This window comes from Sebastes umbrosus, chromosome 1 (genome assembly GCF_015220745.1).
Source record: "Sebastes umbrosus isolate fSebUmb1 chromosome 1, fSebUmb1.pri, whole genome shotgun sequence".
Lineage (NCBI taxonomy): Eukaryota > Metazoa > Chordata > Actinopteri > Perciformes > Sebastidae > Sebastes > Sebastes umbrosus.
Window position 1 is genome coordinate 10,573,951 of NC_051269.1, and position 70,933 is coordinate 10,644,883.

The 70,933-nt window shown below is 38.9% G+C and overlaps 5 protein-coding genes across 11 annotated transcripts in view; 2 read left to right on the forward strand and 3 right to left on the reverse strand.

The window, feature by feature from the left end:
• Nucleotides 1-3,652: 3,652 nt before the first annotated feature.
• gnb1b (guanine nucleotide binding protein (G protein), beta polypeptide 1b) lies at nt 3,653-17,076 on the reverse strand. Of its 3 annotated transcripts, none has more exons than XM_037768033.1 (11): nt 16,820-17,076; nt 11,247-11,355; nt 11,051-11,089; nt 10,863-10,969; nt 10,491-10,554; nt 8,980-9,142; nt 8,814-8,880; nt 8,490-8,691; nt 8,143-8,359; nt 7,891-8,006; nt 3,653-5,402 (listed from the first exon to the last, which is right to left on the reverse strand). In XM_037768033.1, exons 2-10 carry the CDS (start codon nt 11,301-11,303, stop codon nt 7,900-7,902), a joined length of 1,023 nt encoding a protein of 340 aa, XP_037623961.1. In that variant the 5' UTR covers nt 11,304-11,355; nt 16,820-17,076; the 3' UTR covers nt 3,653-5,402; nt 7,891-7,899. The 3 variants fall into 3 exon arrangements, with proteins under 3 accessions (XP_037623961.1, XP_037623953.1, XP_037623971.1); XM_037768025.1 differs by lacking the exon at nt 16,820-17,076 and adding an exon at nt 16,510-16,813; XM_037768043.1 differs by lacking the exons at nt 3,653-5,402; nt 16,820-17,076 and adding exons at nt 6,687-7,386; nt 16,510-16,813.
• Nucleotides 17,077-18,247: 1,171 nt separating this feature from the next.
• On the forward strand, nt 18,248-31,649 carry LOC119487339 (calglandulin-like). The gene is made up of 5 exons (XM_037768141.1): nt 18,248-20,690; nt 20,863-21,037; nt 29,811-29,955; nt 30,227-30,327; nt 31,424-31,649. Exons 1-5 carry the CDS (start codon nt 20,688-20,690, stop codon nt 31,465-31,467), a joined length of 468 nt encoding a protein of 155 aa, XP_037624069.1. The 5' UTR covers nt 18,248-20,687; the 3' UTR covers nt 31,468-31,649.
• A 173-nt stretch (nt 31,650-31,822) lies between these two features.
• Nucleotides 31,823-39,038, forward strand: si:ch211-161c3.5 (uncharacterized protein C3orf18). 4 transcript variants are annotated; one of them, XM_037768121.1, is made up of 6 exons: nt 31,835-32,267; nt 33,717-33,744; nt 33,915-34,354; nt 34,572-34,597; nt 35,821-35,950; nt 38,429-39,038. In XM_037768121.1, exons 3-6 carry the CDS (start codon nt 34,091-34,093, stop codon nt 38,507-38,509), a joined length of 501 nt encoding a protein of 166 aa, XP_037624049.1. In that variant the 5' UTR covers nt 31,835-32,267; nt 33,717-33,744; nt 33,915-34,090; the 3' UTR covers nt 38,510-39,038. The 4 variants fall into 4 exon arrangements, with proteins under 4 accessions (XP_037624056.1, XP_037624049.1, XP_037624040.1 ...); XM_037768112.1 differs by having other exon boundaries at nt 33,717-33,739; XM_037768128.1 differs by lacking the exons at nt 33,717-33,744; nt 38,429-39,038 and adding an exon at nt 36,331-37,488 and having other exon boundaries at nt 31,823-32,267.
• Nucleotides 39,039-42,260: 3,222 nt separating this feature from the next.
• Nucleotides 42,261-52,492, reverse strand: si:ch211-161c3.6 (high mobility group AT-hook 2b). 2 transcript variants are annotated; one of them, XM_037768179.1, is made up of 6 exons: nt 52,058-52,492; nt 47,933-48,102; nt 47,378-47,461; nt 46,201-46,251; nt 46,028-46,063; nt 42,261-44,501 (listed from the first exon to the last, which is right to left on the reverse strand). In XM_037768179.1, exons 2-6 carry the CDS (start codon nt 48,035-48,037, stop codon nt 44,418-44,420), a joined length of 360 nt encoding a protein of 119 aa, XP_037624107.1. In that variant the 5' UTR covers nt 48,038-48,102; nt 52,058-52,492; the 3' UTR covers nt 42,261-44,417. The 2 variants fall into 2 exon arrangements, with proteins under 2 accessions (XP_037624107.1, XP_037624097.1); XM_037768169.1 differs by having other exon boundaries at nt 47,933-48,133; nt 52,058-52,486.
• Nucleotides 52,493-56,080: 3,588 nt separating this feature from the next.
• Nucleotides 56,081-70,933, reverse strand: part of mst1 (macrophage stimulating 1) — a 17,687-nt gene continuing 2,834 nt past the window's right edge. Inside the window, exons 3-18 of the mRNA XM_037767989.1 lie at nt 68,485-68,600; nt 68,282-68,396; nt 67,276-67,412; nt 66,691-66,811; nt 66,449-66,567; nt 63,479-63,653; nt 62,326-62,456; nt 61,612-61,714; nt 60,569-60,705; nt 60,403-60,435; nt 60,177-60,291; nt 60,018-60,095; nt 58,913-59,059; nt 58,630-58,736; nt 58,189-58,328; nt 56,081-56,944 (exon numbers count right to left, since the gene is read on the reverse strand). Of these exons, the coding sequence (XP_037623917.1) occupies nt 56,783-56,944; nt 58,189-58,328; nt 58,630-58,736; nt 58,913-59,059; nt 60,018-60,095; nt 60,177-60,291; nt 60,403-60,435; nt 60,569-60,705; nt 61,612-61,714; nt 62,326-62,456; nt 63,479-63,653; nt 66,449-66,567; nt 66,691-66,811; nt 67,276-67,412; nt 68,282-68,396; nt 68,485-68,600 (1,936 nt within the window). The 3' untranslated portion in view covers nt 56,081-56,782. The remainder of the gene's footprint in view (nt 56,945-58,188; nt 58,329-58,629; nt 58,737-58,912; nt 59,060-60,017; nt 60,096-60,176; nt 60,292-60,402; nt 60,436-60,568; nt 60,706-61,611; nt 61,715-62,325; nt 62,457-63,478; nt 63,654-66,448; nt 66,568-66,690; nt 66,812-67,275; nt 67,413-68,281; nt 68,397-68,484; nt 68,601-70,933) is intronic.

Sequence of the window (70,933 nt, forward strand, 5' to 3'; positions counted from 1 at the left end):
GCTCGCTCTACATAGACATGAACGAGCATCGCTCAAAACAGTGAGGCGACACACGTCAGCTAAAACCACAATATCACTCTATATTTCAGCTGCTTGGCAGTAATGTTAGCTGACCAGACGAAGGTCTCTCCATGAATCAATGCTGATCCTAGTGTTGGCTTTTCCTGTGGCGGAGTCCCGTCACTTCACAAGACACGGAAAACCTCTGTTGGTCTGGAGGAGCTGCAGCAGTTATTTCTGCACAAACGTCCCCTGTACATTCACAAGATATTCTCAGAGCTAAACTAACTCTTCTGCAGTGTGGAGTGAGCGCGCGTTCACGTCTAGAGGTGGAGCAAGACAGAGAGAACGCGCGCGGTGTGTTAGTGAAGGCAGGCAGGCAGAGGAGCAGAGACTCCGGCCACACGTGAGCGCGCATGTGTCCTGACCCGGTACATTTATATGCTTAAAAAGTTACAAACAGTCCCTTTAAACATGCACTATCTGCAACCATCTTGGACTCTAACCACTGGCGCACTTTACACTTACTTTACACTATACATCCTATATACCACTTTATAGACTGCACATATGTACATATTACATTTATTTATTGTACATACTACATTTATTTATTGACGGACTGTACACACTATGTTCACCCATTCACTCTGTATCTCTTATATCTCTATTATTGTTTTTATAATTTTTGTACACCTTTACCTCTCCTGTGTTTCACTCTGTTTGCTGATGTTGCTGCTTTGACACCTGAATTTCCCTCTGGGGAATAATAAAGGTTCATCTTATCTTATCTTACAGACAAACCCATCAAGTACACTAGAGAAAAACAACCTCAACATTCAAAACCTGAAACAAAACCAAGAAAAGAAATAACAATAATAATAATAATAATGACAAAAAGAAAGAATAGAGTTAAAAAAAAAAAAGACACACATAACAAACCAAACAAACAATAATAATACAAAAATACGAGTAATAATAAATCAAATCAAAGAATAAGTTAATAGAAAATAAAAGGGGGGGGGGGTGTGCAAATATATTGTAATAATATTACTACACTAATAAACTACACTAATACTAACACTAATTAATACACTAATACTACTAACTACAACAAATTAAATTGTCACACTGCTGCTTTTAGTTTATGCTTGTTATTTTGTATGAAATGTAATACAACTTCAATTAATTGTTATTGATAATCAATTGAATTTGGCTCCCCTCCTGTAAGGAGTATGATAGGCCAGGTTTAGTACATCCCAAGGCCTATGGAAGGAGGATGGGACACAGGTCGCGTTGTATGGTGTATTACGCATGCGCAGTGTAACTCAAGCTGCGTTACAATTGGCTCAACTTCGACGAGTGCAGGCCAGATCTTACTGCGCATGTGCGATACCCCCGGAGATATGACGCCGTGACGTAGCCTCCTTTCCATAGGCCTTGGTTCGTCCACTACAGCAGCGTCCGTTAGAGGGTTGTTGTTGTGATAGAGACGGCAAGATGGCGGTCGACTTCAGCCCGTACACACTATAGAATAAAAGCTCTTCAAAGAGCCTTTACACTCCTCACAGACGCTGTCTAAAGAGCCTTTACACTCCTCACAGACGCTGTCTAAAGAGCCTTTACACTCCTCACAGACGCTGTCTAAAGAGCCTTTACACTGTCTAAATTACTGTGTTTGATATGATATAATTTACCTTACATTTAAAACGTTCTCATCTATGTTACATCATCTTTATTTTCCACAATGATAACCTCTGCATCACAGTGTGTGGGTTTACAGGTGTGTGTGTAAATGTAAACTATTATTATTATTTTTTTTTATTGAACAAATTCAAATTTACAAACACCATGGCTCCTAGATCATTGCATTAGAGTAAAAGGAAAAGGTGCATACAGAACAAGAACAGATAAAATATGTAAAATTATACAGGGAAATAATAATAAATTAAATTAAGGGCTATAAGTACCTGTAATTCATATTCTTGTTATTCACCAGAAAGTCATCTTTGTTGTTGTCCATGACAAGACCATAAACAATGTCCTTTTGAGAGAAGATTCCCAGATGAGAAACTTTTGGGAAAAGTCATGTATATCAGAAGCCATAAAGCTCCAGAATACATACAATGAAAAAATAAATGATCAGTAGTTTCAGTATCATCGCAAAATACACAGCTATTAGTTTCAATTCCAAAACGTTGTCGCAACAAATCACTGGATTGATATACTCCGTTTTAAATGTAAATGTAAACATTGATTGCACCGTGGCTTAGTGTGATCTAAAACCAGATGTGCATGTGTAGCAGTAACTGACCGGTACATCTTCAAACATTAACATTCAGTGTCCAAGTTGTGTTGTTTCCACGGGATCTCTGTATGTAGAGGACACACTGGTATATATCTAAGATTATAAAATGCAATGCAAGTCTGTTTTAAGTCTTAAAACGTTAATAAACAAGTTTATAAAGAGGATGGTATCAATTCATTTCGCAGTGTAGAAATCTGTAAATTTATTCAAGTGCCAGCCAACATTAGTTTATCTACCTTTTTCTTTTCTTTTTTTTTTTACATCAAAATATGCCAAATCCTGTTAAATGTATAAAAAATAAAAGATAGTATAATACAGTTAAGATGAAATAGTCAACCCACAACAATGGGTTTTTATTAAGACTCAGATTAATGTAATCGAAAACTACAGTATTTTATAGTGCTGGTTTGTCTGACAGTGAAACCTTGTGGTAAAAAGATGCTGCCCTTAACCAAGAATAAGTTTATTCAAGTGTGCTATTAGTATATTTCTTTTAAACTTAAAATAAGAGAGTATGCTTTCAGCTTACTTTTGATATACTTAACAAAAGTATACATAAAAATACTTGGCTCATACTGACAAGTATACAGAAATGTTTAAGTATACTTGGTTTATACTGACAAGTATTCTTGATTTATACTGACAAGTATACAGAAAAGTCTAAGTATACTTGGTTTATACTGACAAGTATACAGAAATGTCTAAGTATACTTGTTTATACTGACAAGTATACAGAAATGTCTAAGTATACTTGTTTATACTGACAAGTATACAGAAATGTCTAAGTATACTTGGTTTATACTGACAAGTATACAGAAATGTCTAAGTATACTTGGCTTATAGGCCTACCTGTACTTAATCTTTTGATCGAGATATACTTAAGAAAAGTATAATTAAGTATTCTTGCTTTATAGGCCTACAGAAAGGTATACTTTGCTTGTAATTGTGCTTACTTTTTGATAAAGTTGCCAATTAAAGTGTGCAAGGCAAATGTAGAGCGCAACTGTAGCACTAGTCCAGTGTTATGTTTGTTAGCTTTAGATCAGGGCAAAATCTAGTAAGCTGAGCTAAAGTATTTTATGGTCTTAAAAACGAACACAGGTCTCAGAATCTAAAACAAGTAAAGCGCTACCAACAATCAACTGGTCGTTTTTTTTTTAACCTTTAAATTTGGTCTTGAGTTGCTTGCCCTCCCTGAACAATAGTGGAAAAGCTATCGCTGTTTAACTACTACTAGTTACTGGCCAGAAAGCAGAGAAATGTTAGATCTGGATGACACATCAATGTACTTCTATGTATAGAATAAACATCCAATGCAGCTTTTAAATTCCACTCAACAAAAAGAGATCTCAAACAGCTTTTTATTACATTTTTCAATCAATAACAGTACAATTTAGTACAGTATCTATCTTGCATCCAGCTCACCGTGTAACACCAACAGACTGAAATGAAATACAAAAAGTGAAAAGGTACATAAGGGGTGCAGAGCTCTATAATATTAATGGAAAGAGAAAAGGGAATCCATCTCTGTTGAATTGCATTTTCACTTGTGGCCACACACGAATACATCACATTTATTGTACATCATCGCAGAAAAAAGAAAAGTGAAAATATGTCACAACTTTAACAAAAGTGCTTCTGTATACAGTGAAATGTTGTCATTCAGATGCTCTGATTTTCAATTTAAGACCAAGAAAAAAAAAAAAAAAAAAATGTACAAAAGTTTTTAGTATGGACAGTATGTGAGGACGTTTTTGTTCCATTGAGTGTGAAGATTTGAAGGAGAGAAAAAAAGGACTCGTCAAGGATAGAATTCTCACAATGATTGTTATAATTATTACAAAAAATTGGCATCAATAGAACTGGTAAGCATAAATTTACACTAGGTATGCAGTCAATATTAAGTCTTTCTCCATTCTTGCTCAACTCTGGTGCATAGCGTTACCAGTATTAGTACGTGATGTATGCAGAATTTGAGCCAAAAAGAAATTGGCTTTTATTAAAGTTCAATCAATAGGTTACTCTCCTTTTTCAGAAAAAAAAAAAAAAATCTAGGTTTTTTTTTGCACCATTGAAAGCAAGTCTACAGCATGCACATCTAAATTAACTCATGGCAGACAAAATTAAATGTCTTAACTTAAAACATCAGACCATTATTTTCAGACATTGATTTGTACATTTCATTCACAGAGTTGCAACTGCAGTCCCAAGCAAAGGAAGTGTCTATTTAGTCAGGTGAGGTGTTTCACTCAAAGTGGATACTAAACATAATCCCCCATCCATATAATAAAATCCAGCCATGCCCCAAATTATCTCAGCACCTACCTTGCTACCCCCACCCCTTCCCACCCAAAGTCAAAAAGGCATGTACAAGAATTAAGGGGGTTAACTGGATAAGTTACTCGTAATAACTCCTTTTGTACTGGAATGAGCATTCATAACTTATAGCATGTGCTTGGTTAGTTAACATAGTATTAGTTGAGAGGCGAAGCTTCTTCATGTGCAAAAGGCTGTGATGAAACAAAAACAGCTAGTATATAAATACATCATGGACATTTTGAAAGCTGCTCGTGTAATATGATCCAAGCTTTTACTTGCATTACTTGCTGCGTGTTTTCTCTCATCTGTTTTTATATGATTTAACTGGATTAGAAAGACAAGCTGTAATTCAAACATATCTAAAACCACTAAAAGAAATATGACAAAAAAAAGAAAGCCATCAAGAATAACAAACCATCAGAATAGAATTCTTTAAAAAAAAAAAAAAGAAAAAAAAAGTTAAATAATTTGTACAATTACACTCCAACATTTGCTTTCAAGACGCACACATTTGCATGGGATGATAGTGTTGTTTTTCTCTTTCAAGGTAACATAAAATGGTCCAAGAAGGAATGCACAAGTTTCTGATTTGATACCACAGGAGATCCTTTCTTAACTAGGTGATAAACAATTGTGCTCTTCTTTGTGTAGGAAAGGCATTGGTTTCCCTTCGTTTTTGTGGTGTCCAAGTCAGTTTAAACAGTGTTGAAGAAGATGCTGTGAACATTCTGAAGTTGTAATGGTCTTCCAGTCAACTTTGGAGTTAAAAGAACATCTGGGAAACAAAGACAAATGAAATTTAGAGTTTAACTTATCTAATTTGATCAACAGTTTAGCCAATTTAACCTTCTGTAATTGTAAGACCAAATGGGCAAAGATCTAACAAAAACCTATTTAATAACACGGACTGACATGAGAATGTAAGAGGCTGCTTGTGTTCATTATAGGTACATCGGATACCAGCTGTAGAGCGAGCTTACGGTTTTATTGCCTGTTGGGGAGCCTGCCAAATCTAAGACATAATCTTTTCCAAGAATTTGGTGTAATGAAAATGTGCGATAACGCAAAATCGTTTTAATGCCACTTATTTCTTTAACACAGCCGATCATCATCCAGAGGTTGTAGCGGAATCAGTTTTAACGCTAGACTGAAGATACATGGCATCATATGAAACTAAAAAACCTAAGGAATACATTGGTACCAATTGTGTCACTCTAGCTTGTCGCTAAGGAGGTTAAATAACGCCCCAAATGTGTGCTAAATTTTGGCAAGGAAAAACTGGCATGTCCATTTTCAAAGGGGTCCCTTGACCTCTGACCTCAAGATATGTGGATGAAAATGGGTTCTATGGGTACCCACGAGTCTCCCCTTTACAGACATGCCCACTTTATGATAATCACATGCAGTTTTGGGGCAAGTCATAGTCAAGTCAGCACACTGACACACTGACAGCTGTTGTTGCCTGTTGGGCTGCAGTTTGCCATGTTATGATTGGAGCATATTTTGTATGCTAAATGCAGAACCTGTGAGGGTTTCTGGATCAATATTTTTCATTGTTTTGTGTTTTAACTGATTTCCAATAATAAATATAAACATACATTTGCGTAAAGCAAGCATATTTGTCCACTCCCATGTTGATAAGAGTATTAAATATGAAATACTTGACAAATCTCCCTTTAAGGTACATTTTGAACAGGTCAAAAATGTGCGATTAGTTTGCGATTAATTGCAATTAACTATGGACCATCATGCGATTAAATATTTTAATTGATTGACAGCCCTAGTAAATATATTAAAATCTTAAGTCATTGTTAAAACCATAACCATACACTTTTTATAGTGAAATATTTCTTTCTGCATTTCTAAGGGCAGAAACGTCTCAACAGCAATGAAACTTCACTTTTAAAAAAAGTTCTGTTATCTTAGTTAAGTTTGATATAATATCTATAAACAGATATCTGCATATGGATGCAGAATATGTAGGTAACGGGACAAGATTTTGGTATTGGAAGGGTTATAGATATACTTTTAAAAATGTGCATTCTTTGCTTGTTGTCTCTGCATGTGCATAATGGACCCTGTCTGTTATGTCAAAAAGTAAATATAAAGAGTGTCAACATGTTACGGCGTCATTAAACTTTTGATCATTCCAGTATAGATGTCCCATATAGTTCCAGTTCCCATGACAGACGGCAAACGATCCCATCTAGGTCTTTCCAATCACATGAAGATAATACGATGAGAGAAGTGGCCAAATCAGTCTCTTGTCTTTATGAAAAGGTTTCATATCATTAAGGCTAATTAGGAGATGATGCTGTGATGTTTCACCATTAATTGCCTCTTAAATCCAGGAGTGTCAGGCTACACCAATGAGCATGACTAGTTAAATGCACACCACGGGCATACCGTTAGCTTGAATATTTACATTACGGCAGAAAGCAGGAGTAGTAGTCGTTTTGAAGGATGACATACTGTGTTTATATGTTATTAGCATCAACACAACAGATGCACACTCTGTCAGCTCAGTGTCAGCACGGTTCTGTGACATACTGACTTCAGACCAGCGTTCACAACCGGAGCCCTTCTGCACGGCATGCTGTTAGCTCGTCTGTGAATATTAGCTGCTAGCGCTATTTGATGTTAATGTTACTCCAGCTGTAGCTTCAGCCGTGCTGCTTTGCTCTCCGGGTCATGTGTCAGCGTGGCTGCAGTAGGACAACAGAACGCCAGCAGATCTGGGACCAGCTGACCACCTGCCTCTTAACGGATCATGTTGGAATAAAATAATAAATTTAAGTAGCGCGATGAATGTATCCAAATGTAATGGAGTAAAAGTAATCATTTTTCTCTAAAAATTTACTCAAGTAAAAGTAAAAATGATGCTGCATTAAAACTACTCTGAGGAGTACAACATACTCAAAAAAATATATGTTTGCTTGAGTAAACTCGTAACTCGTTACTACTACCTAGATGTAGTCAAGTCAAAAGAGAATGCCAAGATCCATTCAAGGTAATGTGTTTCAAATATGAAGCCCAGCAGAAGATTAAGAAACAAAGATATTTCATTGAACCCACAACGCTCTTAAACCTGTAAGGGGACAAAAGTAGGACAAGAGCACATCAGCTTCCACTACAGCCAAGGAAAGGATGAGGCTTCAACAAACAAATACAGGTTTAGGACTAGTACTTTACTAGGAGTAGAATAGACTTAGGTACAAATGTAAGAAAATGTGAAACAATAGTAACAACAATAATAAAAGAACCTTCAGGCTTCAATTCCAGATCTTCAGAAAACTGTCCCAGGATCCCGTTGCAACTGCCATGCCATCATCAGTAACTCCCAGGCAGCTAACGCGGTTGTCATGTCCAGCCAACACACCTAGACAAATACAACAATTGTAATTTAGTCTACAAGACAGCAAGCAAGTATGTTTTATTATTGACCCAAGAGCATTTTTGTAACATGTTCCCTCGTGTTACAAAACTAGGGGCTGCTATTTGCTTCAGCTACTTACCAGCACGGTCAGCTTTTAGTGTGTCCCACACGTTACAGTTGAAGTCATCATATCCGGCCAGAAGAAGACGGCCACTCTTTGAGAATGCAACGGAGGTGATGCCACATATGATATTGTCGTGAGAGTAGATCATTAATTCCTGATCAGCACGCAGATCAAACAGCCTGCAGGTGGCATCATCGGAGCCCGTGGCAAAGGCATTGCCATTAGGAAAGAACTGATAATTACAAAAGAGAAAATCATTAATGCACAATAGAGGAATACACAAAAACAAAAAGTAAACCTATATAAATGATTGTTTTTCAAAAATAATCCCATGCAGTACAGATGGTTTTTTAATAACTTACACAGATGGCATTGATGTCAGACTCATGGCCGGTGAATGTCTGTCTGCACATGCCCTCTCGAACATCCCAGAGTTTAGCAGAGGCATCACAAGCACCAGAGACGAATAACCGGGAGTCAGGGGCCAATGACAGGCTCATGACATCACCTGTGTGTCCAGCAAATGTGGTTGTCTGCTGGCCAGTCTCGATGTCCCAAAGTGCACTATGGAATAAAATGAAATACACGATTAAGATACAGGTTTGCTATTTTTCCCAACGTCCTAGCTTTTACACAAAAATGTTGACTTGATAACAACAACGCCGTAAAGCAATCCTTTTACTTACCAAGTGGTATCCCCAGAGCTTGTAACAATCTGGTTGTCATCAAGGAAGCGACAACAGGACAGGTATCCTGATATGCAAAGAATCAACAGAGGAGTTATTCATATGGAATTTCATGTCAGCTATATAACTAACAGTAGAAAAATAACCAGCAGAGTAGATGACATACCTGTATGTCCAGCGAGCTCACGGCTCACACGTACATTTCCCTCGCGTGTTTTCAGGTTGTAAATGGAGCAGATGTTGTCTAAGCCACCACAGGCCACATAATTTCCTGAAGGTGCATATGCGCAAGTCATGACCCAGGAAGATCGAAGTGGGATGGCATGAACCTACAACAAATGTGACACACACAAATACATTAATTTACATAAAAGTCCATTTTATAGTCCGTAAGTTTACAGTGGCTGGTTTTACTACTCTGCTAACTAAAAAAAGTCATTTTTTGGAGAGCAACATTTTCTGAAAAGTTTTCATCAGTAAATATTAGGGCTGTCAAACCTAACGCAATAATTGTTTTAACGCCACTAATTCTTTTAGCGCAATACATTTTTCGGAGGTTGTAGCGGGCTCAGTTTTAAAGCTAGAGAGAAGATACATGGCATCATATTAAACTAGAAAACACAATGAATCCATTGGTAACAACCATATCATACTAGTTTATTGCAAAGGAGGCTAAATAACGCTCCAAATTTGCGCTACAGTTTGGCGAGGAAAATCGGTCATTGCCATTTTCAAAGGGATCCCTTTGACCTCAATACATACATTTGCATAAAGGAGCAAAATCAGAGTAACATCCAGGCCGGGTCACCAGGTGAAGCTCCCACGTAACAAGAGCGTGTGGAATGAGCACAGAATGTACCTTTTTAGACATTAGACAGCATCCTGTATAATCACGCCCGTATTATTTCCATTTTTGATGGAAACATGATAGCATATATCAATCAATAAACTGCTACTTAGTGCCATGCAGAGGCAGCAGCTTAATTTGACAAAGGCCGAAACAAGCAGTGTTTCTATTTGTGAGCCCCTATACGCATTAAGGTATCCCATATACAATTCTGACCTCAATCTGGTCTGCAATCTTCTCAGTGGGTTTATAGATACATTGGAAGAATGACCCTTTAATCTTTTAATGCCCAGTTGGATTTATTGCTCGCTGCATCAAACTCAGTGTTGTTTCAGTGTCACCACAAAAGCTTCTTCAATATACTAGAACTCCACATAGCATACTTGTCTATTTTAAATTTTCTCTCTGTGGTGGGGAGGGCCAAATTCCCTATTAGGTACACAAACTGCACACCACTTACACCCATCCAAATTACTGCACACCAGTCCCAATTTATTCCAAATGAATGCAGCCGAGATAGTTTCCCTCCCTCTACTTCTAGTATAACCTTATGAGTTAAGCTCAACAAAGACACAGTCATTGATGTGAAGCACTAGAAACCAGGCCCATAATCATTCATCTGTATCTGCTTTTCCTGCAAATGCCTCAAGTTTGAAAAATGCAGCAGCTATTACTTTATTTGCATGTAGATGGCAGCACTGACACGCCTACATCTGCAAGTCTAAACTGCTGCCATTATTACTTTGCTGTCCAGTTACTGTAGATGACACAGATTGCCGTGTGCAGATTCAACCGTTACTTTATTAATCCCTTCCAAACACATGACTTACCTTATTTGTGGTATAGCTGTCCCAAATAATGAGTTTGCCATCTTGAGAGGCACTGACCAGGAGCCTTCAAAAAATTAGAACAGCGATGTTAACACCACCGCAACAACAATTGGAGTCGTCGCACAAAATCTATTTTTAATCTAGAATCACAAGCCAAACACTGAGGAAAAGGGACTGCACGAAAAAAGATGCCTGCCACACTGCTGAAAAAACATAATGAAATAATACGATATTAACTGCATCAGTGTAACAACACTTACATTCGTCTAACTTTTGCACTCTGCTCAACATTTGACAATGCATGAACCGATCGCAACCACAAACAAAATCTCCATTTACACCATTAGTCATAAACTCTGGTAGTTACTCTACCTGGAATCTGTTCCCCAATGCATGGCATAGATTTTAGCCAAATGACCCCGCAGCGTTCGTCTTGTACGCATCTGGATTCGGCCAACGGGGTCAATATTAGCTGTGATCTGCAAAACATTAAGTACTCCGGTTAATTTCAGACTAAATTCTTTTCAACCTAAGACAAAGATCATGGTTTTAAACGTTACCTGTGATAGTGTGGCATCTGCACATGCTTTCCTGGCATCCTGAATAGAAGAAAAACGCAAATATTTAGATGCAGGATTTCTCACATCCAACTTTGTTGTATACGCTTAACTCTGACTTAACTTGTAAATGGCATGTTTAATAATAATTGATGGTATGGCATATAAAAAAGTGTTTAAAAAAGAACCTGTTACTTACTCTGATCTGATTTTTGAGCTGCTCTGCCTCTTGGCGTAACTGGTCCAGTTCACTCATTTTATCCTGCTTTTTTAATTACCTTTCTCCAGCTACCGGGGCACTTGTTGATCTAAAAAAGAGGAAGAGAAAAGAGAGAAGGACTTTAATCATTTGCTTAAATCTTCATCATATTTATTTTGAAGATCATTTTTGGGGCTTTTTTTATTAGATGGTACAGCCGAAGATAGACAGGAAAGGGGGAAGGAGGGGGGACGACATGCAGCGAAGGGCCGCGGGTCAGATTTGAACCCAGGCCGCTGCTAAGGACTCAGCCTTAGTGCACAGGGCGTCCGCTCTACCAGGTGAGCACCCAGGGCACCCCAAATCTTCCACATTTTAGATTCAAGGTCATATTTTCAACTGTGAGAAAGTGGGTCTAACAAAACCAAATCTCTTAACAGTAGAGGAGGATTTTCAGCCAGCTCACTGTCACTTTAACTGACTTTTCAATCGACTAAATGGTTTACCTGCTAGTACCTAACCTTTGTAACGTACAGGTAACGGTTCAACCTTACTTTCCCACCTCAATGTCGCCAACATAATCCTGATAAACAATTTAGATTGCCAGACAAATCCTGTTAAGGCATGACTTTCCAATGATCCGAAAAGCAGTCGTTATCCTGTTGACCTCAATCCTTGGGATATAATTTTAACTAAGTGATCAATAAGCCACTTATATTAATACAGACAGGGCCTCAAGGCCGTCTCAAAGTTCATCTAACACAATAAATTATGAAGATTAACGGCATGTTCCAAATATAGTGACGATATCTTGAACTACATCAAGTCTCACTTATCAAAGTAATACATTATTTCAAGTCCATTCATTGACCGTTAAGGAAGCCAGAACAATGACAGCAAATCCTCCAGCTGTAATGACCTGTCCTGTACAAGACACTGACTACATTTACAAGGACTGTGATATCACAATAGAAACGTACTAAGACCATTACTGGATGAAACAATGCTCCATGGAAACCGTGTTTTCAGATAACCTTAACCACAATAAAAAACTAAATTTTGAGTAAGAATAAGAAATGTATCCAGTATTCTTGTTTTAGTTGCATTACTGATGAGAATTTTACGTCTGTCAATTTCTGCAGCATACTTTGACACATATGAAAATCCATCTGTTTGATGACACATGCAGGTTTTTGTAAATGAAGCACAATGCAACAACATGACCGCAAACAGTTGTTAACAGATTACTGAACATACTGTCTTATTTTGAATAAGGTCAGTAATTTGGAATATTAATTTGTGAAATAGTCACCGATTGCCTATCAACTCCAGTTTTCTTGGAAAATGCATAACCTTTAGCTCAGATCCATCAATTATTCAAATGTGTCAAACATAAGTACATTAGGAAAACAAATGTAACTATACTCTGCATGTGAGTGAGTTTGTGTATGTTTAAAATGGTCAGACTCGTCATTTCTGACTACACCCAGAAAACTGGTTAAAAGAAATTGAGTATGCATATACAATTTTGACCAAATGCAACATCAGTTAGGATGTTTTACATATTAAGTAAGAATACTGTTGAGTTAATTTATAAAATGACTTCCAAAAGGCCACTTTCTGGAGATAGTTACATCTCATTGTGAGATTACAACCCAGAAACCACATTCTTTAAGTTTTACTCATCACTTAAAACTTGTAAAATCTAGTCTGTGCAAGCTGTCTTCTATGAGAGACGTATTACCCATTGTATCTAAAAAAACAAACAACATAACAAATGTTTGCATAATGCATGAAGCAGCTCAAAGTGCAATATTACAATGTTGAGAAATGATCATTAGCACAATTGATAAACTATATTCTAATTCAGATTTATCGCAGTTTGCAAACAGCAATGCCCCTTTCAGTTGGACCAACCGTGCCTTTCCCGCTACCTTACCTGGTGTAATTCAGTCAGCAGGCCTACTGTATGTCACTGTAGGTTTCAGGACAAGACAGAAAATCTTCTCTACCTGACTATGTTATCCTTTAGGTCCTCTGATTGGTTGACCTTTTTCCCACAGGTTATCCTCTTACACTCATTAATCTATAAATAAACGTGTCATGGAATGTAATTACTACGCAGCATCATCAAGTGACAGCAGAATGCCATTCTCGCCTTGAAAACCACTGAAAATCTTGTTGAAATTTAAAAACAATTTTCTCAACTTTTTAAACTCAAATTGATATTTTTTTTTCTCTGAGAAAATTAAAGTTGAATCAGCTGTGCCGATTTGCATTTTCAGATAAAGTTTACCAATTCCCACTGTAGTGTATGTTACACATCTTGTGTTTGCTGTCTCTATAAGTACTGTATTAACATGTATTAAGCAAAGAACAGGCAAAGAACAGACAATGGCTTTCAAATACAGTTCTGATTAATCAAATTAAAGGCTTTTTAGGTAAGCCTGACAAGTCTCTGTCACTACTAACTGGTGAACTCCTTGAATGGTTATTAATTTTATTTATTAACTTTGGTGATATATTAAATTCACACTTTGTTCTCAATCAAATAATTACAAGATGCAATTAATTGTCATGCTTGAATGTTTGTATACCGAACCTTGAAACTACTATGATAAATCCAAAAGTGGGACGGCCTGGAGTGATGTTATCGGCCCGAGTTTTAAATACTCCACATTCGGAAATATTATTTCCCATTGACCTCTGTGGATGCTTACAGTTAAGGAGTTCCTCTCCCTCATCACTTCTCCTTTCCAAGCGCCTGATCAGGGTCAGCTGACTGCATGATAAACAATGAGCAGTGGCAAAGCAGCCTGGAGTTGTAGCTCACTAAGTTAGCTGTTCTCAGGTTCCTTAAGGGCAGTATGTGCCTGCTAAAAGGTGTCTCCTACATTTCCAGTTAAAATATTAAAAACATGCATCTCTCCGCAGTAGTTCACATCTGTTCTCAAAGAACAAGTCTGCTTATCTGTACTTTAACGATGATAATGCAGTGTTTCACAGGTCTAAAGCTGGATCATAGAAAAAGCCATAACCAGCAATATCACTGAGCAACTACATAATCCTAAAAGCTAAAATCCTCCGTCAATGAGTCTCTAATCCTATCCATGTCGTCTAACATAAACAGCTGGCAAAGCCAGCCCGAGCATTAGAAATATGTTTTCCCAATCATAAAAGGATGAGTTTAATCTTAATTCTTTTACACACAACATACTTAGAGAAAGTGGCTGGATTTTCACACTGCCAGTGAAATCACAAACCTAGTACAGTCCAACTCTTTTCCAGTTTTCCAATGTGACCAACTACTGTACAATTAGTACCACTCTTAATTGAATAAACTAGTTGCATTTTCAAGGAAGCCATGTGTATATTAAATTAATTTGAAAATGATATACACAATTGGCACACTTAAAGAGTAATGTAAAGAGAATTTATCAAACTACTGTGTTACAGAAAAGATCTATCAAACATACCTAACATGCATATTTTCTAAATGATGTTTGTGCACAGGTTTACCCAACACTGTATGTGTTGTACTGATAGTTGACTTAGTCACTGTGTGCAGTACTGTGATTTGCCTACAACAGTAGACTAGTTTGCATTGTATTTGAATGGCTGCTGGATAGCTGTTTTCAGTCAGTTTGTTACTCTAATACGTTTACAGGGTTGGGCTGCTGAGGCTCTACATAGATATCAGGATAGTTGCAATTCAGCAACATATAACGTGGCAAAATTAACCTTGATTAGACTATTAGTATGTGACTACGTCTGATCGGATTTGTACATTGAATGAACGCTGCACTGTGTATTGATAATATGACTTGCACTGATGGAAATCTGAGAAGATGCAGCTAAACGCCATCTTGCAGACTGCTGTCCGCTAGTTAGCTAGCTGCTAGCAGGCTTTACAGTGTAGGCCTGCAGGCAGGGCACAGCTAGTACTGTAGAAAGCACTGTAACGCTACTGGCACTGTAATTAGGAACTATTTCACTTGTGATTTATAACAATGTCCGGCAGACAAGCAAAAGCTGAATTTCATGAGAGACAAATCAAAGCTCGTAATGCAAAAAACATCTGCTTCAGTGTAGCTGCTCTTCTTCCGCTATTACACTGAGAGCTATGTTAGTTAGCTGCTAAGCTCCAGCACTAGTCTAGTGGGTAAAGCCTGGAAACACGGTGGCTGCTTTGGCCTACAGAAAATCCACTTACTCACATACTAACAAGCTCGTTAAACCTGGCAGTGCACAGTTGATTTGATTACAGTATATGTAGTTAGTTTCTCTTTAATCCTGAAGTGGAGCTGAGAGCCTGTAAAACACTGCAAGGTCGGTCGGGCGGCCTGTAAGACTCCAGTAAAGCAACAAATGCGGATGATTTGTCATAAAAGTAGATGACCATCTAAATCACCCATCGGGTGCAGAGCAGACTGAATAACGTTAGCTATAACTGGTCATACATGAACTAAGGTTACTAAGCTCAGTTAAAGGCGTTGCACCGTGTCGTTGCAGGAAGGCAATAACTTATTACTGTGGCTTGTAAAAAAAGGAAAGAAAAAAGGGTGTTAACGCCTCTATAACTCACCTTACTAACACACACACACACATATATACATATATATATATATACTGTGTGCAGTTTCCCCGTTAACCAGTGCTGCAGGCTGCTCTGCTATTACCATTAAACCAATATTTGTTGTTAATTTGTTTACGGGACGTTTATTGTTCCAGCCCAACCCCAGTGAGTGTGTCATCATTAACCCACAGCTACAGCTTTATTAATGATCAGTAAGAAAAGCTCACTATGAAGCTAAAGGTGCCAACATTATGTCACTACAGTTCTCCTATATAACCCTTCTGGGCATTAACTAACCCAGTAGTTGTTAAATACAGTATGTTTAGGCCATGAAGCAGCTCCGCAGGGCCATCACTGACATCAAGCATTACTCCAACACCAGCCAGCAGCTCTATCTAACACTAGTTAACAGAACTCTAGTGACTCAATGCATATTAGGTAGTTAATGTGGAGATAACTTTAAATGGTTTATCCACCACAATGCTGACTTGTAGCTTAGCAACTCCTGATCAAACTTAGCTAACCGCAGCTAGCTATAAGTGGCTAAGTGGAAGCTAGCTGTTGCTATCGTTACCCCACCCCCGGACGGTTATAGTTCAAACCGCCACAATTCAACGGTTAATAACGGTTTTAACGGTTAAATTGCTGTGAAAAGCAGCATAGTCGTCGCTTTTTAATTCACCTTACCTGATTCAATGTGTGTTTGGGCATTGACTGGAAAGCAAGACGGCGTATACCTCTCGGATCCACGCATCAACGGAGACACCACAGACGCTAGCTCACTAACTAGCTAGCTAAGCCGAGCTAACGGTAGTTCACCGAGGAGGAGCAGCCTTCCCGGTAGAGAGCAGCAGGCTGGACGGCTAGAGGGAGCTCGACTACCTCAGTCAACCAACCGGAGAGGTGGTGGTGGAGAGGAGGAGGAGGAGGGGAGCAATATCACACCCACTAGAGACACTGCCCAGGCAAGACAATAAAAGGCTAATCTTTAAAGTACCTCATTCAACAAGACAGCCTACTGTCTCCCTGTTAGCCAAGCTTAACATCTGCCCTTCTTCTCTCCGTAGTAGGAACACTCTCGTCCGGCCATGGAGCGACGAGCTGTGTGGAGATGGGCGCGGTAACCCTGCAGTCAGTGCTGGGAAACCCCACGCTGCAGCAGCAGCAGAGCAGCAGCAGCGATGGGCACAGAAAACCTGTGTTTTATATACTACAGCTGGATGTTAACAATCACTTTGAACAATGTTTTCTTTTTTTGGTGTACTGCATTTCACTAGAGAACATGGTGTTCGTCTGTTTTTTCTCCAGTTAAAAACTGAAAAGGCTGAGTCAGTTTTGGTCAGGCCCCAAGTTGGCTCCTGAAGTAGGAAGTTGTATAATGATTTCAGCAGGGCTCTCTTTATAGCTATAGCTAATAATAGCACTGTCAACAGCAATAATCTGGCCATGGTTAATTAGGAGTGTGTTCTCTTGTTAATGTGTAGTGATGGTTTATACTGTGTTTCACAGGTACATTATAGCGAGGGCTTGGAGTCTATAAATGCCTTATAGCTATATAGCAGATTTGACAGATTATGATCAGCTGCTGTTGCCATTTAATGAACATACTATTTGATCTTTTTGTTTTATCACACTGAACATCACTATAAAAAACAATATTGCTACAGTTTAAGTTGAAACATGTTTATTAAACATTTTCAAAATAGCAAAAGACGGAGCTACACCTTTTTGGTAGGCTACAAACATTTTCCCCAATAGATTAAAGGGACTGTATGTAAGTTTATACACATACAAATGTTTTTTAATCGTTTTTAAAGGGACTGTTTGTAACTTCTTACATGTATAAATCACCTGGGTCGGTGTCCAATGTGCGCTTGCGTGTGGCAACGCTGTTCGGAGAAGACTCCAACACAAACTACACGGAAGCACCAAAACCTCAAAGTTATATCTAGTGAAGCCCGTCTTGCAAAACAGTGTTGGCCGCGGTCGTAGTACGCGGGGGAGACTGTAGCTTTGGTCTCCAGGGCCGGAGTCTCTGCTGCACTCTGCTCCTCTGCTCCTCTGCCTGTCTTCACTCAGCTCGCTCCACCTCACGTGCATGCGCACACAATACACACTGCAGAAGACTTCGTAGCCCAGAGAATATCTAGTGAATGTACAGGGGACGTTTGTGCAGAAATAACTGCTGCAGCTCCTCCAGACCGACAGAGGTTTCCCGTGTCTTAAGTGTCGGGGCTCTGCAGCGAGTTACTTTATCGTCTCCGACCCGGTGCCAGTGTCTTCCTCCGGCTGCGGTCGGTAGGGGCTGAAGCAGGAAAAGCCAGCACTAGGTTCAGCAGTGATTCATGGAGAGACCTCCGTCTGGTCAGCTAACATTACTGCCAAGCAGGTGAAATATACAGTGATATTGTGGTTTTAGCTGATGTGTGTCACCTCACTGTTTTGAGTGATGCTTGTTCATGTCTATGTAGAGCGAGCACAAGCGTGAGCCCGACGCTGACTTTTGTTGACTTAACGGCCACAGGTGTCGCAGTTAACAAGCATTTCTGATTAGCTAACGTTCTGTTAGAAATAAAATCCGCTAATGCCAACAATCGACCAGCCTCCACCACAAGTCAGACTCCAACATAAACTTCATGGAAGCACAAAACAACCAAAGTTATATCTAGTGAAGCCTGTCTTGCAAAACAGGAATGTAACTTACGTCGGGGGGGTGTGGGGGGGGGGGGGGGGGGGACGACGACGACTAAGATCAACATCGGCCGGGCCTTTGGTTCATGGAGCTACCTTCGTTTGGTAGGTTAATATTACTGCCAAGCATGTGAAATATATAGCGATATTGCGGTTTCAGCTGGCTAATGTTGCTAATGGTAATCAAAATGATGCCTGTCAATCAGACGCTCACGTCTACGTAATGTGAGCACGAGCGTGAGCAACAGGACGCGGACTGTCATTAACTTAACGGCCTCAGGTGTCACTGTCAACAAGCAATTTCTGATTCTTACATCTAGCCCCTTTTAAAGGTATAATATGCAAGAATGAACTAAAAAAAAAAAACAATGTATAGACTGATAAAAAATAATCCCTCTCAATCATCACTTGTGCCCCACTAAAAGTGTGTGGCGGTGTCTGTTTCTGCAGAGACCCTGCAGCCCTCTGCCTGTATTTTCTCTTTTCTTATTATTTTGCTTTAGTCGGGATGCTTCTGGGCGTCTGCAAACAGCCTTTAGGTCCCACGTAGGGATGTAAACCCCCGCCAATAACAGCACGCAGGGTGTGTGCAGCCCGTTCATGTGGTCAAATATCGCAGCTTTGTCACGCCCCTCAGCTTCTGATACCAATTGGTACAAGTCCCCCTTTAAGCGGCCGTATTTAACAATCAGAAAATAATGTTTTATTTCTCTGATTAGCTGCTTTGTTCTCAGTAACGCCGCTCCCTCTCTTCAGTCACTCTATAGATCGCTCGACCATTGTTTCTCTCTTTCTCCCTCTCGGCTTGTTGAGCCAATGAGGAGTGGCCAAATTTGAATGCAGTGTGTTTACAAACAACAACCGACAACGGTTGCATATTATACCTTTAATGCCGAATATGGGCATATGTAAGTAAATGTATTAAAAACAGGTTGATGTACATGCAGTTTTACTAATTAGTTTACGTGTTTATAGAGTTTAATTAACAGTTTTTAAACGAAAAATCAGTATCAGTTGATTTGATACGTTCCTTGTAGCCTAGAATTTTAAAGACCTTGGTGAAAGTTGCTGAGCATTATTTGAAGATGAAGATATTCATTCTTAACTTTTTCAGTGTGATTGAAGTGTAATTAATACATTTTAAAGGTGCTCAATAGGGAATTCAGAGCATTTCTATTGCCTCCACACGGCTCTCAACATGGTGACGGCTGAGCTGGTGGCTAGCAGCTAACGGGGCTAGCAGCTAACGGTGCTAACAGCGTTAATAGTGCAAACAAGGGCAACAGTGCATTTTACATTTTTTATAGTACTTTTTTTCCCCCACAAGATTGATCCAAGCTTTAAAATGAACCATTTTCTGTTATGGCTCTGTCTTACATGACTTCCTTTGAGGTTCAGACTACAGCCCAACAGTGAAAATGTTCATCATGAGTGTACAAAAATAGAATATAGGATAGAACAATACACATTTCAACTGTATTTTTTTTATTGATTAACTTGCTGACTATCAGATAATGTAAATGTTAAGTCCCAATACCTTGATAATGTCTGTTACAGTTTAATTTTGGTTTACTGTATCTTATTGTACGCATGCAGCATACAGAGATTCATAGCCCTTGCCCCTGACTAACAAATGTGAAATGCTTAATGTTCCCATTGCAATGTTGGAAATAACTTCTTGTAGATAAGTGCCTCCTTATTTGGTTGTCTGCTTCCATGAGAGTCACTGGGGGCTGCACAAAACACCTGCTATGGCTAACAGCAAGCTAATTGCAGTTCCCATAAGTGGACCATGTGATGTTGAGGTCAGAAAATGCATCTGATAGTTTTCACATTTTGTTGTGTTGTCTGTCTATTGTTCTGTCGTGGTTACTTTGAGAACATTATATTTTAACTAATTACAAGTTGACCAAACCAGTTATCACCCGATGTTATATTCCAGTATAGCTTTTCTGTTTACCATTTGTCAGTTGAGATCAGTAACCAAATATTCCTCATGGGTGATTAGCAAGTCCACCCTTTAAGTGCCATAAAAGGCCACGAAGCATGTTCGCCTAAACTCTGGGGAAAGAGCATTAGAAGTGTACTAATGACGAGGCTAAGACATCCTCTCATTCTACAGTAACTGTTGCCGCAGTGTTTGTCCTCAGCTGTGTTTGGACGACCAGAAAAAAATGGTGAGAACTTCACAAACAAAATTGTTTATTCCACTGTACTGTATGTTATTAACATTGTTAAATTCAACATGGAGTATTTCTAGAAGCTTTGCTGTGCTGATCTATTTCTCCTCTTGATAAAACTGCTCATATCCAATACTGCTAAACAACTCCCTTATTTTCTTCCACGCAGGCCAGCAAGTTAACACAAGAGCAGATCACAGAGTACAAAGGAGTTTTCGAGATGTTCGATGAAGAGGGAAATGGAGATGTGAAGACACAGGAGCTGGAGAGGCTGATGAGTTTAATGGGGATCAATCCTACAAAGAGAGAGCTCATCCAGATGGCCAAAGATGTGGACAAAGATGGTGAATATAAACCTGCAATGACTGTAAACCCTTTATTATGGAAATCATTCTGTATTATAACTAAGCTTTTTGACCTTTATGGGCCTCTGACTAAGTTTAAAATAATATAGATTAGGTAGTTAGGATATTATACACTCCTGTGACAGCACATCACTTCAACTTCCACTTTTTGGGGTATACATATATATATAATGTAATCCAGTACAACAGCCCTGCCATAAATCATACTGTATCTTTTTAAAGCATATAATGTTAATCATTTTGGTTGCACTGTGTCTGAAAGCTGCTGATCCAATTGTTGATTTCCATACGCCTTTAAATACTTTAAGCAATGCATTACATGTATTCTGGGCTGCATCTGGAGGTGAGGATGGAAGTAGAAGCTTTATCTGTCTAAAGTTCAGCCCAAACCAAGCAGGTAATTAAAATGTTAAATTAGACTCTGTAATGATAGCCTGGCCATTAACATTAGCTAAAGTGTAGGAAGGTAGATAAAATGGATGTTTGCCACTTGTTCTGATAAGGTTAACCCTCTGAGACCGACTTTACTCTCTTTCCGAGGCTGTAGCAGGTTCAATTTTATAGCTAGAGTGAAGGTACTGGTATCATATGAAACTAGAAAACCTATCCACTGGAATCCAGGAATCCGTTGGTACCAACCATGACATTCTAGCTTGTTGGGAAGGAGGCTAAATAACGCTTCAAAGTTGTGCTAAATTTTGGCGAGGAAAAACTGGCGTGGCCCTTTTCAAAAGGGTCCATTGACCTCTGACCTCAAGATTTGTGAATAAAAATGGGTTTTATGGGTACCCACGAGTCTCCCCTTTACAGACATGCCCACTTTATGATAATCACATGCAGTTTGGGGCAAAAAACATGCAGTTTTTGTAATGTAGTATTTTCGCCTATACTCAAATTGTGTATTTGAATATTTCTGCATACTGGGGTCCCTAAACAATCTTGGAATTACATAAATTAGGTATCACTGTAAAGCTGAGACTCTTGCGGATCCAAAGAGCCCAATTGTATTCATGTCTGATTATCTTAGTCCCCATAGTAGCCATTTCATTGTATTGACAATATTTTTTGAAACTTGACATCACTGTATAAAATGACCTGTGGTGACCTCTAGGATAATCACAGCCTCATGAAACTTTACAACCACAAACTACAGACCTAGAGCATTCAAAAGATGGATGGTTTTCCTAGCTAGATTGACAATAGGGGGGTTTCTGAGCAGTTTCCAGAACAGAAGTGCTCCCCATCTAATCGCCGAAAAATTAAATTCTTGCAGAAATCTCCAAATGTCAAAAGTTTTTTATACAAAATCACAGCATGGCTTTTTGAATGGTGTTCCTCAAGGTCTTTGGTGTCTTATTGTGGTATTCTGGAGGGATTATTGATATTTATTTATCAATTCTCGAGTGGTAAAAAATGGTTAAATTTAGCACCAAATCTGTGTGACAATTAGTATCAACCCAAAACATTACTGCAAGAATTTATGAGACATAATAGAGCATGGGAATAACCATCAAAAACTTATATCATCATGTTCTATGCTCATATACACTTTCACAATTTATTTTAATTGATTAATCTATTTATTGATTAATTGTTATTTTTTATTCATTACTAGAACAACTTGACACCCAGTGTTGAGCTGCATCTCAAATTAATCTTCAGGTTTCCAGCTTTCAGATGATGTACACCACTTCTATGTGACATCTACTGTTGACTATTTATCTACCACTGAACATCCACGGTCCCCCACCCCTACACCTTTAACACAGAGGGCTGAATGTTAAGGGGTTAAAGTGTTGAATTAGACTTTGTAATGATAGTCTGGCCATTAACATTAGCTAAAGTGTAAGGAGGTAGATAAAAACGGATGTTTGCCACTTGTTCTGATGCGGTTAATCTTAAGACGTATTTGTAAATACGTTTTGAAGGCGATCGAATCTGGATTTTAATTGCAAATCTAGATAGAATTTGGATTTATGCAACTTTTTAAAAGAGTAACAACTTCCAAAGTGCATTATAAAAAAACATAACATTATCTAATACTGCAGTATTCTGTTTGTACTGCAGGTTACCACATTAATCACTAGGTGTCAGTGTTTCACTATGTGTGAGTTAAAGCTAACATCCTGCAATAGGACAGTTGGAAAAGATTTGTTTAATTAAGATGTTATTTATTCGTTTCCAATTAAGATTCACACATTTTCCCTACAATTTACAGCCACAATCCAAACAATTAGTTCCCTAATAATAATAACAAATAGTTTCCTGCCATCACTTTGAAATGTAGTCACACAGAAAAGTCAGAAAATAAAATAAAAATCTCCAGTCACTGTCAAGTTGACTTGAATAGGGGCTTCATTATGTGCCCAGCAGAGCATTGAAATACTGCACAATGATTTACTGCTGTTGCAAGGTGAGGTGCAGGAGAGCAAGGTGAAAAGTCACGAAGAGAAATCATCACACTGGCAGGTAAGTATGCTTGAAAAATAAGGCAGACTTTTATTTTCAGTCTGTAAAAATTCCATCAAACAAAGGAAAAAACACATGGAGGGAAAATCATCCTCTGCATTCAGTTACACTGCTCACCACATGCCTGGTGCTGCTCTTTTTTACCACTCTTTTTCAAACTCTACTTTCACACATGGTCATATAACCTAACAGCCCGCCTTTCCAGTTCAAACTGGCTTATCAGGCGAATGCTGCCATCAGCTCAGACTGGAGACACCTGCAGTAAGAACCTGGGAAATCAGAGCACACCTGATTACACTTGGAGCCACTCAGTCCCTGTCAGTCAATTAACCCCTTAACTACCCACATAAGGAAAAACAAAGATAACTGTGATCAACCCCACTTGGCTTTACCAAACAGTTACTGAGGGAGTTGTTGCTTCCTCACATTTCACACCTCCTCCCCCTCTGGCTTACATAAGTCAGGCAAACGTGACAGATAATCAGCAATAAGGTTTTTCTTACCAGGACAGTGCTCTATGGTGAACTGGTATGGCTGGAGGGCTAGGCACCAACGCAGAATCCTTGCATTCTGATGCTGCTTGGATTGCATCCACTTCAAAGGTCTGTGGTCTGTCTGCAATACAAACTCTCTTCCCAAAAGGTAATACTTCAATGAATCAATAGCCCATTTTATAGCCAGTCCCTCCTTTTCCACAGTAGAGTACTTTTTCTCCCGGTCAAACAGTTTCTTACTTAAGAACAGGACAGGTTTCTCTTCACCAGGTTCCCCCTGAGCTAGCACCGCTCCTAGTCCAACACCGGAGGCATCAACCTGCACAAGGAATGCTTTCGTGAAGTCCGGGCTCTGCAACACAGGAGCTTGACAGATCTGCCTTTTCAATGCCTGGAAGGCACGTTCACATTCATCATTCCATATCACTTTCGAGGTTGATTTTTTTGTTAGTTCGGTGAGTGGTGCCGCCAATGTAGAGAAATGGGGAACAAACCTTCTGTACCACCCCACCAGTCCTAAAAAGGATCTCACTTGCTTCTTGGACAGGGGTCTTGGAATCATCTGTATGGCCTTTATCTTCTCTATTTGTGGCCTTATCTGCCCACGGCCGACCAGGTACCCAAGGTATTTCACCTCCTCCTGAGCCCAGGAACACTTGTTTGCATTCAGGGTCAGCCCGGCTTCCTGTATCTTGCTTAGGACGATTTCAAGATGCTGCAAGTGTTCTTCCCAGGATTTACTGTAGATTACCACATCATCAAGATAGGCAGCTGAAAACCTGGAGCAATCATTAAGAACAATGTCCATTAATCTTTGAAAGGTCGCAGGTGCGCCATGAAGGTCAAAGGGTAACACAGTGTACTGGAACAAGCCCATTCCTGGAATCTGGAACGCTGTGTATTCTTTGCAAGATGGGTCAAGAGGCACTTGCCAGTAACCTTTACAAAGGTCTAATGCTGTGATGTAGTTGGCTTTCCCGATTCTCTCTAGCAGCTCATCAATACGGGGCATGGGATATGAATCAAAACAGGAAATACTGTTCAGTTTCCTCATGTCGGAACAGAACCGAGGTTGAGTACAATTTTTCTTGGGAACAAGCACTATGGGGTTTGACCACTCACTTCTGGATGGTTCAATGACTCCCATGTCCAACATCATCTGCACCTCCTTCTTCAGTGGTTCCATCATTCGTTCTGCAATTCTGTAAGGCTTCAGGCGAACAGGTTTAGTGTCCTTCAGAACAATTTTGTGTTTTATCACATCAGTTCGGCCAGGTTTTTCTGAGAACAATGATGGGAAAGATTGTTTAAGCTCACCCAGTTGATGCCACTGATCCACACTCAGGTGCTCTGGAGGGATCTGGGGTTTACACTTCTCTCTGAAGGGCATCATGTCCGCTTCCTCAGCTTCCGCCACATCATCTTCAGATTGGACATCCTGGACCATCAGAACATGCTCTCCACCTGTTTCCAAGGGATTTCTTTCATGGTATTCCTTTAATAGGTTTACATGGAGCAGTTGCTTGTGTTTTTGTTTATCAGGACAGGAAATTTCATATGTTACTGGGCCCACCTTTCTGGTAACAGGATAGGGGCCTTGCCACTTCGCTAGTAACTTACTCGGCCCAGTAGGGAGCAGTACCAACACTTTCTGTCCAGTTTTCAGTTCTCTTTCTCGAGCATGTTTGTCGTACCATACCTTTTGTTTATGTTGAGCCTCCAGCATGTTTTCTTTGACTCTTTCTCTGCAACTTTCCAGTTTGTCTCGCATCTGCAGAATGTAGGAGATGATGTTCGTTGTTGGTGACGTTGCCACACCAGCCACCCAGTTCTCCTTCAGCATGTCCAAAGGGCCTCTCACCTGTCTGCCATACAACAGCTCAAAAGGGGAGAAACCAGTTGAAGCCTGGGGTACCTCTCGATATGCAAACAAAAGGAAAGGCAACCATTTATCCCAGTCTTTGCCAGTATCATCAACAAATTTTCTCAACATTTGTTTCAGGGTACCATTAAATCGCTCGACAAGACCATCGGTTTCAGGGTGGTAAGGAGTGGTTCTTATCCCTTTCACACCAAGTTGAGAATACAGTGACTTCATTAGATGTGACATAAAGTTTGAACCTTGATCTGTTAAGATCTCTTTAGGGATGCCAACTCTAGAGAATAACTCCACTAAACATCGAACTATATGTTTGACCTGAATGGAGCGCAGTGGATAAACATCTGGATATCTGGTTGCATAGTCACATATCACCAGGGCAAATTTGTGTCCTTTGCTACTCTTTGGCAGGGGACCAATGATATCCATGGCTATTCTCTCATAAGGCACACTCATAATAGGTAATGGTTGTAATTGGCCTCGATCTGAAATTTTGGTGGGGGCCACCACCTGGCAATCATGACATGTCTTGCAATACTCCAGTACCTCTTTGTATAACCCTGGCCAATAGAAGCGCTCAGCAATGCGGTTATAGGTTTTGGCCTGCCCTAAATGGCCAGCCCATGGAATAGTATGACCCAAATGCAGTATTACTTGACGATACTCTTTTGGAATAACAAGTCTGGGATTCTCAATGTCTGCCAAATACAAAAGGTTTTCTTTTATGACAAAGGGATCCCCAATTACACCTTTCAGCCCCCCTGTGCCAGCTTTTTGGACCCCATCTATTTCACAAACTTTTGCAAAGAGAGGTTTCAGAGAGGAGTCATTCTCCTGAATCTCTCTGAAATTGTCAGGGATTTGCCATTGTGGTTCAATGGGAGGAGTTAAAGGGAGAGAAGGGTCAGGACATTTAGCTTTATCAAGATTTCTGTTTTTCTCCTGACGACGCTGACGTTTTGTTTTCTTAACCTTATTTCCCCCTTTAAACAAACCATCATCTGCATCAGGTAGGGGTTCTAACCCCTTGGTGACAGAGCGAGTCACTACAGCACAAGAGTATGCTCTGGAGTTTTGCTGGACCAAATTGTCTAGCACAGGCAAATCTTCTCCAAGGATTACATCATATGCTAGGTGATCTAGCACACCAACAGTTAACATAAAGGCTTGCCCTTCAACCTCAATGATCACTTCTGCAGTTGGGTAATCTTTCCTACATCCATGAACACATGTGATATTTACATTTCGTTCAAAGTTAGTCAGTGAGTTGTGGAGTAGGCTGGACTTTACCAAAGTTTGCGAACTACCAGTGTCAGCCAGAGCCTTTGCCACATGACCGTTAACTGTGACATCTACTACATGTCTATGTGGAATCATTTCATTCTCATTAACATCATCATGGTCATCATTATCAGGACGAGGTACAGAACACAACTCAACTGTTTTTGATCTTTTTAAAGGACAAAATGAAGCTTTGTGGCCAGGTTGCTGACAGTAAAAACATGTGAAGTTAGGTTTCAAGTTTGAATGTACAGGTTTCTTACCAACCCCAATGTCCTTATTGTCCACAACAGGCAAACCGTAAGGTTTGGTCTCCCCAAACCTTGACTTCCCAACAGTCAACTTTTTCCTTGAAGGGTCCCCGTGAGCAGCTGTGTAGCGTTCTGCCAGGTCCGCTGCTTCCTCTCCTGTCTGGGGATCGTTCTCCTTTACCCAGGTGCGAATGTCTGGTTGGAGCACACGGAGGTATTGCTCCAAAACAATAGACTCACCAATCTGCTCCTTAGTGCGGCTGTTTGGTCGCATCCATCGTTTATAAAGTCCCTTTATCCGGTTGTAGGTTTCACGGACTGTTTCTCCCACTGGCACAATAGTGCTCCGGAAACGCTGTCTGTAAGTCTCCTCTGTCACATTGAACTTCATTAACACTGCTGCTTTAACGGCCTCGTAGGATTCAGCTTGTTCTTCGTCCATTCCAGCATAAGCATCAAGAGCTTTTCCCGTCAATAAGGTGACCACTCTGGCTGCCCACTCCACTGGCTGCCACCCCCATGTTCTGGCCATCCGCTCAAACCGAACAAAGAAGCTCTCTGGATCTTCACCTTCTTTGAAGTCAGGTATTCTTGGTTCACTGACATGGGGCCTGACAGACCGGGTTGGTGGAGAAGCACGCTGTTGCTGCTGAGGCAACAGTTGCTGTAATGAGGAGACAGGCCCACTAGCTTGAAGTGGAATGAATTTCTTTGGTTCTTTAACTGTGGGCAGGTGCATGGAGGTTTCAGCTTGCAGCTTTAAAACACCAGCAGGTATAGCATGAGGATAATGTTGGTCAGGCTGTTCATATTGTTCATCTGACATCCAGTCCTGCGTCGACTTTGCTCCCATCTCACCTCTTAGCTGTTTAATCTGATCAAAAAGTACCGCTTCAGTTTGTCTAGACCGTCGCATAAACTCTCTCATTTCTTCAAAAAAGTCTGTGGCAGAGAGTTCTTCACTAGCAACACGGTCTATAAGTATTTTTGGCCGTACCACTGGTTCTTCTTCTTCATCTCCAGCGGCCATGGCTCCATCAAGTGGTGGCTCAAACTCCACTGTCCTTTCAGCATTCTTTCTCTCCATTTCTGCCAAGGTGGATTTCTTCGGCCGACCTCTTCCACGTACTGCACCTCTCATTTAGTCAGCATTCCAACACCAACTCGACACAGGCGTATTAGATCCCACCACTGCCACCAATTGTTGCAAGGTGAGGTGCAGGAGAGCAAGGTGAAAAGTCACGAAGAGAAATCATCACACTGGCAGGTAAGTATGCTTGAAAAATAAGGCAGACTTTTATTTTCAGTCTGTAAAAATTCCATCAAACAAAGGAAAAAAACATATGGAGGGAAAATCATCCTCTGCATTCAGTTACACTGCTCACCACATGCCTGGTGCTGCTCTTTTTTACCACTCTTTTTCAAACTCTACTTTCACACATGGTCATATAACCTAACAGCCCGCCTTTCCAGTTCAAACTGGCTTATCAGGCGAATGCTGCCATCAGCTCAGACTGGAGACACCTGCAGTAAGAACCTGGGAAATCAGAGCACACCTGATTACACTTGGAGCCACTCAGTCCCTGTCAGTCAATTAACCCCTTAACTACCCACATAAGGAAAAACAAAGATAACTGTGATCAACCCCACTTGGCTTTACCAAACAGTTACTGAGGGAGTTGTTGCTTCCTCACAACTGCCTTCTGCTAATTGAAGGAGGACATCTTTTGAGCTGACTATTTCTAGTATAACTTTTATGTCAAATGAAGTTCCCTGTACATTAGGGCTAACCTTAACTAACACATTTTTAATTTGACATTTCCGTTCCTGTTTCCTTCTTTATGCCTTCCATCTCTCTCTGAACTGAAAAGAAAAAAGAACAAATATAATGCTTCCATTTTCATTAATTCTATTTTGGCATTTCAATGTCAAAGATGTATTGCAGAAATATTTTGCTTTACAATAAATTGTGATTAATGATGACTCAATTCTAGCTGTTAAACAGATTTTTAAATGTCAGCCTCATACAATTTAATGCTTTTTTTAAAAAAAAATCCAAATACAATAATCTATCTAAAATGTTTTGGTTCTTATAAAAATGTAAGAAAACGAAAGATGTTTTGCTAAAATATCCATCTTTTTTCAGGATAATTCATCTATTATTACCTCTGGTGTTTTTCAGAAATACATTTTGTTGGGATGCAGATAATTGTGGTTAGATAATGCAAAGGCTGTGATGTTGTGATTACGTACTTAAATCACATTATCTCTAACGTATTGCTTTTCTCTTCTATCCACCAAGCTATCAAACAAAAGTTGCTGTGCTGCACACTGATAATGATGTTTCGTTTAAACTGATTATTTTTGTGACACTTTAGGTAAAGGGTTATTTAACTGTGACAGCTTCCTGGGTCTGATGGCGCTGTACAACGAAAGAACCAAGAACCAGAACGCTGAACTCAGAGCTGCTTTTAAAGTGTTTGACAAAGAGGCCAAAGGGTATATTGACTGGAACACACTCAAGTAAGAATAACATAAGTGATAGAAAAGCAAAACATAAACATTTCCCCTTCACTGAATAGGTACATTCTTTATTAACACTTAACATGATCTATTGTATACTGGATTACACTGCACTATCAACTAGTGACACGTAATTATTTATTTTGAGCTCAAATTAGAATCCAGATAAAACAAATGAAATTAAAAAAGAAATGATGCCCACCAGTTTGTGTTAGCATTATCTTATTATCATCATGTTCCTTCAGTGTTTCCTTCATGTATTCATCTCCAGATATGTACTGATGAACGCAGGGGAACCACTTAATGAGATTGAGGCAGAGCAGATGATGAAGGAGGCGGATAAAGATGGAGATGGAACCATCAATTATGAAGGTTTGGATGTATATTTTACCTACAGGATATAACCACTCTAAAGAAACTTGTATTTTCTTGAAAATATAAATTTAATGTTAGATAGTTATAATTGTGTTACTGTTTTGTTTCGTATACATTTTGTAATTTTATGTTTAATTTCTTTCTGTCAGATTCAGTCAGAATTGTTCCAGTCTTAAAGTAATTACTATTCAACAAGATAAATCCATTATGTTTTTACAAATGTATGTATGTATGTGTACATTTAAATTAGAACACTACAGCCTTCATCAATTTTATAATTATTATTATTTTTTATAAAGATTTCTTTTTATTAGTGAAAGGCTTATTTTACAATTCAATTTCAAGGTGTATCAACATTTCTTTTTAGTTTTTAAAACAAATATTCAAACCAGATAAATAAAATAAAATCACATAAGAAATTAATAATTATAGGGAAAAAATTTGGTAATGATATATTATTGATAATGAACCTAACCTTGTATCGAATATACTTTACATAATAATAATAATAATAATGAGTAAATGAAAATATAAAAATATAAGATACATTCAAAGTAATGATTGAAATAATAAAGAAAAATGAATAGAAAAAAACATAAAACCATGTAAACAAATATATACATATTGAATACATTTTATATAAATAATAAACACATATCTAGTGCACATACATGTTTATAAATCTGAATGCGTTAGTAATGATCATGGTTTGAAGAAATAATAATAGAAAACAAAACTGCATATCCCCTCCCCCCCATTTCTTGTGATAGTTTGTGGTAACAGAACTCGTATCCAAAAATGTGTAAACTTTCATGAAAAGTTACACTGTTGTTTGCTAATGTTTCAGATTGACTCCAGAACTCTTTAACCTGTCAACTACTGTTGTGTATTAAGAAATTAAATTACAAAATGACATGATATCATAGTGTAATTTCTGTGACAAGGATTGCATTTATGTAAAAAAAAAAAAAAAAATGTATTAAAAAATGCCTGAATACACTTGTATATTAAAAAATGTGTCCTAAGATTGAAATAAATGTGAAGACGAGGTAATAAGTCAATAATACAAATATTTACTTCTGATTTTTTTCAGAATTTGTGGCCATGATGACCGGAGACTCATTCAAAATGAGCTGAAGACTGTGTGCATATTCTGCAGCTGTTGTGTTACAAGTACACACAATTATAAAAGAAATATTATACTACAACAAACAAGTATATTGTGTTCAACATATTTCTAGTCGTAGGCTACAAATGTCATGTGTGCAATCACATGAATAACTGTGCAAATCCTTTGAAATTAAAGTAAAAGAAATCTATTTAAGTGTTTTGTCTGTTTTGTTATACAGTCAATTCAGAGAGTTTAAAGAGTAGACATCATAGGGTTAAGTTCCTCAGAGCTGCCACCCGGATGCAGTCATTCACATGGGCTCTGACAGCATCTGGTGTGCAGGGCCTTTATATCCCATTCTCATCCCTGCAAAGCCAAATAGACAGCTGAGGGAGCCAACAGCATCCCTCATCTTGAAGCCATCAGACCAATAGCAGGGTGTTGGGGGAGGGAGCTGGCCGAGCTCAGCTCTCCTTGCAGCATCCCTGGAGCAGCCTCCTCTGTTGTGTGAAACACAAGAAAGGACAAGACGAGGGGGGAGTGGATCCAAAGAGGCAACCTGAGAACAGGAAGGTGATCTCCTGTAGGCTGCTGGGATAGGGTTACTCTAGTGTGTGGAGTCCATCTTCACAGAGAAATGGCTGTTTTGTCAGTGTAAACAGCCTGTGCAGTACCTGCATTGCTAAAGGGGAAAGCAGAAGAAGAGGAGGAGGAGGAGGGGCAGCTGTTGGAGGAAATGCTGCCTCTTCCAATGAAATTTTCCCCTCTTTAGCTAACCCCGGCCTGCAGCAGACCACTTCTGAAGTCATGCATGTTGCATGTTAAGGTACGTATGCCATCTCTAATCTGGGAGGACACATGGAGTAGGAGGACCTCTGGTCACGTTGGCAGGATTAGCAGCTCAGCTGAGCTACAGTGTGCATGTAGACTAAAAATAACATGTTGTGTATCAGTAACAAGACCATAATAACATGATTCAAACAAAGATGTTTGCATTATCATGTCTTGTTGCAGTGAATGGGGGTTGATAATCAGACAACAGTAGTGACTGAATCCAGCCTTTGGTTTTCATTGGTTGTTTGGAACAGCTGCACATGTTCCTCATTAAGGGCACAAGGAGAGGAGAATAGAGCATGTGTCTATTTTCTGCTTTAAACCTGCAGTAGGCAGAAAGTTTTTGGCATCATTGGGAAAAGATTCCATAATAACCTTTCAGCATATTGTAATACAAGTGTTCTGAAAGAAAACTAGACTTCTGCACCTCCTCATGGCTCTGTTTACAGACTTTAAAAAAAGCTGAGCCCGACGGGAGACTTTGACCAATCACAGGTCATTTCAGAGAGAGAGAGCGTTCCTATTGGCTGTTCATTCAACGGAGGCAGCTGTCAATCACTCGCATACGCCGATCAAACGGTCAAACTAGGCAGCGCTGATCAAATATGAATTAATATTCTGTTACTGTAATGCCTATTTCTCTCCTCAAATGTTTTCAGAAACATCTTGTAGTGTACTGTTTAGCTGTAAAACGTTTGCTACGGCTGGTGGGCGGTGCTTGGTATTTCTTCAACTGATCTAAACATGGCTGCTGGGTCACAAACTTTCTCATTTCAACAGTAGACTACAAGATGTTTCTGAAAACATTTGAGGAGATAAATGGGCATTACAGTAACAGAATATTGATTCATATTTGATCAGCGCTGCCTAGTTTGACCGTTTGATCGAAGTTCACGAGTGATTGAGACGGCAGACTCCAGATCAGCTCTGTTTGGTTGTTTTCCCCTGGTCTGTGAAATCTTGCAGATGCCGTTAGGAGGACACCGGAGGACACAGAGGCACATGATTATTTTCAGATTACCTGTCTCATGCACTACTGTCAGAATATAGTGACTGTTTTATAAAAATAACTGTTTTAAATCAAATTTGCTCCATTTCTACCCACTGCTGCTTTAAAATTAAATGTTTTAAAACTTATAATATATTCAGGATACTCTTCTCTCATGGGATGTGTTCAGTGTGTGTGGGTGGGAGGTACATGTACCGAGTTTTGGATTCAGTGGATATTTATGGAAGCTGTGTGTGTGTGTGTGTGTGGGTGTAAGTTTGATTTTGACGTTTTGAACGAGCTGCCAACACATTTCCTCACAGTGCACGTTACAGTTTGAGTGGTTAGTATTCCTCTGTATTTTATCAAGTTTGTTATGCCACCTTCCTCCTGTGCCTTTGCTACCCACATCCTGCCCAAAAACACCCACCACAACCCTGCTGGCACAATCAGCCGTGGTCTGACTGACATCGAGGGTGAGGTGTGCCAAAACGAAAATGTTTTAATACAAAGATTTAAGTAAATAATCAGTGCACAGAAGTAAATTGGAAATTATATTTTAGCGTTTTGGCTGCAGTTAAAGGATCACTTTCCCTTTATTCATGCTCTCTGCAATAACCCCTTTAATAATCCCACTGTTTATCCTTTTAGTTTTAGGTTTTATTGTCCAGATCATTTGGCCAAAGCATCATCAATGCCTCAGCAGACCTCAAACCAGAGGGAAGACACCTGTATCGACCATGAGACGCACTAAAGGCTGAGCGACACGACAACATCCACCCAGAGATTGAAGAGACATCCTTCAGTTGAAACTGTTACACCTGACCATGGCTGTAACTGCAGCTACGACAACAACAAGTTTTCTCTCCGCAACCGCCACGACCACCGCAATCCCCTTCCTCTCAACGGGCAAGAGCGCCAGAGACAATGTCACCTCCAGGACGACATTAATGACTGTTACTATAACAACAACCAACGAAACCAGCTTCAATGCCACCACGTTTCCGGAGGCGGTGATCGAGGGCTCAGGAATGGGAATGGTGCTCGTACCCTTTGGTATCATCACCGTCATTGGCTTGGCAGTGGTAATTGTAAGTAATAGTTTAAATGTTGTCTCTAAAAGGGCATTTGGTTCAGTAGAAATACATTTTCTCTGGATGAGCTGTAATGTCTATCGGATTCTGTACCCAATGTGTGTATGTTTGTCTTGACACACGTCCCATATAGGCTACTGTACTTCCACTCAGTCAAGTCACTTCTATCAACAACACTGCTTGTTTGTCATTATATCTGTCTTTCTCCATCTAGATGCTGTATATTCGGAAACGGAAGCGGTACGTTTTTTTTTTGCTTTAGTTTATACATGCCATTTGGTTTCAGTAATTTCATAGTTTGCAAAAGTTTCACCACTAAAACATAGTAAACATGTCCTGCAGTATTAGGTTACTTTCAGCAGCGTCCTGTAGAGGGGCCCTGTGTAAAAATCTAGTTTAAACATCTATATTATTTTAGTTTATTACACAGCTTTGTTGAATACTCGATCCTGATTGGTCAATCATGGCGTTCTACAGTATGTCATTTTTTTATAGCAGACCATTGCTAGGTATAGCTGACCATAACAGACCGTTGCTATGTATAACAGACTGTTGCTATGGGCGCAGTTCTGTGGTTGGACTCTGGTGGACCGTTTTTGTGTCAAATTTTTGATTTCTTAAGTAAGTAGCCGTGTAATAAGCAGGATAATGTACAGCTAGCGGGTCATTGTTGTGAAATGCCACTTCACCCTGTCGGGGTTTATTTCACAACAATGACCGGCTTACTGTACATTATCCCTTACTTATATTGTGTCCATGTGGGACATAATGCTACACAAACAAACACACAGGTTATTTTTTGGCTGTGTGTTGCAGAGGGGCAATGTGTAAAAATCTAGTTTAAAATTATTATTATTTGCACTCAGGGCTGTAGTCAAGACCAACTTAATCGAGTCCAAGTCAAGTCCAAGACCAGGTCTAGTTGAGTTAGATTCAAGACCAAGTCCAAAGGCAGTCGAGAACAAGTCAAGGCCGAGTCCAGAGCAAATCGAGACCAAGTCAAGACCGAGTCCAGAGCAAATCCAGTCTTGTTCAAGACCATAATAAGCAATAGTGTCTTTCCAATGGTAATATAGTGATTAAGGAGATAAGATAGACTTATAAACAATATTGATCTATCATCTAACATCAAACTAATCCATGCATAGAATTGATGTTTAAGGACCATTACAGGCCGTTTTACCAAGACAATGCCGAGTCCAACAAGGCACAACACCAAGACAAGTGCAAGACTTCAAAAAAGTGGTCTCGAGACCACTCAAGACTGAGACTGGACTCAAATACTACAGCCCTGGTTGCACTAGAGTGAACTGAAAGACAACAGGGTACATAGGTGGAGGGTTAGTAGGGGCCAGCGAATTCTCGTCCATTTTTAACTTACTAGGTTAATCTGGCATTGCAACGAGGCATTTCTTCTCACTCAAATGCTGACTGGTCTTCATCTCTAAACTCTTGTCATACAGGTTGGAGAAGCTGAGGCACCAGCTCATGCCCATGTACAACTTTGACCCGGCTGAAGAACAGGATGACCTGCTGGAACAGGAACTACTGGACCACGGCCGGGACGGCAGCGTCACGGGTCCCAATGCCAAGGTGAGCTTCTCACAGTAACCACTGTATCTCTTAACGAGGGTGAAAGTGCTCCCGTTCAGACCACACGTGGTGAATGGTTTGATTGCCACAAAAGCCACGATAACCATATTGCAATGACATAGACATCATCAACAACAAAACACAGACTTTTATCAAAATGTATGGCACATCGAAGCAATTCTTCTGGCTGTGTTATCTGTATATTTTACATATGTTCATATTTTAATAATTTCTCTATTTTTGCCATATCTCAGTACATCTGTGCTTTATTTTAGGCTACTGATCAACAGTTTATTTTGTTCCATTTATAGCTGTAAATCTGTAACTTTTTTGTTGTTTTTTGACATAATTTATCTTTATTTTCTTTGATTTCTTTTAAGTTTTGACAATGGCAAAATGGTAAAAGGCAAACATGGTAAAGTATCACCTGGGTGTCTTTCGAACCATCTCTCTGAACCTCTTTTTTTCCCTAACAATCCTCATTCTGTCATTATTTCAGCATCTCAAACAAACACTAGTAGGTTAGATGTTGTGTAATGTTGTCATTTCATATTAACTAATCTGTATTAAAGTAACAGAGGACACACTCAGTCTTTACCTTTGAACATCTATATTATCTTTCATCCTTTCCTTTGTGCTCCCTCAACTTAATACATTATTCATTGAATATTCCAGGGGCCACATGCACATAAAACATATGCAAAATACCGCCTTATTTTTGAATAATCCATCCATTTATGTGTTTAATACACACACACCATCACACATAGAAGGCTTCAAGTGGTAGAGTACAGTAAGAGCAATATGTTGAGAAGCACTGATAAAGACAAATATAAATACTGTAAGTGCAGTGTTGTTAATTAGTTTATTTTTGTTCAGTAGCCAAAGTTTCATAACATGAATGTAAGCTCAGGATCTCAAGCTCAAGGCCCACTTACGTACTAGCTGTTTCCACAGCTTTCAACTACATCTCACACATGGCAACTGAGCCAAACAGGCGAAATGACTCGCTGGCACCCCCTAAAACGTTGGAAAAATTGAGCCCCTCATTCAGGTTTCACCTACATGTATGAAATTTTGTAGGCAGACGTAACATGGGGAGATGCACAAAAAGCCTCTTGGAGGTATACCCAGAATCCAACGGGAAGTCAGCCATTTTGAATTGAATGGGCCATTTTCGCGGTCGTGCCTATAAGGGAACCAGCAATTTGCGGAATCTGATCTGAGATCTGCAAGACTTGCAAAGGCTCTCGCGAGACTCGCTGCCCAATGACCTATCCGAAACTTAACCATTCAGTCAATGCCTAATGTTAACTATACAAGGTCAATGCCTAACCATAAATATTCAAGGTCAATGCCTAACTTTAACCATTCGAGGTCAATGCCTAACCTCAACTATTCAACGTCAACGCATAACCTTCATTATTCAAGGTCAATGCCTAACCATAACTATTCAAGGTCAATGCCTAACAATAACTATTCAAGGTCAATGCCTAACCATAACAATTCGAGGTCAATGCCTAACCTTAACTATTCGAGGTTAATGCCTAACCATAACTATTCTAGGTCAATGCCTAACCTTAACTATTCAAGGTCAATGCCTAACCTTAACCATTTGAGATCAATGCTTAACCTTAACTATTCAACGTCAACGCATAACCTTAACTATTCAAGGTCAATGCCTAACCTTAACAATCTCGCAAGAGTTTCCCAAGTTTGCTGGTTCCCTTTTTGACACTACCCATTTCTGCCCATTTTCAGCGTTCTTGAACAAACTCCTCTTAGAGAATTCACCTGATCGACTTTGAATTTGGTCAGTACCATCTAAATCCCTTTGCGATCAAAACTTATAAAACGTTTGCGTTTTCATGCAACATTGGTGACTGGGCTTGCAGGCGAAAAACCACCTTTTGCCATAAAACAGAGAGTTGTTGTAACTTCAGCATACCACTAATTCTCAGCCATGATGAGGGTCCAGGCCTGAGGACATTAACATACCAATATAGACTCATAGCCCCAACCTTTTCATAACTCATGAACTATTTGTTGTCAACGCCATTCGTTGAAGAAGTACATGAAATGCAGTTGAAAGCCTGCAAAATAGCTAGAAACTGGACCATAGTTAAGATTATTTAGTCAAACCCTTTGTTTCTGATGAAACAATGTGCCCATCAACACTACAATTAATTATCACCCAATTTTTACAATGCAGGTTGGCATTTTTAATATACTACTGAATTTATTACATTAAAGTTTGCATTGTTTTACATGTGGTCTCTGGTCCTAACTTTTCAGTAATCTGTCACTAAATCCTCAACTATTAAGTTGATTTAGCTGCGTTGATGGTCCTAAAATGAACAAAACAAACAACTAGCTGTCATCACTGTTTCTTACAATCCAAGGCTGGAGTCCCCATTTGATCTTAATGTCACTGACAGTTTTATCTCCCATCTGTCCTGCTGCCCATCTCCTCTGCAGACTCTCACAACCTCCCAGGGGACCACGCAGAGGCCCAGTCGTCTGGTCTTCACAGATGTAGCCAAAGCTCTCAACGCTTAACAGCTCTCTTCCATTAGTTGATTCATCGAGATACAGACTGTCTCTCAGGAAGGAAAAAAAAGGGAAAACTGGACTGTTTTTGGGAACAACTGGAGCTTTGGTGAACGTTTTCATCACCACGACACAGTATGGGAAATTAAAACAAAACAAAAGCACGTAGGGTGTGCATGTATGATAAGGGAGCGTAACGGGAAGCATCACATATGATCTTGCACTGTTATCGTTTGGCACACAAATGCAGCGTGATGCACTTTTCTTGAATCATGTGGTGTCATTAGTGTTAAAATGTTTAGTAGCTTGTCAGTGAAGTTCTTCCGAGCTTCAATATCTACTTCCATGTTTGATAAGAGAAAAGTGTAAATTTGTGTTATACTGATTTTGTGGTCTTTCGTCTCTGACAAGCTTGAACTGGATGTGTTACCATCCTTCAGTGAACTGTCCCTTTCCATTTTGTTTCTTCTTTATCGAGCAATGAAGGACTGTTTCCGTCTGTATACATTAAAACTATTTAAACCAATTTGAAAAAGAAGGGTTTTGTTGTACAAATCTGTAACGAAAAGAGAGTCGATAGGTGTGATATTTTTTTATTGATAAGCGATAAAGAAGCAGAATAACACAAATCACATGGTAAAGAATCATAACAAAATATATATCACAGGTTTGTGAGTTGTATTAATGAAGTGGATGAGGACACATCAATAACATAACTACAAAATGGTGTTAAAAGTAAGGCATAAAAGATGATTTCTCAAGTTACACTTCAACTTTTTCAATAGTTGAAAATGGATCAAGTACTGTATGTTACTATATCACTATCAGTAAGATCACAGAACAACGTTGTCCCCATATAAGAGAGTAAATATCCAGACACAGCTTGTATAAAATAACATACATTGACCCAGCTGTAGTTAAATTAAGATGCACCCTTCTGGCTGACTTCCATTCATTTTGGTGACATGAATGTAGTGAGATGAGATGAGTGGACTACAACAGTAATAGTTTAACAGTTAGTTCAAGATTTCATTATCGCCTGCAGGTCTTTACGGAAAAAGGTCAGATATAACTGACCCAAACATTTCCTCAGAGACGTCCCAGGCTTGTGAGTTTTCAGAGGTAGTCCAGAGGGCAAAAACAAAGTAAAGTCAATGCAGTTGAACAAGAAAACATACCTGTCTGTAAATGAATTAAGCTCCTCTGGCAGCAATTTAGTCAACAATGCTGAAATACATGAAGTATTGGGATACAACAGGGATAAAATAAGAATGTTTTAGGTGGAGGAAACGCTTGATATATATACAGTAAATGATATTCAAGTCAATTGGTAAGTAATATGTATGTTGGATAAACGTCTACCACGCATGATGACACAGGGACTGAATGAGGAAGTGAACGTATTTGCAACAAGACAATAAACAGACTGGAGGCTGAAACCTCTTTATTTAAAAAAATCCCTCCAAAATAACAATATTATTTTACCGGTGTATGAGCACAGAGATGTTATGCTTAGTTATTACTCATTCATTACAGATAAAATGTACTAGTTTTTTTTTTAAATTGAGTTTTTACACATCTTAACCTCTAGTGGTGTCTGATGATGCAGATAGTTGTGTTTCTGTGTTCAAAACCATGAGCACAATAGTGTGACCACAAACAGAATCAATTAATTTCCATTGAATTAGAGTCTTAGGTATTTTAAAACGATCTGCATGGCTGGACACGAGAGGTAAGTGAGAAGATAGTCTAAGTTTTTGAGGTAAAAATCCTATAATAATCATCATTTATAAATGGTAAATTGAAATTTAGTTATTTTACTGTTATCAAACCATGAAATTATAATTAATAATGTCTACTTATTATTAGTAATGCTATAATTTTACTGTTATTTTAACAGTTTATTGTTGCACATATTATAACATTTAATATACTATATTATAAGTATTTGTTAATGATTACAAAATTATTTGTAAACCTTTTAAGAAATGATTTGTGAAATATCTATAAACTTTACATAGATAGATTGACTAGGTATTTCTAAAACTTTTTCAATGGTTAATAATTGGTTTGTTTTACAAACAATTTCTTAAAAGTTTACAAATGATTTGGTAATCATTAACAAATACTTAGTATATAAAATGTTATAATGTGTACAAAAATAAACTCACATTACTTTTCTAATTTAATCAGAATGTAATTGTTATCGTCTCCGATCAGCTATGACACAATTTATCATTTTTAAACATATTTAAACTCGTTATTTCATATTACACAAACTGCTGATAATAATTATAGCATTACTAATAATTAGTAAACATTATTAATTATCATTGAATTGTTGGATAGCAGTAAAATAACTATTAACTACGTTTAATCAATTTATCATTTATAAATGATGGTTATTATTAAGTGATACCACTTTTTTGTAATTTGGGTGAACTGATTAATTATGTAATGTTTGACAGAAGAACACATGAAAAGTTGAATTAATAAGCAATAAAACAGCTCAATTCAGCACAATCAGGGTTTTTTTCTGCAACAGCCTCACTTGGTCACTTAGTAGATGTTGGGTCGGTTTGCTCATTTGATAACTCATTTCTACTCATGCTTCTATTGCACTATATTTTTGCATTTACCACTCACCCATTACTGTCACATTGTGGCCGCAGTGGTTCAGCTGAGACAGACTCCATTTCTAGCCAAATAGGAGTGTTAGGAACAACTTTGGTCCTTTTTTCTCTCATAAATTGGTAAAACAAAGACAGGGTTACTGATGCAGTGTTTATATTGACCAATTTTCCACAATTAATTTGGCAAAGTTGTCTTGTCGTCTCCCATAACTGTCATGTATTTCAGCTCTGTGTGTTTATTTGCTGCCCTTCCTTTTAAATCACACGTATTAAGAGTGTCACACATACAATTTACAGTGTAAGAATGAGAAAATACATGATGTAGTAAAAATGAGAAAGACCCAAAAAAACAAAACAAGTATTTCATAAGGAACTACACCCTAAAAAGCAAGTATTTTTATCAAGTTGTTGTAAACTATTGGCTGCATTTTATTTCCCAGGAGAACAAACCAAGTCTCATTTCAGCTCTTAAACAATATATGTTGGTTATTTTAAAGAAATGACACTTGTGCTTTTATTTGTACACCGATAGTAAAATCCTTTGTGGAGTGTGACGTCTGCTTGTATGTGTTGGTGTGTCGGCCTGATAACTTGCCTGTCTGTGTTGTGTATCTGCACATGAACCTGTGTGTGTGTGTGTGTGTGTGTGTTTGTACAGTAAGCGTGTATGTCGTAGCTGCTGAAGGAGTGGAGAGTTGCTTTGTTGTTGTTCTTATGTGTTACTGAGGTAGTATGAGAGATTAAGAAACTTGAGGGCAACTGAGGTTTAAATGAGGTCTTTGTGTCAAGGCATACTGGTAATGTCAAATACAGATCAGAAATGCACAACAAACACAGCACAATAATTATTAATGAGTAGACTGACAACATGTTCCTGAATAGTTTTGTACCTGAGGTTTCAATATGGTGTAAAAGCACGGTTAATAGTAAAATCCTGAGTGTGGTAAGATTACATGTCAACACCGTTGTTGACTAAAGTATAAGAGTTTCTTTCCAAGTATGAGATATCCGTTTAAACCTTTTGGTGCTTTTTTCTTGCAAAATCATTGAGGTTATTAATGTGAACTGAACTCTTGCTTACGTCGACATTTGAGCGTATGTAATTCTATCTTTTTTTTTTATTCTGACAGACATTTCTCTGTTCAGAAATTGGATATTTCATTTTGGAATAAAACCTTTCATGTCAGCTTTCATAATAATGACTTCAGCGCACCATGTTTATATTGTAACGTCACTAAAAATGTCCCCGTCTTGCTACCATTTCATATGAGGATTCATGACACTTGATTTAGAAACATGTTTCAATAAAACGGTTCAGGTTGGTTCCTGTTTTCTGTAACCCCCCCCCCTCCTTCTCATTTTAACCCGCAAGCCCATCCCCTCTCCACACAACCACCACACACACTCACACAGACACACACACACACCGAGAGGTTCAGGAAAGCAGGCATCCTTATAACAATAGTTGAACATTTTAGGAAATACGCTTCTTGGGATTCTTCAAGTCAGATGAGAAGATTGTAACAGCAAAGGACGCTTAGCTTAGCACAAAGACTGGAAACAGTCAGAAACTCAAAAGGCACATGACCTTCGTAAACACTAAACAAAAAAAAATGTTTAAATGTTGTTTTTTTTGTGTGTACAGATCCAGTGTTGCAAGATGTACAATAATTATCGTATTTGTACGATAATTTTGACCTCTGTATGATCAATAATACCCAAAATTGCCATCATGTACGATAATTTGGCCATTTTGTGACACTTCGTAGTTGTTTTTAGTCTGCGCTGTCTCATTTCAATTAATTTCCGGATGAATCCTACATCTACGTTTATGCATCTCTTCTCATGTGACCTCTTTCCAGCCAGTCATGCTTGGTGTAGGCCGTGATGTTGATGAACGTGACTCACGATCGCAGCTGCTCAACGCACATTTAAGAGAGGGTTTGCACGAGAGACAGCTTTGAATGCACCAGAAGCCCAGTTATTTCTTTAAAGAGGACCTGTTATGCTTGTTTTCAGGTTCATACTTGCATCTTAGGTTTACACTAGAACATGTTTACATTCTTCAATGTTCAAAAAACGCTTTACATTTCTCATACTGGCTGTGATGCAGCACCTCTTTTCACCCTCTGTCTGAAACGAGCCTCTGCCACTCACCCCTCCCGTTCAGCTCTGATTGGTCAGCTGGTCCACTGTTGAGATGGTAAATTGAACAAAACTCTTTGGACTCCCTCGAGCTCCGCTATAACTAGCTTTGTTTGAGGACGTGCCAAACTAGCCGCTAGGCAGGTATTATGGTATTATTATTAGCAGGCATTATGCAAATGTATACTTGGTGACATCACAACGTTACGGAAGAAAAGGTGGGACTTCAATCAAGGTGTTTCAGGCAGTTCAGGAGCAGCGTTTCTGTGGGGGAAAGTAGCTCCCATTGGCGTGGACTTTGGGTTTTATAACTTTGCAGACCTTCTATATGCACAAAGAAACAATATAACACACTAAAGGAAATGGAAAAAGCTTAATAGGTCCTCTTTAATTAGGTTATGGCCTTCACTGTTTTCATACAGAATGTGACCAGGCTTCCAGTCGTGCTGTTTTGTAATTTAATTTTGTAATAGTAGGCTATTACAAAAATTGTCAAACTGACGGACTTGTGGAAATATACCCCCTTCCCCGTCAGCTTGCTGAATATTTACACCTATTTGATCTCGTGGCTATGACTCGCATATGATAATTTTCCTTAAAATATGATAATTTGAAGCCTCTGGTACAATAGTTTAATATTTCCCATCTGGCTGTACAGATCAAACAATTAAGATATAACCTGTTAATTATTAAGATTTAGAGGTGCTGGTAGGTGTTACCTCTGGACAGAGCCAGGCTAGCTGTTTCCACCTGTTTCTATTCTTTGTGCTAAGCTAAGCTAACCAGCTGCTGACAGTAGCTTAATATTTACCGTACAGACATGAGTGGTATCAATCTTCGGCTGTAAAGTGAATAAGCGTATTTCCCAAAATGTAAAACTATCCCCTTAAAAAAAAAAGTCATGTCTAAAGATCGAATTCTTCGATGTTACAACAGAGTTTGTTCACCAAACTCTTACAGTGAACCAATAAAACCAGGGTACAGTATCAGATCAAGAGAAGAAACCACTGTTTGCGATGATTTTTGTGTGTTTGTGTGCATGTGTGTGTGTGATCCTGAATCCCCATCACAGATAGGAGTGAGACAGCACCCCTGTTTGTTTGAGGCCAAACCTTGAGGTAGGTCGAGAGGGGTCCTATCTACTCCCCTTCCTCCTCCGCTGGAACCTGAGATGTGGAGGGCTCGATCTGCGACGGACCCTCCTCAGCCTCGTCTGAAGAGTCCTGGAGCAGCAGGAGACCAGAGAACAATGTCACCTTGACTGTTATCGTCAGAGTGACTCAACATGTGCAACGTAATGAATCAACTAGAATTAGAAAGAGCACGAGAATACGAGAATGAGTGTCAGAACTTCATCGAGTGATTGCGTGCGGGGAAGTAGGTCCAGCTGTCAGACCTAGAAATGTGAGGAAGACGACGGTTATGTCAGGAAACCAAGAAGACAGGGGAAGAGAGCAGTTAGATCAGGTTTCCCCTCTCGACATTGACTCATTCTTCCCCTTCGCGTGCGAAGAAATGGAGTCTGTCTCAACGGTTTCAGTTCTCAAAGCATCTTTGACAAACTGCTCAGAGGAGAGGATGCGATAAGGCAGACGAGGGGCATCAAGAGAGCTGCCCGCCTCGCTGACAACGGTTGTGCAATGTTTTGTGTTTGAAAAATGAACAAGGTGGCTAAAAGAACCAGAGTTTCTCAGAAACGCTGGGTGTACATTCATCAAAACTGGATGTCACGAAAGGATGTTCGGAGGTGGATGTTCTGGGGAATTCAGCACCGCCGTCTGTGCTTTTCAAAGAACTCGTCGTATCCTCACGCAGTCTATTTACGTAAAGCACCAAGGAACATGTGCAGTGGTTGTTTTGCTATATGTGCCAAAGCAAAGGAGTTTTATATTTGTCTGATAGTGTACTAGGGTTCAAAGGTAAATATGTAGTGAGATGCAAAATGGATAAGGATAAGAAAAAACATATAAAAAGACAGGGCATTCTAAATACATGCAAAAAAGTCACATATGTCACATGTGCAGGGCACGAAGGATTCGCTGTAGACAATGTGCTGCACAAGCTGGAGGATACACAGAAGTCAGAGGAAAGAACCACGAAACCAGGAATAGTTGTTTTACACTATGATTTTGTGTGAGTGAATCTAAAAGTTATTAGGACAACTTATATATGAATGTGTTATTCCCTCTCTTCGTGTTTCTTGTTTTGTTAGAAACAGCTCTCCGTATAACACACGGCATCAGTGTTAGATAAATGCATCTTATAACTGAGCGTACATCAGAGTGGTCCAAAGGCCATGGTTCATTTGCAGCAGGTTTCAAAGGGAGGATGAGATGTTCATGAATAGTTAAATGAGATCAGTCCCTCGTCATTAAATGTGACGGATATTAGTCAAAAGGTAAAAAGGTGTGACACAAACTGAGATTTCTGTTCAACTGAAGCAGACGTTGCATTTCTCCATAGTCACAAGTCACTTCAGCTTGATGTAATAACTAACTAGTGACTCATTCTTTTGTGAAAATACTTTAGAAATCTGCAGCGGAAGAGTATTAAATGACAGAGTACACATGCTTAAAGGCTAAAAGGACTTAATGCTTTAACGATTATGCAGCAAACCCACTGCTCAGTTTGTTAGATTCAGTCATTATAACCAACTAAATCACAATAAGTTTTCAGTCAAGGAACCAGCGGTTTACACTAAAACAAAAATCGATCACCCTACAACCTTGATAGATTTTGTTTTCCTCACCTGCTTCTCCTCAGCTACTTGAACTACTTTCTGGGGCTGTGGAAAGAGAGGAAACAGAATTAATTAAACATGAGGGAAAAGCCGCCCTGGAGGACTGTACAGCTCCAGGAAGGAGACATCTTGGAGGCTTTGGACACCATGATGTCTCTTAACTGTCAACGATTGCTCCATACCCATTTCCTCGGTCGCCCACGTGGTCGTCTCTCCCCAACGGGCTCTACTTTCTGAGAAAGGTGAAACAGATGGATGGTTAAATGGGTTCAACAAACACAAGACTTTTAACCAGGAGACCGGTGTTTTGTTTTGCAAATTACGTTAGTGACGTTTGTCACATGATTTTTAGTGACATGTTTTCCGTACTTATGTTACGTTGTTTCCGTGCATATTTTACTTAGTTTACGTACTTATTTTAAGGTCAATCATGACGTTTTTTCTTAAACCTAATTAATTGGTTTTGTTGCCTAAACCTAACTGCGGACATTACTGTAGTTTTGTTGCATGGCGTACAAATGACATGCAAAAAGCCTCAAATGCGCCTTATGACACGCAGAATATCAATGTGATATTGTGCTATTTATACGCCTTCCCGTGACCGTGTTGGATATTTCATAGGATGAGAGAAAATTAGAATACTTTGTATGTAAAGTAATTAGTAACTATATCTGTCACATATACTAAAGTTCAGTATTTGACTTGATGATGTTATAGTGACAGACATTTCTCTGTTATTCCTCAGAATAATAATAATAGCTACGTCTGCACTGACCAGTCCATCTTTGACCTCTGACCCTCAGACTGCAGCATGACGCATAAATACTGCATTGATTTAATCACAGCTTGTCTGTTTTCAGCTGACATTTTCTCTCATGATGACTGCTGACTGTCTTATAGTGTCTTACAAAAGACATAAACTTAGGAGGTATTACATGGAAAACTCTCAGATGCACTAACACATCTAAAAGATGCACTGGATAGATAAACCCATTAAGATCCTATAAACAGTATGTCATAAACATCTAGACACTACTATCAACTGGAAGACAAATATGTTGTCTGTTACTTCTTTTTTCTGGAGTCAGAGATATCAAGGTTGTTTTGACTAAAGTAAGAAGTCACAGATATGTCCAAATTCACTAATGATTATTTCTTTCTTATAAAATTTTCTAATATTAGGATATTTGCAGTAAATTCACAAAAACATTTCTTATGATTTAACAAAAACGTATAAATGTAGTTCTGACTCTGAATGTAGATTGTCTTACTATAGTGCAGAAATAAGGCGCTGAAATTAAAGTTCAAATATATACAGTATATATCTATTTATTAACATCTTATATGCTCAGTTTGAACCTTCAGTGCAGTTTTGGGGCCTTTGTTCTTGCTTCCTTTCGGTCGTCCTCTTGGTCGCTTTGGAGTCGGTGGTCCAACAGGCTCCTGTAGACAGAGATCACGTGTGGAGCCATAACTAACCAGTGAAAGGCATTTCTTTTAAGGCTGTCCTCCAACAAAGGAATTCTAAGTCGACTAATACTCTCTTTAATCGACAGACCTGTTTCTCCGCAAAGAATCACACAAAAGCACCACTTTTAATCTTGTGTTTACCAGAGATGTGCTCATAAGTTTCTTGGAAATGAGTCATTCAGCTTGAAAAAAAGCATAAAAAATGACTAATCGACTAAAGAAATCTTAGTCGACTAAGACCAAAATGACTGATTAGTTGACTGATTGACTAAGAGGGGGAGGCCCGAATTTCTTTGCATGAGCTGTTTTCTACAGCCAGGAGACAAATAGTCAACTAGTTTTGTTTTTCAGAATGACTTTTTTAATGTTTTCCATTAGTTACCTATTGATTGAAGGTCAAGGACAGAGCTGATCAAACTGATCTATGAAAGAAGGAGGTCCTACCTGCTGCTGTTTCCGTGGCCGACCCCTGCCCCGGCGCTGAGGCTCAGGAGGTGACGAGGCAGTGCTCGGCTCGGGAGACGGCTCTTTGGTCCCACTGCTACTCATGCCTGCGTCTGTCCACCTGCTTCAGAGAGTGTGGGCATCAAAGCCTGGAGGAGCGGCCTCGACGGCTTAAAGGGGAGAAGACCTGAGGATCAGGAGCTGGAGAGGTGAGCAAAAAAAAAAAAGGTGCTACTTTTGAATGCAGCAATTTAGGATAATCAGCTATATTATACCACTTCAAATCTTTTTTTCTTTTTTCTTTTTGCACAGAGTGAGTTTCAATCAGTGCTTAATATCATTGAGAGGAAAACTCAGAATCACACAGGATCCTTTTCCAAGAGCAAGCGTGGGAACTGCTCATACATAAGCCTTGGCACCAGGTTGATCGGAGCACAGACAGGGGTCTGGCAGACGCAGGGAAACATGAGAGTGGTGTCCAGCGACTAAAAGTAGCACAGATATTCACAACTCAGTCCGCCATCCAAAATCAGCATCTGCTCTACTGTACGCTGCCTTTCCATCTGCCCTCTGGGAGGTATTTCTCAATGAGGTTGTGCATGTTGTAGCTGCGCTGATGCTTGCAACAACCTTTATTTTAAAACTGAAACAAAAACTACACACAAAATCGTAATGGAAAGAATCACTGCAACGTGACAAACCTATAGTGAACTTTAGAGCTGCAACGATTAGTCGATTAGTCAATCGGCAGAAAATGTGTCTGCATCTATTGTGATGATTGATTAATCATTTACATACATTTTCAAGCAAAATTGTCAAAACATTCTCTGGTACCAACTTCTCAATTTTGAAGATAGGCAGCATTTATTTGTCTTATGTGATAGAAAACTGAATATCTTTAGGTTTTGGACTGTAGGTCACAAAAAAAGAAGACATTTTGGGCTTTAGAAAATTGTGACAATTTTCACCATTTTCTGACATTTCACAGACCGATTAAATAATTGATTTATCAATAATCATTCATCTCTACTGATGAATTGTCCAGTCAGTGGAAAATAGTGATAAATGCCCCAAACAAGTTCCCAGAGCACGTGGTGACATCTTCAAACTGCTTTTGTCTGATCAACAGTCCAAAACCACAAAGATAATCAGTTTAGGGCTGCAACTAATGATCATTTTCATTGTCAATTAATCTGTTGATTGCTTTCTCAATTAATCAATTAGTTGTTTGTTCTATAAAATGTCAGAAAATGGTGTAAAATCAGTATTTCCAAAAGCCCAAGATGACGTCCTCAAATGTCTTCTTTTGTCCACAACTCAAAGACATTCAGTTTACTGTCATAGAGGAGGAAAGAAACCAGAAAATATTCACATTTAAGAAGCTGGAATCAGAGAATTTTGACTTTTTTTCCCCTTAAAACAAAACTCAAGTTTGTTATCAAAATAGTTGGTGATTAATTTAATAATTGTTAACTAATCAATTAATCATTGCAGCTCTATTTTTTGATAGTTGATTAATCATTTACATATACATTTTCAAGCAAAAATGCCAAAACATTATTTGGTACCAGCTTCTCAATTTTTAGGATAGACAGCTTTTATTTGTCTTGTGTGACAGTAAACTGGATATCTTTAGGTTTTGGACTGTAGGTCACAAAAAACAAGATATCTAAAGAATGTGATTTGTGATTTCTACTGATGAATTGTCTAGTCAGTAGAAAATAGTGATAAATGCCCCAAACAAGTTCCCAGAGCATGTGGTGACATCCTCAAACTGCTTTTGTCTGATCAACAGTCCAGAACCACAATGATAATCAGTTTAGGGCTGCAACTAATTATCATGTTCATTGTCAATTAATCTGTTGATTGCTTTCTCAATTAATCGATTAGTTGTTCGGTCTATAAAATGTCAGAAAGATGAAGTCCTCAAATGTCTTGATTTATCAACAACTCAAAGACATTCAGTTAACTGTCACAGAGGAGTACAGAAACCAGAAAACATTCACATTTAAGAAGCTGGAATCAGAGAATTTTTCTTTTTACTTAAACCAATTAATCGATTATCAAAATAGTTGGCGATTAATTTAATAGTTGAAAACTAATTGAGTAATCGTTGCAGCTCTACTTCTGAATAATCCTCATCCAAAAAAACAGCTTTTAGTAAAATATAAGAGGAAGAGTTGTTTGTTCACTGATTTTGGATTTTTGGAATCAGAGATTTTTTTTCTTTTACTTAAACCGATTAATCGATTATCAAAATAGTTGGGGATTCATTTAATAGTTGAAAACTAATCAATTAATTGTTGCAGTTCTAATAAAGTCTATACCTAAGACATAGAGAAGGAAGCAAATCCTCACATTTGAGAATCTGAGACTAAAGGGAATAGTTTGCACTTTGAAACGATTAATCAATCATTAAAAATAGTCTGATTAATAGCACCAATATGCATGTTTACTTTTGTAATTATATTTCTGGTAACTTCCAAAAAAAGTATTAGGCTACTATATGACTGACTTTTTCTTCATAGAGTGGAGCACAAGTGTCAGCTTTATAAACTAGCTGTATAGTCTCAGGGTGGTCAAGAAACCAGAAAACATTCACATTTAAGAAGCTGGAATCAGACAATTGTTTTTTTACTTAAACCGATTAATCGATTAGTTGTTCGGTCTATAAAATGTTAGAAATATGACGTCTTCAAATGTCTTGATTTATCAACAACTCAAAGACATTCAGTTAACTATCACAGAGGAGTAAAAAAAAACAGCACACATTCACATTTAAGAAGCTGGAGAATTTTTTTTTTTTACTTAAACCGATTAATCGATTATCAAAATAGTTGCCGATTAATTTAATAGTTGAAATTAACTAATTGATTAATTGTTGCAGCTTTAATAAAACCTATACCTAAGACATAGAAAAGAAAATCCTTACATTTAAGAAGAGACTAAAGGGCATAGTTTGCACTTTGTGCTTGAAAAATTACTGAAACGATTAATCGATTATCAAAATAGTTACCGATTAATTTAATAGTTGAAAACTATTAAACTATTGTTGCAGCTCTAAATAAGTCTATACCTAAGACATAGACTAAAGAGACTGAGACTAAAGGGCATAGTTTGCATTTTGTGCTTGAAAAAATGACTGAAACTATTAATCAATCATTAAAAATAGTCTGATTAATAGCACCAATATGCAATGTTTCCTTTTGTATTACATTTCTGGTAACTTCCAGAAAACTATTAGTCTATATGACTGACTTTTTCTCCAGAGAGTGGCCCCTACATGTCATCTTTCTAAAGTGTAGCAGTGTATAGTCTGAGGGTGGTCGTTCTCCATTAGGTCTACTATAGCTCTGCTCTGGGAGGAATGCGCCAAACACTAATTGCCAACACAGCCTATCACCGAAGCAGGAAGTTGGGACTCATTTCACAAATCTTACGTCCCTCGTTGAAACGATTTAAAGCAAAACGAGGAGACGCACGACGTCGTTTCGTTTCGTCGCTTGTAAACTGATTTGAGGAGCAACACAACAACAACCAGAGACTTCTCCTTCTCCTCCTGCAGCAGCAGCAGCAGCAGCAGCGGACCGTCCGCTTCCACCAGTCCGTGTTTTGGCAGCCCAGCACTGGGACTGAATGTACTTTTTTTTCCTCCATATGGGCGGCAATTGCAACCCTAAAAACACGTTACTCCACGGCGTGTAAAGACGGTGCGTAACTTGCTCCTGCAGCGAGACACGGAGCTCAAACCAACCCGACTTTGGTGCACGTTAAAACGCCAAAACAACCGCCGAGGCCGTCGGTGTTTTTACGCGTAAAAGTGGGCGCTCATACACACACACACACACACACACACAACATCCACCCTGCAGCTACCATCACTTGCGCAATCCAGCTTTAAAATGTGTTGTGTGTTTTTTTTGTTGCAGTGATAACATGGGAGAGCTGCAGAGAAAAAAGTTTACCAAGAAGGACAAAGGAGAGGAAACACAGGTGCAAAAGCTCTCCTTCACAAAAACCATGAACACACACAGCATGCATACATCCAGACTATATATATACATATATATATATATAGAAAGGCTCCATGTACAACCAATGCAACAATGAGAGAGCCGAACTTACCTTGAGTTGTAAGTTTTACCTGGAAGTTCACACACAGTCAGCTCACTTTGTGCTCCTGCACAACTATGAAAATGTGAGTATCGACCGTCTCATTGGTTGGATTGAAAGGGTAAACTCTCTCTCTCTCGCTCTCGCTCGCTCTCTCTCTCTCTCTCTCCTCCTCTAATCGGAAATGTGTGTGATCCCCCCAGACGTCCAGTCACGAATACCCCAGTTGCAGTATAATTGGGGGGTTGTAGCTGTAGCAGTATGCATTGCATACTTTCTCTATTAAAGCATGTTTCAAGAGGGAACGAGGAGGGTAGGAGGGCTGAAACAGAGGACCCCGCCCAGAAACAGCTCACCGGACCACCCACTGGAGAGAGAGAGAGAGAGACAGAGAGAGAGAGAGAGAGAGAGAGGGCATCAGACAGGAGGGTTAGGGTAGAGAGAGTCTGGTTCCGGGGTTCCCAAAGTGGGGTCCGGGGGCTGGGAAGTTCCCCCACAGACATAGACTGGAGGGAAAGGTTCAGTAGAAACTCTGCTGAGATCAGACTGTCTAGACTGTTACCAGCAGAGGTTTCTCTCTCTCTCTCTCTCTCTCTCTCTCTCTGCTGTTATAGATCCACACCTAGTGTTAGAGATATAACTCTGTAAAGTCATAACAAAAGGACAGAAATACCAAACGTGTGAACAAAGTCTGCAGGGGCAGCCGTCTGATGTGCATTAAGTTTGCATTGTTCTGGGATTGACCAGTTTGGTGCACTGCATGCAAAATACACATAATAAAAGAACTAGATGAGGGTATGACCCCCTATGTAAGCAAAAGGACACATTTCCATTTTCTTTATGTAAGAACTAAGGCTGTCAAAGTTAACGTGATAATAACGAGTTAACGCAAATTCGTTTTTAACGCCACTAATTTCTTTGACGCGTTAACGCAATCGATCTTTTGGAAAGATTGTAACGGGCTCAGTTTTAAAGTAAGAGTGGCTTAGCTCGTTGCGAAGGAGGTTAAATAAAGCTCCAAACTTACGCTAAATTTTGGAAAGGAAAAACAAATACGATGCATTACATTTACAATATGGGCTGTCAAATTTGACACATTAATAACCCATTAACGCAAATTTGTTTTAAGGGCACTAATTTCTTTAATGCATTAACACAACTTGCGTTTTAAAGCTAGAGTGAAGATATTGGCATATCATATGTAACTAGAAAAACCTAATGAATACATTGTTACCAACCAGGTCAAATAACGCTCCCAACTTGCACTAAATTTTGGCGAGGAAAAACTGTCATGGTCATTTTCAAAGGGGTCCCTTGACCTCTGAACTCAAGATAATGTGAATGAAAACGGGTTCTCTGGGTACCCACGAGTCTCCCCTTTAAAGACATGCCCACTTTATGATAATCACATGCAGTTTGGGGCAAATCATAGTCAAGTCAGCACACTGACACACTGACAGCTGTTGTTGCCTGTTGGGCTGCAGTTATGATTTGTGCATATTTTTGATGCCAAATGCAGTACCTGTGAGGGTTTCTGGACAATATTTGTCATTGTTTTGTGTTGTTAATTGATTTGCAGTAATAAATATATACATACATTTGCATAAAGCAAGCATATTTTCCCATTCCCATGTTGATAAGAGTATTAAATACTTGAGAAATCTCCCTTTAAGGTACATTTTGAACTGATTAAAAATGTGCGATTAATTAATTAATCGTTATTAACTATGGACAATCATGCGATTAATTCCGATAAAATATTTTGATCGATTGACAGCCCTACATGTAAAATGTATTTATCCAACGCCATCTATAGTGTGTATCTCTGTGTATTATCAAACATTAATGAGATAAAAAATGAAAATCACATCCTCCCTGAGTGGAAATGTAGTAGTCTATTTTTGGAATTAAATCCTCTTTTCGTTGCATTTTGCTGCGTCCAATTCTTGTCTTCATGATTTTCAAAAAGGTAACTTTGTAAATTTGCACAAACTGATAAACACAGACAGAAATGTTTGAACCACGGTGAATACACATTCCAGGGGCGGCTAATGCCGGACCGACCGCTGCATGGAGTCATGTCAGGTGAGCCTGCTGGCATGAGACCAAAATATAAAGCTTTAAGTTACAAAAATGAAGCACAGGGCTCCATTTGAACGCATTATATTGTCAGTTTCATGATGTAATTCAGAAATTCCCAATCTGAAATCTGAATATTACATTTTGAAGATTCACAAAGATGCAAAATGTTTTTCTCATGCAGCCTCCACACAGACATTTACCATAAGATGCATAAAACAAAATTACAAAGAAACTATTTGCATATTTCTGTGGAAGCATTTATTACAAATTATTCAGGTTTCCCAGAAGCTTTAAGCTTAAACAGTTAGTGAGAACTGGTAGTCATATATGAATCTGATTTGTCATCCACTATAAATATTACTAAATGAAAGTGAACAGAATCATAACTGTCAACTTGCCATTTCCCAACGCTGTGTCTGTGTGCAGCAGCAGGATCATTGTCATTCATTAGTTAAAGAGAACATCTTCTACACTTCAGTCTTATTAGTTCTGCAGAAGATAAAATGTCAGTATCTTCTGATTTTGTGAGACAAAAGGAAAAAATGTTGGTGTGAAAAATTCTAAGCGACAGAAAACAGACAGATATAATGGGGAATAAGACAGAGAGAGAGGGTGGGGGTTGCGTGTGTGTGTGTGTGTGTGAGTTCAGTGCAGGCTGGTGTGTCTGAGATTCGGTCGGACTCTGATCTTGAGGTTTATTTAAGCTGAATTCCGTGGGCTCATCAGGACCGGGTTACAAAAATCCTCCTATAGAACTAGAAAGAATGTGCAGCGCATACAGTTCTGCATAAGGCACAAAGGCATGTCTTTAGAGGTGGGGGCAGGCATCAAAAGACAGGCAGAGGAGGGATTTCTTTAGAGGCTGGGGGCAAAGAAGGTATTTCGGAGCTCCATTCAATGCCAGCGAGAGGAGGGGAGGCGTACAGTTTTGTGGTAAAGGGTGCATTTCCAGGGGATGTTAGGAACTTAAAATGTGTGCTGTAAACCCCCAACACCTCCCCCGTTATTGGGAGTTACTTATTCTCACTTATTCTGCTATGACCCTGAGGGGCTACAATTAGTTTTTATCCCTGAAACCCTTTTAGTTTTTAGTGAATAAATAACAAGAATTGCCAACACTTTACCTTAAGTCCCCATATTTAGCATTTATAGTATATAACCATTTAAAGGTCCCACATTGTGCTCATTTTCAGGTTCATACTTGTATTTTATGTTTCTACTAGAACATGTTTACATACTTAAATGTAAAAAAACACCTTTATTTTCCTCATGCTGTCTGCCTGAATAAACCTGTATTTACCATTTGTTTGAAACGCTCCGTTTTAGTGCATTTCAACGGAATTACAACGGAATTGTGTAGCCAGGCAACATTTTGGGTTCATGTTTACTTCCTGTCAGCTGATGTCATTCACAAACACCACAACCGGAAATAAACTGGGACACATTTAGAATGTTTACGTTTAAAACTGAGTAATGGTCTAAACGTTGTAGATTTGTGACATCACAAATGGATAGAAATCCTGACAGCTTGTTTTAAAAGGCACCGTTTCTGAATACGGGAATGCCCCCCTCTTATGTGGAAAGTTTCTAAAAGCTCAGAGTTCACGAGTTTTGACTTGTTTGTTGACGTTTTCAGAAATGGCGGAGGCCATGGAAGGTTTTTCTGGGTACATAGTGAATATATTTTAATTTTAGTCATATATTGTTTTTCTTCATAATTTTATAAAATGTCTGAGGAAAATGTTGATATTCCCAACTGCCTCATCTTTTTCCTCTGACATATATGCCTTTGCATTTCCTGCATTATGTTACCCGCTTGCTATCTTGCTAAACTGTTAGTCTCTGTGGCTTCTAGATGCCGACAGTGACATTAATATTGATGTTGCTTAGCAGCGGAGTTCTCACAACTTAACCACTTCAACGCCAAGCATATCATATACACGACTTCCCATGTTGTAAACACAAGCTCAGGAGTTTTATTTGAACGCACCAATAGGAAGGGGAGTTGACTGAGAGTTCTTATTTCACAGTTTGTGTGTTGGTAGGCACTTTGGATACCCAAAAGTATGTGTATGACCACTGAAAGGTGAGTTTTTCCATAAAATGTCCCCTTTAATTAACACTTAGAAATGTCTTATTGTCTATATCTGAAGAAATGTGTATATCTTCTTACAACTACATTATAGTTTGAATGTTTGTTTAATGGCTTATAAACGCTAAACAGGGACTTCATGAAAAGTGTCGCTCAAAAATGTGTAGAATTTTACTTTAAATTTGAATTGTACTTTTAAAAACTACATTTTTATTGTATCTCAGCGTATGTGATTATGTTTTGGGAATACAAATGTTTTCTGCTTATTCTTTAAATGCGCTCACTGATTCACTTAAAGTTAGTTACTCTGGCTTCACTAAATATAGATGCACATAGGAATTCATTTTAAACAGATATACTGTAACGAATTACATTATTGTGCTGTCTTTGCATTTTCTCCATGAATGAATGATTTTTTTTTTATGGTGTAGTGATGTTATAACTATTATTAATATATTTTTTTTTATGTAAAAGTGACATTTGAGACGGAGATGTGTACGTGGTTAAGTGGATGACTGGTTGAGCAGATTTGATCTCAGTTCCTGTCGGATGACAGTCTGTGTCTAAGCCATCTCCATGACCTTCTTGATCCAGTCCACGTAGACGGAGACACGGATGAAGATGTTGGGCTGCCCCGGGTGTCCGCAGCGCCTCATGGGGATGATCACACCCTCGAGTACCCAGCAGTCCCTGTTCTGACACGCTAGAGGGCCGCCGTAGTCTCTCTGCAGACACACAGGAACGACACTCTGGAGTTATTATTTGTCTCTGTTATGACTGGCTGTCACTGCTGAGGATGGTAACATATTGCAGTCACATCTCGTCCAGTCCACCACCTCCATTATCCAAATGGTGAGTGTGTTTGATTTATATGAACATATAAATAGCTGCATGTTCTTTACTTCAAGTGATTTTCATCATCAAAAGATGAAGATCATCAGTATTTCATTTTGGACCCGCCAAAATTTTGAAAATGATTAATTAAAGAACTTTAAAAGGAATAGTTTTGTTTTCTTGCTGAGAGATAGATGAGAAGACTGATACCACTGAAGCTACAAGGAATGGTATCGATCTCATCTAACTCTAAACTAGAAAGCAAATGAGGGTATTTCCCTTTCCTTTCAATGCCACTCTGCGGTAAATGTCAAAGAAAATGGTCAGTTTTGGGGTGTCATGGTGACTTAGTTGTTATACCATATTAACCACAATGCACTTCTACTGTAATATGTCCAATAAAAGGCGCAATGCAAAAGTAAAACTAAAGCTAAAAAAAAAAAACAGTGAATGAAGAATCTGTGGCCCCTTTCACACAGAGATTACACAAGACTGAAACAGCGTCGGCGTCTGGTGTGCGTGTGGTCTCGCCGTTCCGGCTTTCCCTTTCACACATACATCGACTCGGCTCTGTGAACAACTCTGTCTCGCCATTCCACCTCTGTACCTTTCATACAGAACAGCGAGGAGGGATAATGGCGCAACATTCCCGCCTTGAACAGGTTGTGTGAAAGGGGCTTCTGCTCCTACTTAAAATGGACAATAAAGCTTTAAAGGTACAGTGTGTAGTATTTGGCGGCATCTAGTGGTGTGGTTGCAGATTGCAACTAACTGAGTATACCCCTCCACTCACTCCTCCCTTTCCAAGACTGCGGTAACGTGAGCCACCGAGAGAACTACGGTGGCCTTCAGGTAACGTAAAATGTGATATGCTCTCTCTAGAGCCAGTGTTTGGTTTGTCCGTTCTGGGCTAATGTAGAAATATGGCGGACTCCATGAAGAGAACCCGCTACCTATTCAGATATAAAGTGCTCATTCTAAGCTAACGAAAACACAATAATTCTAAGTTTCAGGTGATTATACAATAATGAAAGCATAGTTATGAATCTTATATTCCATTTCCATTGCTAATAGATCCACCGTAATGTTACACACTGTTCCTTTAATGCTGTGCACAGTTTTCATGGACACCTACCTCACAGGCACCCACGCCACCCTGGAAAGAGTTGGTGCACATCTCATTCTCACGGACTCGACCTCGGAAGTATTTGTTGCATTCCTTGTTACTGAGAACTGATATGTGGGCCACGTTGAGGACAGTCTCATCTCCGGTCCCTTGAACAACAGCGATAAGGAGGAATGAGTTAGCAGCCAATGTGTGCAGAGAGAGATGGAGAAAAAGAAAAAAAGAAGGTGGACAGATGTTGAATGGTTCTGGAAATAGCAACGCCATCTGTTGCTCAACGGTCTGAATAGCTCTCTCATTTAGATGCAACATTACTTCAAGGGCAGAAACAAGATGCTTGTTCTAAGGAAGTCATTTATTATCAATTACTGCAACTGAAGCATATTGTAGTTGCATGAAGCGCAGCATGTAGCTAATTCAGTGTCGTCACTTCCAAAGGATTATACTTGCCTCTCGTCTCACCCCATCCTGCGATCTCACAGGACGTCCCCTCAGCCACAATGTAGCGCTCAGGAGGGAGGCAGATCTGAGAGATACGCTCATTAAACTGGGCCGGGCTGCAGAGAGAAGAGAGAGGCAGAGGGATATTATTGGTATATCTGACTGTGTGTGTGTGTGTGTGTGTGTGTGTGTGTGTGCGTGTGCGTGTGCGTGTGCGTGTGTGTGTGTGTGTGTGTGTGTGTGTGTGTGCGTGTGTGTATGTGTGTGCTAGGGGCACTTGTACAGTACACACTATTCCAGTTGTAGCATGACCAGCTGAGACTCTGAGGGTCCACAGACGATCTTGGTGAGAGGGATGGTTTGCACATCAGGCTCTCCATCTTGTGGATCACGATACAGTGTTCCCATCCTGGCCGAGTACCCCGGCAGGTCCACGTAGCTGTGCACACATGCGGACAAGCAAAGTACAATTATTTTTATTTCATGTCCTATCCCATCAAGATCCATAAAGGACGAGGCAAGAGACATTTTTAAACAAGACAGGAAAAAAGTTTCTGCCAAGAAATCCCTGGTAATTTAGTCCTGGGACTACTTTTGGTAACACTTCATTTTACAGGTTCATGGTAATTAGGTGATAATTAGCAAGTAACCTATATGAAATTTCTTTGGAATTACTGCCAAATTACCCCAATATTTACCTCGAAATTTATTGAAAATAAAACATAATTTAATAATGATTTAAACATGATTTAATAATTATATATATATATATATTATTAATAATGCTAAAATAGCATATAATCATTAAAATAGGGCCCTAAGGCTTGAAATGCGGCTGTGCGCTGCTTTTCATCAGAGGTGGAAAACAAAAACTAGTAAAAGACACTTCTGATCAGCACAAATCTCACCATTGTGTGACTTATTGTCTACGCAAATGTAACCTGGTAGTTAATGTAATGATTCAGGGAGTTTGCTAATTATTACCTATTTACCAGCAGACATGGAAATAAAGCATATCAATAAACTTTGTATTGTTTTCCTGGAAATCCTAACTTTACTTTTAATGTTATCAAACAAAGAGAAATGCTCTCCCCTCGTCCTGAAAGGGTCCTAAATCGATACTAGATTTGTTTTATGAATGAAGCGGTACACAGGTTGTAGCAACGGCGTTGTGTGTTTGTTTCACGAATCAACGACGGTCATCACTGCAAACCCCATCCCAAAAGTTCCTGTACTTTCAGAAAGTACCACCCTCGACCAGGGACTTTTTGGGGGGTAAAATGTCCCCATAACTTAATGTAGACCCCGGTCCCTGCGGTCGAAACGCTTTGAGCTAAATGCTAATATGTTCACGATGCTAACACCCTGCTGATAGGCTTTAAGTAAATGAGGTTTACCAGGAGGAGAAACACTGCTTGGTGCTGATCACCCATCTGGGGTTAACCAGGGATCCTCCACAGAAATGGTTTCCTTTCCTGCACACAAGAGGTCAGAGGTCACACTCAACGTAGCAGAGTGTATTTTACGTGTTCATGTCCGTCAGCTCTCAGACTCACCTGTCTCTGAGGCTCACCGTCCACGGCGAGTTCCCAGGAATCCCATTCACGATACGCAACCTTGACCTCGGGAAGCGGTCCTCTCTCTTCCCGCACTCACTGAACTCAACTTTCTCTGTGTTCACAAAAAGGTGACATATTATTGTAAAAAACAAAAACAACAAAAAACACACACAGACTTGTTGTCCACCTCTAAATGTTGCTTCATCTTCAATCAGAAACTAACCTACTGGTTCAGTCACGGTCACTTTCTCTCCAGCTGTTTGAAAACAACAAGAAACAGATGAGCGGTTAAAGTCAGAAGACAGAAGCTCTGGGTGAACTGTCACCACACAGAGTATTAAACTACTCTGAAGGATGTTGAAATGGACAAAGAAAGCAGATTTGTGTACCACACTGTTTGATGGCACAGTAGTCAAACTCAGTTTTGGGGTCGGTGGTGTAGCACCAGGGTCCGTGTTGGTCCCCATCCGGGTTACGGCAGTAGTTCTCTGTCAGGTTGGCGTCAGGATGCGTCCTTTGGTTTATTCTGGAATATCATAGTGATAAATACTATCATACTAGAGACATACCAATTGTATACATTATGTACTAATCCTGATAGAACTATTTTGTAATAACTATAAATATCAACATATTTAACTGTTATAACCACGATGCTGATAACAACTTAAAGAGACCGCTGAATGTTTTTTCCAAAGATGTATTAGTTATTTCTGTTTTGTGAATGTGTTCTTGGAGCTGTTTCACCACCATCGACAATTTTTCCAGCTGTGAGAAGCCCCCCCTTCCTACGCATTGCATTGTGGGAGAATATTGTCCTTCAAAATCACACGAAAAAAATCCAAAACATATTTTTTTCTCCAACATGATTGTGAAACTGAGGTAACGTGAGCCGCAGAGTGCAAAACCGTGGTACTGCCAGCCCCCGTCTGACTTCTGTTGCTCATAAAGTAGTGTTATTATAGTAAGGATGGCCTCCGAGCGAGGCGAACGGTGTTAACGCGTCTTTGCACGTCTTAGAAAGGGAGGAGTGAGCGGAGGGGTACTCAGTTGGTTGTAATCTGCAACCACACCTGTAGATGCCGCCAAATCCTACACACTATATCTTTAATGTGAAAATAAATGGATTGACATATCTGGCTGAAGGTTTTGGCTTTTTGGCAGGTCTTTTGGTGGTGACCACAGAGGACAAAGAGCCACGCATTGGAAGCATGCCATCTACACTTGACATACAACCACTGACCAAAATAAACGGTGCGTCAACAATACTCAACACCTGCTTAGAATTATTATGCATTTTGGATTTTGGACACAGCTATAACATAAAGGCAACAAGCAGGGCCCGTTCCATGTCACAGATGACCACACAACTGTGTACAGACAAAAAAAACAACAATCATCTGTCTTTGTAACACTTAAATGATCATCGTACCTGGTCAGGTGAGGTGTGTTGACGTTCCATTTCTGGCAGGTGATCCCCTTACGCGTTTTGCGGACAATGCCTCTGTAGTTTCTTCCATTTTCGTGGTAGCAATCTGAAGAAAAAAAAAAAGAGATTATTATTATGACAGCCACACTGATGAATCATGGCACACAGTGAAATGTTAAAAAGTTGTAAAAATTGGATACAAAGGTGAAACTCCCCATTCTCATGCAGGGCCATAGCTACTATTGAGGACAATGAGGTCATATACTAAGTATTTGGAGGGGAATTTGGGGGCTTTAGTAACACTAGGGGATTCAACACTAATAAACATTTACACTGATCATGTAAACTGATATTTTTTGACTCAATATATTACTACTCTAAGGTGCATTTTATTGCTAGGTTGAGTTACAAAATGTTGCTTTAAAAATAAAATATACAGAAGTATAACGTACATGTACAGTTCACTGAATAAATAAAATATGATGAATCCAAGTACTTCAAAAAATAGGTGCCTGGTCCAAATATTGTGGCGACTCATGACCTCAGCGTTTCTATAATCATGGTTGCTGCCCTGAATGTTCTCATGTAAATATTCATACAGTCTCAGGGCTTTTACAACATCATCTTTATCCAGTACAGTTGACAGTAAGTAAGTCAGTAAGTCAGTAACTAAATTCCTCTTTTTTTTGCTAAAATCTGAATAAAGAAGCGGTATACCTTCAGCTTCTATGTCGTCTGCACAGCGTTTGATCTGTAAGCAGAGAGCAGTCCTCATCTCGGGCACAGATGTGAAGCACCAGGGAGCCTCCGACCCATCTGGGTTACGACAGTAGTTCTCCTCCAAACCCCTGGATGAGATGTAGCACACAGTCAGGGTAGAACTGATTTGGTTTCATTCTGGCGTGAAACAACCGATACACAACACACTTTTCCACATAATCACTTACAAAACAAACAAAATAAAACCAACCATAAGCAAAGTATTATGCATGAAACTGACGCATGACACAAGATAAAAACTCTAAAAGTAAAATATAACTAATTTCCCTGGTGGTCCTGGCCTGAGAACATTTATACCTGATCTGGTAAACTAACCAAATTTTATAGATTTAGATCCAAAACTACCATATAGGCCAGCTAGAAGTTTGACTGAATTTTGACTATGGCAATTGTTACACACATGCTGGTTTGTTATGCTCAAACACCAGTAAATAGTCTGGTACTTGGCCATTTAGGCGTTTATAAATAACTATAAATTTATAAATGACTTGCAAGATACTGAACCCTGTTAGCAACGTGTAATGATTTAAAATGTCCTAGTTAAATGTTTAGTTAATTCATGAGTGTACCCAAGACCACACGTACTATTTAAAATGTACAGTCATTACAACCATAATGTCTACTGTCTCATCACTATGACCTGTTACACAGACATACTTTACTGTTGTTTACTGTTTCATTTAGAGATATTACATCATAGTGAAATAACATACTATTAAAATCCAACACTTCTTGTAACTTCTTCTGAAATGAGTGATTGAAATGCTCCACATCGATCTAGGCATGATGAATGATTATACCGCATTACAGATAAACTTAATATTCATTTCACATCCTTATTGCCACTCAGAGTGAGACCCGCTTCTTAATCTGGAGCTGCTGACCATTTATCATCAACTGTCAGCAGAGAAATAAGATCGAAAGAGATTTCCCAGCAACGACATCTTGACATTAATATTCATGTGTGAAGCAAATAGAGCACTTTCAAACTAACAGGCCATGAGTGCAGATAATAACCCCAAAGTATCTTTCAAACACACTCAACTTTTCTTCCTCCATCATGCTTCATGTTGTGTGTGTATGTACTTACTTGCATTCGTATGTGTTTGGGTAGAAGGGATGCTCATGAGGCTCTTGGGTATCCCATTGCTGACAGGGGATACCTGATGTTGTCTCGTTGACTTTACCTCTGTAATCCTCCCCACGGCTGCGGAAACAGTTGGTGGTGAAGCTGGAGCGTTGGCGTTTCTCCACCCGCACCTCAGCTGGAGGGAAAGTGCAAGTTGAAGAGGAAATAGATTAGTGTTACAGGTGAACTACACACAGAGGTGAGGTTAGTGTACTATAGTCCCTCTGAGCAGGACTCCACTGGATGATCAGAGCATCTATGTTGTGTTATTGTAGTGAAATTAAAGTCAAAACAGAAAGTATTATTTTTGGTTAAACTCTTTCTTTCTATTTTCCAGTACATCCAACGTGATGACAGAATGACTGAGGCTCCTAACTGCAGCGCAGGTGTGTAACTGGATGTGTTTACAGTAAGTGAAACTATTTAAAGCCCCCTTCACTAAAATAAGATGTATCATGTGTATAGAGTTTGACACAAGGAGGCTGTTTTCAAATCCATCTGCTGACGATGGAGCATTTCTCTGCGCTCACATTAAAGTTTAAGACGCGTATACGTACAAGCAGGAATTTGTGACATCACAACTATTGAAAACCAATCATTGAAAGCTAATCATGGTTCAGTACGTAACTTATAGAAGTGTGATGTTGGAACTTGAATCCTCCAGCACATAGAGACCGAGAACTGACTTTTTAGTGAAATAGGAGACATCTCATGTCCAGCAGTGAAAGGTACGAGTGATAACTTTGGACAGCTTGATGGAGACACCAGTTACAAACTCAGACAGTTTTTCCTCACTAACCGGCAACTTGATCACTGGCGACCCAGAGATACCGCGTGATACCGGCCGGTTTTACTGTTGGCTCACAAGCCTTGTTAGAAGTGGGAACCAAACGTCAGATATCTTCCATAGTTCATTTTGGACCCGTCAAAATAAAAAAAAATTAGTAATTCACAGTCATAATAATTTTTTTAGGAAAAACCATACTTTTATTCAGCACCTTTCTAAAGGCTCTGTGGATGTATTATTTTTTAAAAACAATTTGTCTACATAAAAATGCTATCAATAAGTCCTTTAAACATTTTAAACTAACGATATTTGCATATTCATATATTCTGTATCTTTCGATAAAGGAGAATGAGTAGATTTTATTTATCAAGGTTGAATCATAATTAAAACAAATTATTATTCTAAGTAGAGTATTTCTCTGTCTCAAAAACATGTCTGGAGGGGATCTTTAATGAATCTGATTAACAATCTTCTTTTCAAAAGTCCATGATCATGTAAGTATGATTCCTATTCGCTAACATGGTTCAATCTGAAGTCAAGATAAAAGTGTATCTCATCTCAGTTTTTCGTGACATTGAGAAGATTAAGTATTTTATATATTTTTGCTTAGATTCCTTAAATGTAAAGACTTCCTTGTTTAGATCAATGATTAAGTTTTTTCCCTTTCAGCTCATTTTTAAAACCAGGATCTGAATTGACAGATTTTGTATCTGTGACTGATAAATCTGTTAAATAAATACACTGGATAAAAGAAAAAGGTTGAACTTTAACTTCTTTCTCTTCTTATATAAAAACAACAAAATAAAAATGAAGCTATATGACGTTTTGTTTTTTATGTTTTTGTTAATCTATGATGATGATGATGAGGATTGATTTTTGAGCAGTGTTTTGTTTCTTTGACTCAACGCTGCCTCCACCACAAGATGGTGCTACAGTATCTTCTAGAGGTTTGGCCCCAGTGATCTCTGTCCTCAGTGGAAATCCCAACTCTGACAGGGTCGTCTTGCACAACTTGTGTCGAAATTCTGGAGAAAACACTGATGTGATACCTGTTTGGGTTTATTTATTTATTTATTTATTTATCCTCTGAAGTTAAAAGTTCATCATTTGGGGTTTCCCTGTGATGTCATTTATTATATTAAACATAGTCACAACTTCAAAATAGTTAGAGTCAGAGGAAAAAAATAAGCCTAAAAAGTATTAATTTTGAAAGTATAATTCCATATTAAACAAACCACGTTGCAAAAGTACAAAATACCTTTAAATTTAAATTTTTTATATATATTTGAAAAATAATTGTATTACTACCACTCCCACTAATACTAATGAAAGCTAAAAACTCACATCAACGAAATGAAAACTAAAACAAGCTGCATAAAGACAAATAACATAATAAAGGAAATATTGTAATTAACCTTTAATTAACCTGAAACCCTGAGGGACAATGCAGGGCTTGAATCACTGTCAAACATGTGCAGACTTTTACTCTTAAATCAAAGAGAATCATTGGGGCAATTGTAAAATGTCACACAATTTGGGAAGTAATTTGCACAAACACCAAAAAGGTGATTTTTCTAAATTTAATTACAGCGACTTAATGAGACTCTCTAATTCCACTGAATCTCCTAACGCTGCAGGAATCAACTCAATTTAGCTCACGTCTCCTCGGTTGTGCCCGAGGAAACTAATGGCAAATGCAAAACACAAGAAACAAGCAAGAAGGTCTCTAGAAAACATTAAAGTCATATCTTATTTAGGGCTGCAGCTAACAATTAATAATCTTCCGGTTATATTATCAGTTAATTAATTCATCATTTGGTCGATAAACTCTCACAAAATAGTGAAAAATGCTTAGAACTTCCCAGAGTCCAAGGTGCAAATGTCTTGTTTTGTCCAACTACTATAGTCAGAAAGATAGATATATTCAGTGTACTATCATAGAGGACAAATAAAAGCATCAAATCTTCACATTTGAGAAGATGGAAATGTTTGAATGTTTGAATGAAGAAAAAAAAGCGATTAATCTGTTGTAATAATAGTTGTCAATTATTTTTCTTTCTATCTAATCAATGTATCCACTGATCCTTCCATCTTTAATCTTATCTTGAGTATTTTCTAATAGTGTAAAAAAGGCAACATCTTACTGCACTTGCTGATGTCACAGTTCTCTCTCTCCACCTCAGTGTCTGTGGTGTAACACCAGGGCACCGGAGAGGCGTCGGGGTTACGGCAGTAGTTGTCATCTAAACTCTTATCAGGATACCTGAAAAATACATGATTTTTTTTTTTTATGTCCACAATAGCAAAAACAAAGGACTTAAACAGTTTACATGATCAATTAATTTGTTTGACATGACAGGTAATGTAGAGATGAATACTCAAGTACTTCTCAGGCTGGTAGATGTGTTGGTGAGGGTACTGCTGGTCCCATCGCTGACACTCGTTACCACTCACAGTGTGGTCAACCTGCCCTCTGTAGTCCTCTCCATTACATGTGATACACACCTCTGCAAACAAAAACCACAAACATCACCCAGACAGAAACATTTCATTTCACACGTCCAATGATATCCAAATAATTCCCTTGAAAGGAAATGATATAATTGTAATTTCTTAGGAAGGTTCCTTTAAAAGACTATATGTAATTTGGTGCTAATTGGTGTTTAATTAGTACACTTGGTAATTACAACCTTCTTTTAGCAAAGTAACCATCTTTTAGTCGGTGCACAGCAGGTTAGCTGAACATGCAAACAATGTGAAATCTGTTTTTCTAAAATACACTACTATGAAACTATATTTACCAATTCTTTCTTTAAAAACTCAAATTAATAAATGAATTACTATATACACTTTTTTCAGAATATTGTCTCTATTTCCCCTAAAATCATGTTCCAAAAAAGCTTCTAGAAATGTTTTTCCCATCACACTTGTACGCCCTTTTCATACAGCATGGGTGATGTATGGGATGTACCGTCTTTGCACTGGGGGATGTTACAGCTTTCATAACGGCGCTCAGGGTCGGTGGTGTAGCACCACGGACCGATCCGATCCCCGTCTGGATTCCTGCAGTAGTTCAACTCCAGACCGTTAGTAGCTGTGGGAGTCCACCTGAGACGAAAACAAAGAGTGTTACATTTAGTAACAGACTGTTTCAATCCTCATGCAGTACTGTCACAATGTTAGCACAGTGTTGTTTCTTTTATGAGCTCTGTAGCCCGGCATTGGAAATGTAATATGTTAAAGTGAGAGTTGGAGCCCTTTTTTATATATACACAGTCTCCCAATTTTAGAGGACAGAAAATAATCGCAGAAATTGATATGAACTTAAAGCTATATCAATTGATTTTGTGGCCACTTGGTAGCAGAAGAAATGCACCATAAACTAAAATCACACAATTCTGACATATCAAAAACAGCTGCCACCTGCTGTTGGAAACAAGGTTGATGAGAGTCGAGTACATGGACCATAAAACCAAAAACAATGAGCTGATTGAACTGCAGAGTCAGGTGGGTTCGACCCCTTTCACATCACATGCAGTCATTTAAATCAGATGTTTATATACAAATTTAGTGGAGCTTGAAATAAAGTTGTCATATTTACTATTTTGTCAATGACAGTAAGTGTCTTCTCTGCCAGGCCTGTACTGCAACCATCTTCACTTCCTGCTTGTCTTGGCGTTTTCAGTGAAGCAAGTGAAACACACCAACAGTGGGATTGAGATTGGATTGGAAACATTGAACTGTTGGGCCATAAAACATGTCTACTTTGGCTTTTCTGTATGTTTAGGATCTATAAAATAGGAGGATTATGTATAAAAAAGGGCTACGAGTCCTTCACTGTTCACCCAGTATGGATGTCGGCACCTTCAAACTCCCTAAATATCACAGTCTGTTTAACCTCATAATCCTTCAGTCATTGATTACGCTGCATGAAAGACTGAACCCTCTAAAATGATTGACCCGAGGACGTGTCTCACCTGTGGTCGTGAGGAAACTTGGACCACCACTGTTGGCAGGTGAGCCCGCTTCTTGTGGTGAAGACTTTCCCTCGGTAATCTTCTCCTTTACCCACAATGCACTTTCTGACATAGACTACATAATAAAAAACAAACAAATCAAACAGCTGATCCAGTACTGATCCGTCACATTGATCTCTGTTACATCACACGATGAGTCTTACCTTTCTTCTCATAGAGGTCACAGTTGACGTTCCTCTTCACCTCTGCGTTGCTCCCGTCGCCCACCCAGGGCAGATGTTTACAGGAGACAACCGGACGCGTCTCGTAGTTGAACGCTCTGGTGTTGAGGGATAATTTCATTTCATGAGCTTTTGCACATTGATGGATACAAACTATGAAACTATAATGAAAGGGTTTATAAGGGTGTTTTCACATTTGGTGCCTTTCAGCCCTCTGAACGAAGTGATTAGTCAGCATTTTTTACGCATATGTGAAAACTCCAAAAGAACTCAGACGTCTCTGAAACAAACCGTACTCAGACTACCTTGGGAGGTGGTCTGAGCACGGTTCGCTTCAAGTCTGCGTTGCAGTTCGTTTAACCTGTATAATGTGAACACAAAGCGCTCCAGGTTCGCTTTAGGGATGTCACGAGAACCGATACTTCAGTACCAAGTCAATGCAAAAATTCTGAAGACGTGACGGTACTCGTTTTTCTACAGTACCGCAGGTACCGTACGTACCGTCGAGGCTCGAGACTAATGGCGTCCCGTCGTCCCGGGGACAAAAGAAATGCTGTTGGGATTTTGCCGAGAAACTTGAAAAACTACAGTTGTTTGAAGGTGGTGTTTTTACAGTTTTTACAATAAAGAGACACTGTGAATGTACATTTTATGACCACCGCTTGAGGATAGATAAATGTGCCTTTCTGTCTGTATCAGTTCTTTTCCCAAATGCTCCTTATGATTATAATAATTGATGACAAAACGAGTAACGTTGCATCCAAGTAAAAGAAACTATGTGGGTCTGAGCTCCAGAGAATCTATAGTGTGAACAGGAGGAGGACTGAGGCTCCATTAGAGCTGAAGTGGACCAGAAAGGGAAATTAGTCCTCTTTCAAATGAACTGACAATGTTAACGCAAAAAGAACTGAGTGCCTTTTCTGTTGGTCCACTTTTTGGTCCACTTTAAGAGGACTGAGTTTGGTTCATTTAAAAAGGACTATATGTGAAAACACCCTAAGTTATCAAAAATCGCTTTCTTAATGTTGAGAAATGGATCCGTGCGCATCATTAATAGGATATTATAATATAAAAGATCTCCGGGGTTGTCAGTCTGTGAACCTAAATTTTACGGAACAAAATTCTGGTTTATTACAACTCTGCTTTCATTTTCACTTTCATGTTACAGCCATTATTTCTGTCAGCAATAATAACATCAGTTGCTTCTGATCTTGATAAATGCTGGCAAGAGACACAAGTAGTCAGACCTCCCAATAAAATGGTTTGGATGAGCTGGTTAAACTGCTTGTTGATACTGACGTTATCATAACCAATAGATATAATGGTCAAAACTATGAAATTTAGACGCAGGTTGATCATATAACACAATTATCCTTTAAGCAAATTGATTGGTGTCCTTTTACAGTAGGTATCTTATTCAGTAAGGACTTTTTCCACAGACTATTCCTTCTGGAGGAAAGCCTTACCACCATTTACTAAAGTGAAGAAACTGCTGCATCATCTTATATTTTTCTTTTCGTCAACAAATGCCACGAAAAGACCAAAACCGTTCATCTCTCAATGCTTTCGGATTTCCCTACCCTATTAGAAAGTAACCTATTTGAAATTTCTTTGGATTTACTGCCAAATTACCCCAATATTTACCTTCAAATTTATCAAAAATTACTTTATTAAAAAACATTATTTAATAATTATATTCCGCTATTTCCCAATAGCTGGTAATTTATTTAATACATTTAGAGGAAAATAATACAAAGTTAATTGATATGCTTTATTTCCATGTCTGCTGATAAATAAATAATAATTAGCAAATAACTTCTTTGAAATTTCTTAAAAAACTCCCTGAATCATTACATTAGATACCAGGTTACATTTGTGTAGACAATAAGTCACACAATGGTGAGATTTGTGCCTGATCAGAAGTGTCTTCCATTAGTTTTGGTTTTCCACCTCCGATGAAGAGCAGCCGCTTCTCAAGCCTAAGGGCCCTATTTTAACCATTATATGCTATTTTAGAATATAATTATTAAATCATGTTTATAACAGTCATTTTCGATACATTTTGAGGTAAATATTGGGGTAATTTGGCAGTAATTCCAAAGAATTTAAAATAGGTTACTTGATAATTATCCCCTAATTACCATGAGATTTGCAGACCTGTAAAATGAAGTGTTACCTGAAGATATAAAAAAAAAGGAGGGTCACAAATCCAAAAGTTACCTTTAAACACAGGGAGCAAAGGCAAATGTTACTCAAGAGAAGTAAATAGTGAACTTGTTATTCTCAGCTGCTGATTAAAACACATTTGGTGCCTTAGTATTTACAGCATCAGGACGGTATGACTATTGACAGTGTGTGTGTGTGTGTGTGTGTGTGTGTTTGTGTTTGTGTGTGTGTGCGTGTGTGCATGCGTGCGTGCGCGTGTGTGTGT

Bases quoted from the DNA above. Each gene is read 5' to 3' on its own strand.
- si:ch211-161c3.6 (XM_037768179.1), bottom strand. From the start codon at position 48,037: ATGAGTAGCAGTGGGACCAAAGAGCCGTCTCCCGAGCCGAGCACTGCC. The intron at 46,252-47,377 runs GTTCAAACTGAG...CACCTTTCTCAG, and splicing joins GCCCCAAAACTGCACTGAAG to AAAGTAGAGCCCGTTGGGGA. The intron at 44,502-46,027 runs GTGAGGAAAACA...CTGCTGCTCCAG, and splicing joins AAGTAGCTGAGGAGAAGCAG to GACTCTTCAGACGAGGCTGA.
- si:ch211-161c3.5 (XM_037768121.1), top strand. From the start codon at position 34,091: ATGGCTGTAACTGCAGCTACGACAACAACAAGTTTTCTCTCCGCAACC. The intron at 34,598-35,820 runs GTACGTTTTTTT...CTTGTCATACAG, and splicing joins TATATTCGGAAACGGAAGCG to GTTGGAGAAGCTGAGGCACC. The intron at 35,951-38,428 runs GTGAGCTTCTCA...TCTCCTCTGCAG, and splicing joins TCACGGGTCCCAATGCCAAG to ACTCTCACAACCTCCCAGGG.
- LOC119487339 (XM_037768141.1), top strand. The intron at 21,038-29,810 runs GTGAATATAAAC...GTGACACTTTAG, and splicing joins CAAAGATGTGGACAAAGATG to GTAAAGGGTTATTTAACTGT. The intron at 30,328-31,423 runs GTTTGGATGTAT...GATTTTTTTCAG, and splicing joins TGGAACCATCAATTATGAAG to AATTTGTGGCCATGATGACC.
- gnb1b (XM_037768033.1), bottom strand. From the start codon at position 11,303: ATGAGTGAACTGGACCAGTTACGCCAAGAGGCAGAGCAGCTCAAAAAT. The intron at 10,555-10,862 runs GTAGAGTAACTA...AATTTTTTGAAG, and splicing joins CATTGGGGAACAGATTCCAG to GCTCCTGGTCAGTGCCTCTC. The intron at 8,007-8,142 runs GTAAGTAGCTGA...GTATTTGTCTAG, and splicing joins ACTAAAAGCTGACCGTGCTG to GTGTGTTGGCTGGACATGAC.